The sequence below is a fragment of the Semicossyphus pulcher genome, unplaced genomic scaffold (assembly GCF_022749685.1).
Source record: "Semicossyphus pulcher isolate SPU_LCO1_2020_fin unplaced genomic scaffold, fSemPul1.0.p SCAF_12, whole genome shotgun sequence".
NCBI lineage: Eukaryota > Metazoa > Chordata > Actinopteri > Labriformes > Labridae > Semicossyphus > Semicossyphus pulcher.
In genome coordinates this window covers 21564067-21636155 of record NW_027211626.1, presented here as the reverse complement: position 1 = coordinate 21636155, position 72089 = coordinate 21564067, and the positions used below count along the sequence as shown (strand labels likewise).

General features: G+C 40.9%; 4 protein-coding genes and 1 pseudogene across 4 annotated transcripts in view; all 5 read left to right on the top strand.

The window, feature by feature from the left end:
• Window positions 1-539, top strand: part of slc22a15 (solute carrier family 22 member 15) — a 13854-nt gene extending 13315 nt beyond the window's left edge. The window contains exon 13 of the mRNA XM_069658909.1: window positions 1-539. This exon is cut by the window's left edge and continues 805 nt beyond it. The gene's annotated coding sequence lies outside the window, so the exon portion shown is untranslated.
• A 5279-nt stretch (window positions 540-5818) lies between these two features.
• LOC138589000 (CD48 antigen-like) lies at window positions 5819-6677 on the top strand. Its single transcript, XM_069659262.1, has one exon. It carries the CDS (start codon window positions 5822-5824, stop codon window positions 6608-6610), a length of 789 nt encoding a protein of 262 aa, XP_069515363.1. The 5' UTR covers window positions 5819-5821; the 3' UTR covers window positions 6611-6677.
• A 1808-nt stretch (window positions 6678-8485) lies between these two features.
• Window positions 8486-9427, top strand: LOC138588994 (lymphocyte function-associated antigen 3-like). The gene has a single exon (XM_069659256.1). The coding sequence runs from the start codon at window positions 8539-8541 to the stop codon at window positions 9130-9132; it is 594 nt and encodes a 197-aa protein (XP_069515357.1). The 5' UTR covers window positions 8486-8538; the 3' UTR covers window positions 9133-9427.
• Window positions 9428-15532: 6105 nt separating this feature from the next.
• On the top strand, window positions 15533-16436 carry LOC138589021 (lymphocyte function-associated antigen 3-like; annotated as a pseudogene).
• A 1398-nt stretch (window positions 16437-17834) lies between these two features.
• On the top strand, window positions 17835-47312 carry LOC138588556 (TBC1 domain family member 12-like). Its single transcript, XM_069658752.1, has 13 exons — window positions 17835-19608; window positions 29795-29930; window positions 35889-36031; window positions 37075-37157; window positions 37376-37493; window positions 37580-37686; window positions 38044-38127; window positions 38304-38398; window positions 39845-39916; window positions 40707-40835; window positions 40963-41072; window positions 42555-42813; window positions 42903-47312. Exons 1-13 carry the CDS (start codon window positions 18146-18148, stop codon window positions 42972-42974), a joined length of 2871 nt encoding a protein of 956 aa, XP_069514853.1. The 5' UTR covers window positions 17835-18145; the 3' UTR covers window positions 42975-47312.
• The last annotated feature ends 24777 nt before the right edge of the window (window positions 47313-72089 follow it).

The following is a 72089-nucleotide window of genomic DNA, read 5'->3' as shown; positions in this document are numbered from 1 at the left end:
GAGCCGAATTGTCCGCATATGTCTCCTCCTCTCTAAAACAAATAGACCTGGTGATTAAAAGAAGTAAAAACAGTGAATAAAACTCTTTCTCATTAAAAATCAGTGTTTCTTTATGGCACTTTGGTGCTTTGGGAGCTGTAAGCTGAGTAGCAGCAAACATAAGCTCACAAGCTGGCTCAAATCCTTCATCTGGATAAATGATAGAGTTAAAACGACAGTGTCACGAGTTAAAACCCTAAGACAGCAGTCGGTTGTAAAAGTCTTCATACCCGACCATCAATCAACTTGAGACCAATGACTGATAGACGACGTGTCTCCATCTGCCTTCAGTGTACGAAATTGATGCCAAAATAGCTCCTGTGATGGGCGCTGCCATCTTGCACTGGCGTCATTTGGAGCCAGAGCTGCACAGCAAAGATCCCACATGTCGGCGTGTTTAACAGCAGAACAGCATCTTTTGTTTGTCTGGAGCAAATGTTCACAGTTATGTAAACTTCACTGACTGTAGTGATTGTTTTAGTTACGTCTCCTCTCGCCGTTCCTCCTCTACTCTGCTAATCCGGAACAGATCGGCAGGAGCCGTATTTGTCTTCGTGCAAGCACTTGAAGTCATTCCAGGAGACTTTGCAGTCCTGCCGGCTGCTCGTGGAGACTTCCCCTGTCCTTTACTTGACACCTGGGGTGAATTAAAGCTGCCAGGTGTGCCTCCTCGTACCACAAAAACAAGGGATGTTCTCCTAGCACCTGCGTGCAGATGTCTGAGCAGACATTAGGTCTTTTTTTCTTGTCATGGGATCTTAAAGGCAGAGACAGGTGTCACAGGAAGTGCTGGATGGATGGGTCTAAAATCATTATGCCATTTATTTGTCGAGCTCTGCGCAAAATCAAACAACTATAAGGTTTGAGACAAGAAGCATAGACTGTATAAAAAGATGGACGACATGTCAGCTCCCTAAAAGTGAAGCCAAAACATTTGGAGCGCCCCCTGCTGACTGGCTGCAGTATAGCTCATAAAGCCCGCCTCCTCCGTGTTAACAGGTGGGATGTGAGTTTCTGTCATTATTGTTCGTTCTTGTCATGCTGATTTACGTCCAAGTGTTCACTTTTCTGCTGATGCTGTTAAAAGGATGATTGACAGCTGTGTTGACAAATCCGGCTCCTGCAGCCGATCTGTTCCAGATTAGCAGAGTAGAGGAGGAACGGTGAGAGGAGACGTAACTAAAACAATCACTACAGTCATTCAAGTTTCCATATCTGTGAACGTCTGCTTCAGACCAACACAAAGAAGCTGTTCTGCTGTTAAGTACGCCGGTGTGCGGGATCTTTGCTGTTTTTTCAGTAAGTTAAATGTGTGTTTGGGTTAGTGGAAGTGGCTACGGCCGCTTCACCCACCGTTTTCTACTGTGCAGCCTCTGGCTCCAAATGACGTCACCATCGCGAGACGACGGCGCCTATCACGGGGGCTATTTTGGCATCACTTTCGTACAATGGGAGCAGATGGAGACGCGTCTTCCATCTGTATATACAGTCATTGGTTGAAAGACTTGCTGTACAATTTGAAAGAGGTGGTTATCCCAGTTTCAGACGCAGCTTCTCCAGATCAGTAAAGTTTAATTAATGAGCTACTGTGACCGTACACATAGACATTCATATCGTACATGTAATATCTAAAGACCTGTTGCACTGCCAATCTCTGACAAGCCTATTTGGAGTGAGAGCAAAACCTCAAACTGTACCATGCAAGCAAAGACTTTAGTACTAAAAACTTTAATTTAGATTTAAAAAATTACATCGTAAAATATAGGAATATGTAATCAGGAATGAAGGTAAAATACTAAACCAAACCTTTAATCTTTCATGTTTATCCGAGTCATAATCATGCAGCACTGCAGCCTGAGGGTCACTCTTTCAGGATGTAATTATTTATCTTCTGTGAAGCAAAGAGCAACGTTTCTGGGCGAATACAATCTCCCGGTATTTTATCCCCAGCTGTGGGAAGACTTATAAATAGTGCTTATAGTGCTGATTTTCTATCATCAAGGTCTTTGTTTTTGTTTGTGTTTAAGTGGATGAACCATTAAACATTTCCTCATTAAAAAGACCAAGACACACATTGTATACATATAAATTCAGTTAGGATACACAATTAGGCTCAACACAATACAAGCGTGAAATATCTCAACATAGCAGCTGGTGCACTAAAATAATGGGACCAATGTGTCTGAAACAGGCTGAAAGTACAATATAAGGAGACTTTAAAGTCGAGGTGAAATGAAAAATGTCGTATTAATCCTGTTAGATCACATCCCCGGTAATATTGTGCATCTATTTGACAATATAGGCCAAAAAAAATACAGAAAATCAATTTCTTCGTATTCTTATATCAAAATCCGATCATTTTTTCTAAGCACGCGTGAAATAAAATTTCACGCGTGCTTATGTAAGTTAGCACCGAACAATTTCAACCAATCCATCTGCAACATTTAGCCGCAGAGCACCAAAAACGCTCGGTCAGTTAGCTAGCTACTGCGCTGTGGGGAACGTCTGTCTACGCCCACTTCTCAACGATCAAGTCAAATCCCTGCAATGATATGTCCCGCCTGCACGTCCTGTTTCACTCGGAAATACGTCACGATACGGAAGCTAGATACTCTCCAAATGCTGTTTCAGCTCGACTTTAAATCTTCTCTGTATCAGCCATGACCAGCAGGTAATTTATCCGTTATCATGACTGCTGCTGAACTTCAACAACAAATAGAATCACTTGACCAGCGTTCAGCCTTCTGTGCCTCTTACTCTCTAGTTAAGAAGTTTTCAAACGTATTATTAGATATGATCGAGATGTAATTAAAGATGTGAAAATATTAGAAGAGAAATGGTGCCTGCGATGTTTTATATGACTTACTTTTGTACTGTGTATACAATCATACTACTATACTGTGCATCATGTAAGATTAACTGTATGTACAGTGAGATGGGTCCTTAAAATGTTAAGTGATCAATTTAAGTGAAGAGCAGTAAACTGTTGGAAAAATCCAGTTTTTATGTCTCATTTTTTCCCATAATGACACGCGGAAGCAGAACATACTGTATTTTTTGTAGTGATAGCCAGTTTGTTTCTTTTAGTTATTACCATATCAATATCAAGCACTCGGTAACCTGTGTATCAGCTAACTAATACTCAAGTAATACTAGTTACACAAGTGATAATCAATCGTTTCTACATGTTTTATAGACCAATGAGCATAGAGTACTTAAGCCAGTTTTGTAAAACTTTCCATCTGTTATCTATACCGCTTATCCTGTTCAGGGTCGCGGGGAAGCTTAAGCCAATCCCAGCTGTGATTGGGCGAGAGGTAGGGTACACCCTGGACTGATCACCAGTCAGTCACAGAGCTGACACACGGAGACAAACAACCTTTCACACTCACATTCACACCTACGGGCAATTTAGAGTCACCAAGACGAAGCACCATGAGGGAACCCTCACATGCGCGAGGAGAACATGCAGACTCCACACAGAAAGGCCCGCTTTGTTCGAAACCGAAATTTGATCTGGGAACCTTCGAGCTGTGAGGCAACAGCGCAAACCACTACACCGCCATGCAGACCCCTTTTTAAAATTGTATTTATTTATAGATTTCTTTTTTGCTCTTTGCCTTTATTCAGTAGGACAGTGGATATAGTCCGAAACTTGAAAGACAGTGGGGATGACATGCAGCAAAGGGCCGAGGGTCGGAGTTGAACCCCGGGCTGCTGTACGAGGTCTGAGCCTCTGTAAACACGCTGTAACTGCAGAGCGAAACCTGCGCCCCTGAAACAAAAAATTACAGTGCATTTAAACCTTGACAATATATTGCTATTATTCATAACACAAAGCATTAAGGCAGACATGCCAGCTGCTCTGTGAGGTACTTCTTACCAAGTGCTAATGCTAACATGCTAATATTTAGCAGGCATAATGTGTACCAGGTTTTCAGAGTTAACACTGTGTACAAGGTGTTTGCTCTTAAAGTATAATATTGGAAACTTTAACTAGATGATCAATATCACAAATTTGCTACACAGGTCTTTGTCATTGTTTGTTTGGGTTTTTTTTCAGGGGTGGAGGTAATTAGGTTTGGATCAGATTCAAACTTAGACATCCCACCAACATAATTTCAATTTGCATTTGTCGACTAGGTTAAGCAGAACTGAATTACTAAGGCATGAGAGGGAGTGGATCTAGGGCAGGCAGTGAAATTTAGGCACAACTATAAAAAGAATGTTTCTCACCCACGACTCGGTTTAAAAGAATCAGATTGTTCGCGAATGTCACAACACTAGTAAAAGAGCAGCAACTCTTCTCAGTGCTCTCCTCAAAGTGAGGTAAAGACCACCAACAACGTAGTCCAGAATGAGCGCTTTCTTGCTAAAGCCATCGAGGAAGTGCGCACGCCGACTGTGGAGTTACAGCCGCTGATATGTAACGCTGATATGGACAGTTGTACGCTGACCTGTGTTTCACCCACAGAAGGTGCTGAGCCCATCACCTACAGCTGGAAGGAGGGAGACGGAAAGTGGGAGCAGAAGGAAAAGGACATTCAAATTACCAAGACTGAGACAGCTCGTGTTAAAACGTACTCCTGTAAGATGACGAATCCAGTCAGTGAGAAAGAGAGTAAACCTAAAGACAACCCGTTCTTCCAAGAGAAACCTCCTAAAGGGACTCAAGTTTTACATATTGTGTTAAGGGCTTTGGCACTGATGACACTTCTTGCAATACTTCTTGCATTCTGTGCATGGCAAAAATCAGAAACTGTGAGAAAACGGATCTGTCACTGTGGAGAAAGAGATTGCGTTGATGATTCACCTTAAAAGCACCATTACCAGATTTCCTGATGAAGAATGAAGAAGGAAGTAAGCAAAGTGCCGCTCCCTTCATGCTTCAAGTATATCACAGCTTTTTAACCTTGTATTAAATAAAATTAAATCTTCAAACAAACACCTGGATCAGTCTGCAGCTTTTATTGTCTTCCTCGTCTGCTGTTACTCAGTGTTAGGAACAATCAGCATTTTTTTCAATGCAGCTATTCTCTGAAGCAGAACATTGAAATGTTTCATAAAAGAGGACTGTTTCTAAACATCAGATAATATATAGAGTGTCTGCACAAAGACATATATGAGTATGATAGGTTATTAATGATGAAATTAAAAGTTGGTGGATTTATAAATGTGTTCAGAATCAAGAAATGCATTAAAGTAGTGTGTGTGCAGCACATTTTTACATTTAAAAAGTAATTTGTATTATTTTTGTACTCACTACAGATAAAAAACACTTTTTGTACTTTCAAAACTTAAATTATTTCATATTATACATTTATAATAATCTCAAAGACATGATGCATAGTTATAGATTCAACTCACATTATGTGTACTGAGTAGACATCGTAAAACTACAGTTTGGATACCTGCAAAGAGGACAGGCCTCCGTGGTGGAGGTATGATTGGTTCCAAATAGTGCAACTTTAGCTCATCAGAAAGTGAAATGGTGAGAAGTGCTCGTGTCATGCTTTTACATAAATTCTAAACTCTCTTGTTTTCCATGATACCCCCTCTATATATTGGCTTACTTCTTTCAAATCACAAATTCTCATCAGTGTGCAAAAATGACTCACTACGGAAACAAAATACACCACAGACAGGAAGAGCCTTCAAAGAGGTGGACCTGTGGTTTAGAGAAAATAAGGCCTCACACTTCTCATTCTGCAGATAGAAGAATAAAGCCGTCTGACACACTTACACAGTTATCATCTCATTCCTCTTGTGTTGATTTATAGACATGGAGAAACAGGGCGATTTTTGGCTCCTGGCTGTGGTTCTGCTGGCGGTGGTGAACATTTCAGCAGCTGAAGATAAAGCGGTGTACTTCAAGGTTGGCGGTGAACTCGAATTGAGGCCTACCTTCTCGGGGCGTATCACCAGCATTTTGTTGAAACTCAAAGGAGATCTGATGGCTGAGTGGGTCGAGGGAGTGGTTCCGTTGATTTACTACGGCAGGTTTAAAACCCGTACAACCCTGGACACAACCAGTGGGCATTTGGTGCTGAGAGACACCACTAAAGCTGATGAGGGGCTGTACACAATGGAAATCAACAACGTTGTCCAGAATGAGCGCTTTCTTGCTAAAGCCATCGAGGAAGTGCGCACGCCGACTGTGGAGTTACAGCCGCTGATATGTAACGCTGATATGGACAGTTGTACGCTGACCTGTGTTTCACCCACAGAAGGTGCTGAGCCCATCACCTACAGCTGGAAGGAGGGAGACGGAAAGTGGGAGCAGAAGGAAAAGGACATTCAAATTACCAAGACTGAGACAGCTCGTGTTAAAACGTACTCCTGTCAGATGAAGAATCCAGTCAGTGAGAAAGAGAGTAAACCTAAAGACAACCCGTTCTTCCAAGAGAAACCTCCTAAAGGGACTCAAGTTTTACATATTGTGTTAAGGGCTTTGGCACTGATGACACTTCTTGCAATACTTCTTGCATTCTGTGCATGGCAAAAATCAGAAACTGTGAGAAAACGGATCTGTCACTGTGGAGAAAGAGATTGCGTTGATGATTCACCTTAAAAGCACCATTACCAGATTTCCTGATGAAGAATGAAGAAGGAAGTAAGCAAAGTGCCGCTCCCTTCATGCTTCAAGTATATCACAGCTTTTTAACCTTGTATTAAATAAAATTAAATCTTCAAACAAACACCTGGATCAGTCTGCAGCTTTTATTGTCTTCCTCGTCTGCTGTTACTCAGTGTTAGGAACAATCAGCATTTTTTTCAATGCAGCTATTCTCTGAAGCAGAACATTGAAATGTTTCATAAAAGAGGACTGTTTCTAAACATCAGATAATATATAGAGTGTCTGCACAAAGACATATATGAGTATGATAGGTTATTAATGATGAAATTAAAAGTTGGTAGATTTATAAATGTGTTCAGAATCAAGAAATGCATTAAAGTAGTGTGTGTGCAGCACATTTTTACATTTAAAAAGTAATTTGTATTATTTTTGTACTCACTACAGATAAAAAACACTTTTTGTACTTTCAAAACTTAAATTATTTCATATTATACATTTATAATAATCTCAAAGACATGATGCATAGTTATAGATTCAACTCACTTAATCTTTGTACTGTTTTATTTTCAGCTTGTCAAAGGCAACGAGTTAACCTGCATTAAAAGTGCTATTCAAATTAAATTTGATTTATCATTTGTTGAACCCTCCACTTACACACTCTACAACAAGAAGAATGGAAGTCAGCTGAAGAAGAGCAACAGAGGAGGGATCCTCTACCAGTATTGACAGATAGGAAATAGATATTATGTGTACTGAGTAGACATCGTAAAACTACAGTTTGGATACCTGCAAAGAGGACAGGCCTCCGTGGTGCAACTTCTTTTTATATCAACTTAATGACTTATGACTTTTCACCTTGTGCCCTTCTGTCATTCACTCTGCTGATCCTGTTTACACCATGTATGGTAGAACTCCTGTAAAGTAAGAGCAGAAGCATATTCTGTTCCTCTCGCTGACCGACAGCTGCACTACATTGACAGGTTTTAGACAGCTAACCACGTGGTGTCTCAAGAAGGTCCTTATCTTTGTTCCACTATTGTATACTCTAAATCAGGGGTTCTTAAACTTTTTGGGACCAGGGACCCCTTACAGGGGAGAACATTTTCCAAGGACCCCATATAATCATATAATCATAACACTGATTAAGCATAGGCTTACTACCATTTGCACTCTTAGATGCCATTGGAACTATTTGTATTGTAAAACTTATCAACCTAAATACTTCAGACCTGTTTCATAGTGATAAACAGAAAACTATACTTTAAAACAGGGGTCATATAATTTAAAATTGCCCGTGGACTCAACCTGACAGCATTTATACTTTCAAGTAATTGATCTTAAAAGCTTTCAGAAAATTAACAGCAGCAAGACAGCCGCAGGAACGGTTTGTTGCGACCTGAAAGCTAACGTGGGTGGGAGTAATGGACACATTGGTGCAAATGGTTGTCATCTGTACACATGCAGTTTGTAATGATACAGCACAATTTCATAAATGTATTCAAATTATTTAACGGACACACAGGCTATAGTTCGTAGACCCCCAAGGGTCCAAAGACCCCACTTTGAGAACCACTGCTATGAATGATATGTTGTAACTGTGTTCGATGTCAGACTCTGCAATCACGTGTTGAGAGCAGACTCTGTCCTTTCAGCTCAAATATATGCACTCCACGATTCCACCTTGTTAATAAATACTAAAAGACAATCTTGATTATTTCCACCATCCGTCACAAACATTGTCTCCACCTTTGTAGTACACCACAGACAGGAGGAGCCTTTTAGCCCTTCCGTATGAGGAGGTGGGCCTGTGGTTACTTAAGAGGAACAACGCCTAATACTTCTCATTCTGCAGATAGAAGAATAAAGCCGTCTGACACACTTACACAGTTATCATCTCATTCCTCTTGTGTTGATATATAGACATGGAGAAACAGAGCCTTTTTTGGCTCCTGGCTGTGGTTCTGCTGGCGGTGGTGAACATTTCAGCAGCTGAAGATAAAGCGGTGTACTTCAAGGTTGGCGGTGAACTCGAATTGAGGCCTACCTTCTCAGGGCGTATCACCAGCATTGTGTGGAAATTCAAACGAGATCTGATGGCTGAGTGGGTCGAGGAAGTGGTTCCGTTGACTTACTACGGCAGGTTTAAAAGCCGTACAACCCTGGACACAACCAGTGGGCATTTGGTGCTGAGAGACACCACTAAAGATGATGAGGGGCTGTACACAGTGGAATTCAACAACGTAGTCCAGAATGAGCGCTTTCTTGCTAAAGCCATCGAGGAAGTGCCCACGCCGACTGCGGAGTTACAGCCGGTGACATCTAACCCTGATATGGACACTTGTACGCTGACCTGTGTTTCACCCACAGAAGGTGCCGAGCCTGTCACCTACAGCTGGAAGGAGGGAGACGGAAAGTGGGAGCAGAAGGAAAAGGAGATTACCATCACCGAGAATGGGACAGCTCGTGTTAAAACATACTCCTGTCAGATGAAGAATCCAGTCAGTGAGAAAGAGTGAACCCACAAACCAATCGTTTTTCTAAGAGAAACCTCCTATGTGGCCTAAAGTTTTACATACTGAGTTACTGGTTTTGGCACTGATAACACTTTTTGCAATACTTCTTGTGCAAAAATCAGAAACTGTGAGAAAACGGATCTGTCACTGTGGAGAAAGAGATTGCGTTGATGATTCACCTTAAAAGCACCATTACCAGATTTTCTGATGAAGATTGAAGAAGGAAGTCAGCAAAGTGCCGCTCCCTTCATGCTTCAAGTATATCACAGCTTTTTAACCTTGTAGTAAATAAAATAAAATCCTCAAACAAACATCTGAATCAGTCTGCAGCTTTTATTGTCTTCCTTGTTTTTCAATACGGCTAGCAGATAATATACGAGTGTCTGCACAAAGATATAGTTTATAGTATCATAGTAAGTATGATAGATTATTAATCATGAAAATTAAAAGTTAACGCACATTTTTACATTGAAAAAGTACAGAAAGAGAACTACAGATTAAAAGCTCTTTTTGTACTTTCAAAACTTAAATTATTTCATATTATACATTTATAATAATCTCAGAGACATGATACATTCTTATAGATTAAACTCAGGGCCTTATATAAAGCAGCAAGTGCATTGTGAGCGGGTTACGAGTTGGTGTGTAAGGGTAGTGCGTGCGTGTGTGTGTGTGTGTGGGGGGGGGGGTTGTTGCCTAGTGACCACACACACACACACACACACACACACACGCACACGCAGTAAATCCATTTTACTCATGCCAGCCACCATATTGCATGTAAACAGACGCAGGCTAACAGCATTAGCCTCTGGAGCCTCAGCAGTATCAGGCGACAGCATCATCAAGCAAACCAATCAGATCGCACAGGCTTAATGACAGGCTGCACTTCACTGTGTTTGTTGGCTCTAACTCCTTTGATGGAGTAAACAGTGAGGAGCCTCCACACAAATACAAAGAAGCATCTGGATTTAATATTGAACATTGAACTTTCTGAACTTGTCTTACAAACAGTCAAACACACAAAGACATGAACATTTCAGGAGCTCCAGCATCAGTGGAGTGTTTACCAATGCTAGGGCAAAGGAGTTCGATTAGGATCACTTGTAGTAGTTGGTGATAAAAGTTTAGACATTAGCATGTACATTTTCAACATTTTAGCAGTGTGACACAGCTACTGTATGGCTAAATACTTCAAATTCCAGGAGCCTAGGAGAAGAAGCCTGTAACAAATGTGGATCTTTAGTATGCAGTTACTCTTTGAAAACATTTTTTTGTTCTCACATTTCCTTTAAAGCTACACGGGCGTTAGCGTTAGTGCAGCTGGGTCACCTCCAAACTGAGATGTTGCACATTCTCCTAGTTTGTCCAAGTTTAATTCTGGTGTTGATGATAAGATGGGTGCAGGAAACTGATTCCACACAGGAAGCCACAAGTCGAAACAAAAAAACAAATATCCTCGTGTTTTCCTTCAGCAACAGCTATGAGCGGAAAACGTCCCACATGCTGCAGGATAGGACTTCTGTTCAGTCTCACCCTGCAGCACTTTTCCACCAATGCTCATCATAGAAATGACAATATTTTGCACGGTGTTGTTTGTAGGCTTTTGTTATTGACAGGGAACACTTTCAGTTTCCCAAAACCACAGTGAAATCTTTAGGTTCAAGTTGGTAGTGTGGTATGAATACTTTAAATATTGGGGAAAAAATAAAATCACTGTGAACATTCAGTGAGAGCCTGTTAGAGACAAATTGTTTCAATGTTTTTAGGCTCCAGTGTTTGCTTTAATGTCCTAGAAAGAAACTGATAAAAAGATCAGATGAAATACAAAATATTGATACGGCAATATTGTCCTCCTGACTCGTGCAATACAATTATCGATAGGCTGGCACCAATATTTTAATTTACAAAATATGCGGCGCTAAACAGATTACCGCGTAACTACTTCTTGACTCCTCGTGTTGGTACTTATGACATAAATGAGGCTAACATGAACCGAAATTGTTTGGCTGAAGAAGAAGCTGACAGCAGGATGATGTCATCCAGCAGTGACAAGAAGTTAATAGATGCGACAGCCACTTTCAAATCCAAAGCCCTAATTTGTTTTAACAGTTGATCTTTAGTTCTGTAAGTTTAATTTTTAGACTAAAAACACGGTCATTGTTTCATCAAAGTTTGTTTCAAATTCTGTGAGACTGACATCAAACTGCAGTGAATAAATACATTAATCCTGCACTTTTAGGGGCATTTTGTATTCTTCAGTTAATCATGATGTATCATGATTCATTAAATGATGATATCGTGATATTATCGTTACCTGGGCCACGTATCGCATAGTGTATCGTATTGTGAGTTACCCTGCGATTCCCACCCCTAGTAATTACTTTTTAATTACTATTAAGTTTTTCATGTAAATAAATCTCCGTTAAGTCTCTATCTATCGCTGAATGAGGTAACACAATGGTGATTGAGCCTATGGCCCACTGATGAAAGCCTTTGCATTTGCAGCATATAGTATTATTATGGACTGGGTGTCTGTGTCGACATTCGCAGAAAAAATCACAAGCGGCGCCCAGTTAGTGACGCGTTTTCCATCAGCCAGCATTGGTTGGTCTGCCAGAGAGGGTAGGCGGAGCTAAGCGGCTGCTTTTTCGGTCTCTGCAAGTGTTGCAAGCAAACAGTAATCTACTATGGCTGAAGAAACAGAGAAAAGATCGATGACTACAGATACAACTTCAACAATAGGTTAAAATACAAAGAAAAAGAAACAAATTCAACGCTCAGATGAAGCAAACAGTCTAAAAAGGAAAGCGAGGAAAATGAAGAGTTAGAACCATGACAAAGGGAGCCAGCTGTAGACATCTCGTTAAATTGGGAAGAGTGCTCTTAAATGTCCTGATTTTTGCCATTGGTAGGCGCTCGAGAACAAGAAAATTGAAATATTTGAGATTGTATCTTTATGTCAAGGTCGACTTAAGTGATAAAGCTGTGGCAGCATCTTAATTGCCACCGAAAGAAACTGTATAGTATTTGTAGTGTAGCACTTTCTTTTCCCAGTTTTCTAACACTTTTAACCCACCTTTGATATCAGTCATGTCTCTTTTGTTTAAGAGTTAAAATTGGTTTTATTCTTGTTATTAACTTCTGTGTATATCTAACAGATATTTCCAAATGTGTTATTACCATATTATTTCTTCATCGTTCTGTGAAGAAAAAATTGTTGATGACAGACTCTCCACAGGAAAAACTTTCAATTCCTCAAAACTCCTTAAAAGGCAGAAATGCCGTTATAGAAAAAAGCATCATCATCATTCTAACCACAATCGTGCAGCTGCAGCCGATTTGATTTGTTTTCTATTCACCATCTGACTAAAAATCAGTTTATTGTCATTTGTATTAAATTTCATTAAAAAAAAAGATGAGATAAGATAAGATAAGATAATCCTTTATTGATTCCCAGTGGGGAAATTCGGGTGTTACAGCAGTACCAAGACAAAATAGCAAGTAAGTGAATACAGTATAAAAAAAATAAAAAATAATAAGAATAACAATAGATAGATAAATAAAAAATATGAGGGATACATATAAAAAATACAAGGTATATACAACTGTTATACAAGTAGGAGTAAGTGACCAGATAAAGTAAAGTGACAAGTTAAAGTGACAGTTGTGGGATAAAGTGACATGTAGACTCAGTATGGTATGAGCTCTTATGATGGTATATATGGTACAATATAAGGTGCAGTATAAAGTGCGTAGTAGTAACGGTAACGATTGCAATTATAGTATAATATAGTTTAGTGTAATATAATATAGTATACTGTATGGTATGGTAACAATAACAATATCGTAATAATGTACATTATCAACATATACATATAGAATACTACAATATAACACACTATATAATATACAATACTATATAACAGTGACCATTAGGTATAATAGTATAAGATAGTGCAGTAAAATATGGAGTCTAAGTAGTAAGTACAGTACAGTATGAAGATATAACCACCAGCAGGATGACAGTCCGTGGCTTCCACTGCTGTTGTACAGTCTGATGGCAGTGGGCACAAAGGAGCGCCTGAAGCGCTCAGCTCTGCACCTGGGTGGGATGAGTCACTGGCTGAATGTGCTGCCCATCTGCCACAGCTCATCATGGAGAGGCTGAGAGGGGTTGTCCAAGATGGCTTTAATTTTGTCCCTCATCGTCCTCTCAGCTACTGACTCCAGAGTGTACAGTTCAAGCCCAACCACAGAGAGGGCCTTCCTCACCAGCTTGTTGAGTCTGTTAGCATCACCAGCCTTGATGCCACCCCATAGCAAAGAACAGTGCACTGGCCACTACAGACTGGTAGAAGGCCTTCAGGAGCCTGCTGCAAACACTGAAGGACCAGAGTCTCCTCAGGAAGAACAGCCTGCTATGTCCCTTCCTGAAGAGGGCATCAGTGTCACACAGACTTTGACTTTTGAACTTTGACCACCAAAATCTACTCAGCTCACCCTTGAGTCCCAGTCGACGTTTGTGCCAAATTTTAAGAAATTCCTTCAAGGCATTCCCGAGATACCACATTCACAAGAATTGGATGGATGTGAGATCACAGTGACCTTTGACCTTTGACCACCAAAATGTAATTAGATCATTCTTGAGTCCGAGAGGACGTTTGTTCCAACTTTGATCATATTTAGCGTAGAGATTCTTTATAACCAGAAACGAGTTTTGTGAGGTCACAGTGACCTTGACCTTTGACCTTTAACCACCAAAATCGTATCAGTTCATCCAAGACTCCAAGTGAAAATTCCCTCCAGCCGTTCCTTAGATATTGCGTTCACAGGAATAGAATGGACATGAGGTCATGGTGACCTTTGTGCCAAATGTGAAGAAATTCCTTCAAGGCGTTCCTGTGATATCGAGTTCACAAGAATAGAATGGACGAACAGAAAATATCAGACAAAAAAGAACAGCTAGACTTGTGGTGGATCAAACACGACAGAAGCAGCCTTGTTCTCCTCAACACCTGAACAGCACACCTGTAGCTGAACATTTCAAAACGCTTCACTCAGTGGCTCTTGTTTTATTCCGCAGAGCAAGACAGAAGCAATTAATGCAGTATGAGTATGAGAGCATGAATGTTTGTTTGTTCAGGGTTGGGGGTGTGAGTGACAGCATCTAACCTCATTCCCAAAGTGGAGGGTATAGGATCTGGTGTTAATAATTAACCAGGGAGGTGATCAAAGCTTATTGAATGAAGTGCGGGTTGGTTAATGGAAGTGGACAACAGGGAATGATGAGGACAGAACAGGCTGCTGTTTTGGTTTGATTGTATTTTGGGGAGAAATTGTTATTGATTATCATCTTATCAGAAGACAAACATTGTCCTGACGTTAAAACTCTAAATTAAACTCAAAACTGGGCCACTGAGTAATGATTGGGAATAAGAAGCTTGAGTTTTTCTGTCTTTACAGGAATGTTGTGCAGTTCCCCTCACGTCACTTTTCATTACTTGTAAAGTTGGCGATCAAATATTGACATTGTTTTCCCACATTTGAACTGCAGGGAAAGACATCAAGTGATGTAAAAGCTTTTAAGTGCAGAAGGTTATAACAACAATCCACCACCTTGCACAACTGAGCCTTCCTTTAGTACACATGAGACATCATAGAAACCACTTAAGGACGATGCTGATGCTGACTAAATACTTTAAGCTGTCCACATGCAGTGTCAAATGTTGTTCTGTAATGAAGCATGGGCTCCTGCCATCCGATAATGATACTTGATATTGGTCTAATTTAATAGCTTGTTTTCGTCTTCATGCCCGTGCTATGTCATGTGTCAGCAGTACCATTTTTGCTCAAAGGTCAGCTAACGCTAAAGTGTCAGCTGTTGGGAGGTATTTCACACTTGTTGCAACAAGCTCTCTTATTTTTTAAAGATTTTTTATCAGGTTGCTGGCGCTCAATTATTTGTTAGTTTCATACTAAATAAATTACAATATAGTTCATAAGTAATTATATCTCTGTCATGGGCCCTTAGAAACATCCTAACTTTTTCTCCTCCTTAAGGCGCCCCTGGTAACTGTGTTCGATGTCAGACTCTGCAATCACGTGTTGAGAGCAGACTCTGTCCTTTCAGCTCAAATATATGCACTCCACGATTCCAACTTGTTAATAAATACTAAAAGACAATCTTGATTATTTCCACCATCCGTCACAAACATTGTCTCCACCTTTGTAGTACACCACAGACAGGAGGAGCCTTTTAGCCCTTCCGTATGAGGAGGTGGGCCTGTGGTTACTTAAGAGGAACAAGGCCTAATACTTCTCATTCTGCAGATAGAAGAATAAAGCCGTCTGACACACTTACACAGTTATCATCTCATTCCTCTTGTGTTGATTTGTAGACATGGAGAAACAGAGCGTTGTTTGGCTCCTGGCTGTGCTGCTGCTGGCGGTGTAGAACTTTTCTGCAGCTGAAGATAAAGCGGTGTACTTCAAGGTTGGTGGTGAACTCGAGTTGAGGCCTACCTTCTCAGGGCGTATCATCAGCATTTTGTGGACATTCAAAGGAGATCTGATGGCTGAGTGGTTTGAGGATGCGGTTCCGTTGACTTACTACAGCGGGTTTAGAACCCGCACAACCCTGGACACAACCAGTGGGCATTTGGTGCTGAGAGACACCACTAAAGCTGACGAGGGGCTGTACACAGTGGAAATTAACAACGTAGTCCAGAATGAGCGCTTTCTTGCTAAAGCCATCGAGGAAGTGCGCACGCCGACTGTGGAGTTACAGCCGCTGATATGGGGCTGATGAGGACAGTTGTATGCTGACCTGTGGAGGAAACACAGAAGGTGCCGAGCCTGTCACCTACTGCTGGAAGGAGGGAGACGGAAACTGGGTCCAGAGAGGAAAGAACATTACAATCACCGAGAATGGGACACATGTTGAAACATACTCCTGTCAGATGAAGAATCCAGTCAGTGAAAAAGAGAGTGAACCCAAAGACAACCCTTTTGTCTGATCTAACACCACCTATTATTTTTTATGATGAAATGAAAAGGTGGTAGATTTGGAAATGTGTTCAGAATTAAGAAATACAATAAAGTACGGCACATTTTTCATTACATTTAAAAATAAATTCATATTTTATTTGTACTTACTACAGATTAAAAGCTCTTTTTGTCAAAGGCAACGAGTTAACCTGCATTAAAAGTACTATTCAAATTAAGTTTGATTTATCATTTGTTGAACCCTCCACTTACACAATCTACAACAAGAAAAATGGAAGTCAGCTGAAGAAGAGCAACAGAGGAGGGATCCTCTACCAGTATTGACAGATAGGAAATAGATCTATTTTCACTTTGGATTAATCTACTGATTATAGTCTTCATTAATCAATTTGGTTTTTAAAAGCAAAATTCCATATAAATGAATGTATTTACTAGCTGTAGTAGTATTTTGCATATTATAGAAATTCTGATATTTTGATATTCTTCCAGTCTTGTATCAGTTTCTGGACATGTGTGTGTTGCTGTTGAAATTTCTACTCTTTTTCTTTTCGTCTCTTTTGCTTGTAAAATTCCTGCTTCAAGTTATATCACAGTTTTTTAACATTGTATCCAGAGGTGGAAAGTAACTAATTACATTTACTTGCGTTACTTTTATTGAGTAGTTTTTTGTGTACTTGTACTTTTTAAAGTAGTTTTTAAAATCTGTAATTTTATTTTTACTTAAGAAGGTTGCGTTTGAAGTATTGTACATTTTAAGAGTAAAAAAACTGTAGGCCTAAATTGAAAATGAAAGGGAAAAAATCACGCCCCGTAAACAGCTGCACTGAATGATGGAGCTTAATCACAAGGAAGATGGAGACGGACAGGTCAGACAACAGTGGTGCAGACCCAGCTGAAGGCAAAACGTCGAATTCTGATACTGAGATTTTGGTCTTCTTTGGTCATTTAGGGAAAGTCACAACACTTGTGACCTTGACTTTTATTTTGTTATTGTACTTTAATTTGTAAAGATTTCCCTTTAATTAAAAACAACTGGTGTGAGATTGATATCCCCTTGTCCTTTTTGCAACACAGGAGAGACATGCAGCTATTCTCTAAAGAAGAATATTGAAATGTTTCATTTAAGAGGACGGTGTTTCTAAATATCAGATAACATACGAGTGTCTGCACAAAGACACATATAAGTATGATAGATATTTATAAGTCCTATATTAGAAATGTTACTTCAGCAAAAAAAAAAATTCTTATGCATTCTGTAAGAGCAGAATTTTACTGTTTAAGTATATTTATGTATATAATCTTCAAGAAATTATTCATTGTTAAAGATTAAACTCACTTAATCTTTGTACTGTTTTATTTTCAGCTTGTCAAAGGCAACGAGTTAACCTGCATTAAAAGTACTATTCAAATTAAGTTTGATTTATAATTTGTTGAACCCACTACTTACACACTCTACAACAAGAAAATACCTCTTACACACAATCCATGAATTTTACTTATAATGGTGTGTTTTAATATTGTAGTGTTTTAATTTTACCCTGTTGGTTTTTTTGCGGGGTCAAAGGGGTCAGGAATCCCAGATGCAGTAAGGCGGAGTGACCACTAGGCGTCACTGTAAACCCTACTGCGAGTCAAAACAGACAGCGAGCGAGTTGGGGGGCATGACGTCATTGTTGGGGTATTTTCAAGATGGCGCTGGACTGTGGCCGGGATGCCGCTGCTGCAGCCAGCTAAACGCTAAGGGATTTAATTAATCTTCTGCTTCTGCATCGACGTTAACTTCGCAAGACTGATAAAATATTGTTATTTTAAACACCACAAATTAACATGTTACGTCTGGTGAGTGTCAGGTAACGCTGAAGTATCCCTGGCTAAAATGGTAGCCCCTTCCTCCAGGAACAACAAAACCTGCTGCTGTTGCTGCTGCGGAGCTCGGCCGACGGGGCAGGACGACTCGCTGCAGGATATTGTGCCGGGGGCCAAGGCTCGCTTGACGGACTGAGTGGTCATGGAAACGACAAGGGAGAACGGAGGGTCGTTTGCCGTCGACTTGAACGAGAACGAAGAAAAAGGAGGCAGAGGAGGAAAAGCGGGTCAGAAACCTCACATCGCAGTCAAAGAGCACAGCACAGCGCTGCTGGCCAGTGTCAGCGGGGGTCAGGAAGCCGTCAAGGGTCATATTTATGTGACCGGTAACGGGAGGAATGTAAACATAGACGCCTCAGTGCAGCCGCCCCCACACAAGAGGGAGATAATGCTGGATTTGGTCGCGAGGGAGAAGTACCTCCCTGGGCAACTGACTGACAGCTGTGTGATTTCTGGGGTTTGCGGCGACCACAGCGGCCTGAACGGATTTACTGAGTCATTCGGAGAGGTTGAGCCGACAACGACCGGACTGGAAGGAGGAGGTGGAGAAGGAGGAGGGCTCGGCCTCGCAGGGACCACAGGCGCTTCCTGTCCAGCTGTGCTCGGAGCTCGGGTTTCAGTTGAAACAGGCGGACAGATGCGGCAGCACCCTGCGGGGGAGAGCGGAGGGGAAACCCCGGATTCTGACGACGTTAGCCCGGGAGAAGAGTCGACGGGCTGCATCGGGACTTCTGCCCTGTTTGATAGGCTGCCATGCACGGGGAGGCACCAGCGGAACTGCGCCTGCACCGCAGCTGCCCCCTCAGGTCCAGATGTAAACATGCCCAACGGGGATGTTGACAGCCCGGGGTACGACGATCCAGAGTCGGATATAGCTCATTGCCAACAGACAGGGATGTTTTCCAGCCAGTTGCTGGGCCAGAGACTCGGTCTGTGCGACGTGGACTGTAAGGAAGTGAAATTAGCCAACGGTGGTTTACACATCGTGACAACCGCCAGAAAAACATGTGACTGGCCCGACTCGGGCTACTCGCCTGAAAACAACATTGACTCTGATTTCGATCTAGGATTAGGGCAGGAAAACGGGGCCGGGTCGGGATTATGTCTGAGGAGTCGAAGCGAGTTCAGCGGGACATTGGTCTCTCAGTGCCCGGGGGAGGATGTGCCAGCTCCGGAAGAGCTCCCTCAATCCCACGATCCCTCCGCCCCGACCCCATCCAAGGACTCTCCCTCTCTGGGATCAAGTGCCAAACTCCCCTCACCCTTACCCTCCAACGGGAACGGTGACAGCCCACTCTCTGAGCCCAACATCAGGGAGGATGAGGAGGACTTCAGTGACCTTAGTTTACCCGTCAGGCCACAGAGTTTGAGGACTAACCCCAATCTCGCAGTGTCCCTTAGCTGTGATGCCACCCCGCTGTCCCCAGACGACGATGGTTGCTTTTATTTTGGAGACGAGGGTTACGAGGAGGACTTCCGGAACGTTTTGGAAGCGGGTCGCAGACAGAGCGCCCCGGACAAGCTGCCAGACCTGACCGAGCAGGCAGACAACTCGGACCCCAAGCTGATGCCAAAGAGGTTCGGCATCGCAGATTTCTTCACCAGGTAAATTGAAGGGGTCTCTCTCTCTTTCTCTCTCTGTCACACACACACACACACACACACACACAGAGTCGGTAAACGTGTCATCACACAGTCCATTAATGTGGTAAATATAAGAAGCCAAAACTCAATGACTTCCAGCAAACCAAACAATCACAAATATTAACCATGATCTGATAATGTTTACCCTACAAGGACCTGCCATCTAGCACTCCAGACTTAAGATATAAAATATTTACAAGTTAAATCTTTTCAGTAAGGTAGTACTTGGTGACCTTGTGTCTGAAAATATATAGGCTAACTATAGCTGCGAGTCCCCATTATTTTCTTACCATTCAAATAGTAAATGGACCCAAATTAGGACTAATGTCTGAGTTGTGAGTAAAATACTTCACTCATTCTTATTTAATCTATTAAGTTCTCTATCATTTGTATCAAAACACACAAATGACAGATTCATAACAAGATAAATCACAAATATATCTTTTAAATATAGTCATACAACAGATGCTGGATGTACATTCCAGACAGCGTTTGCATTTCAAATGTGCAGCTGTGTTTGGTTTAAAGTCTTAGCAGTGAGTGAAGGTCGAGAAGAGGTGGTCAGACATGAAGAAATGAACACAGATGCTGCGGGAAAAAAGGGCATAGGGAGTTGAAATAGCATGCATACCTTAATACTGAAGCTAACTTGAATAGCAGGCAAACAATAGCATTCCAACTGTAGGAAACTAAACACATTTTTTATCATATATTTTATATTGGTCACTATATGTCCCTGTCTGCACTCACTGCTTTAATGCAGCACCCCCATCCAAACAATCAGTATAAATCAATACCTTCCGAACGTCAGGTTACTCCCACCCTCAGTCAAACTGGCTCTACATTGGAGTCTCAATATTTCACAGGTCAAAGTTCAGCACAGGTGAGCTCAAACATTTTTATTTCTGTTTTGAATGGACGTCAGTGGAAGTGAGCGTTTGCAGAAACATGTGCACCTCCTCGAGCCCAAACTGGTCGAAGTCTGTGAACATAGTCTCTCTCTGCCCGGCAACGTGCCCTCAGTCCTCTCGCCTATCTACTTCCAGCTCCCGCCATGTGTCCTCCTCCATCTGGTCCGGATGGTATTTAATCAAAAACAGATCTCAAGTTGTAATGAGGATCTGGCATTTGTTCAGCAACTGGAACGTGACAAATCAATTACTTTTGTTGTTTGACTCTCTCAGTGGACTCCTTTTTTGGTAGTGTTGAGGTCACTCCTCTGTGAGAGAGATGACATTTTACCTCTGTCTATGTCTGAGCCCATGACACTTTGGAATAGGGATAGTCCTTTCCAGTAATCTCAGTATTCGAGGAATTTAATTACCTTATGAACGAGTAATCGAGTACTCGCAAATTATATATTTTTTACCGCTTATAAAACGGAAACGGAAATAGTAGACTATATGCCTGTAAGAGAACAGTACTATCTAACGCTATTACATTAATGTAAATAAATTGCCAACAATGGAAAGCAATTATTGAAGCATTTATTGAACAACTTTAACAGGCCCCTTTAATTAACGTTGTAACATTCAGTTGCCAAACGTCACGGCGGTAGCGGACTGATCGGACTCTAACACGTAACTCTAAATCCACAGCCTAGTCATACATTCCAAGTTAAACTTAATATTAAATTGACTTAATTTACGGCAGTTTTAGTCTGCAGTTTAAAAATAAAAGAAATAACATCACGCAATGATGAGTGAATAATACTTTCAACTTAATGATGATGATAATAAAAGCAGGCTTACTGAGCAAACTAACGCTTTCATCATACAATCTTTCCACTCTTGTAGCTGTTGTCCGGTGCGTGTAACTGAGTCAAACTACTTAAGCTGAAAACGAGCAGGTGCGCAAGTAGTGTAATGTTACTCACGTGTGTTCTTTGACGTCAGGATCGACTACTCAGGTGTTCGTCCCCATCCCTACTTTGGAATACCTCAGTAATGTATTTTCAATAGTTTATTTTGGAAACACTCTCATGTTCATACTTTGAGGGATTGCTTAGGGCCTCTTAACCAGCAAGTTTGTCAGTTATGATAAATTCAACATCTGTGTTTACCTTTTAGATCTGTCATACACTATTTTGTGTGTGCCCCTACCAAACTGTATGCCGTCATGTCCTGGAAGGTATTAGACCCTAAATAGGCCGTCCTGTGTTATTTACAGGGCACAAATGACAACATTTTCAAGGCCCCATGCATTATGAAAATATTTTACAAAACTACATCTTTGGACTAAAATAGGGTAATGCACAGTGAAAAACATCTAAAATGTAAACAAAAGCCTCTGATTGATTTGACACGTAATGAATGACCCATATTTAGTATCAGTTTGTGTAATAATAGAGCGATTAAAGTGGTTGTTAGCCTGGCAGGTTGGCCATTTGACATATATCCGATTGTTTGCAAAGAGTCTCAGAGGCCGATAGCTATCTAATAGGCTGCATGTTAATCATGCCCCAGTTACGTATATGTGCAGAAAGTGATACAGCAGGGCTCAGTGAGCATTGACTCAATGCAGCATCTTTCCTCAGGGCTTAGCCCACATTCACTGCTCCCTCTGCTCGTCTGCTTTCTATTTCTGAAGCATCAGGCTGCTTCATCACACCATTTAACCTCTGCACCGCTGCTGCCATGCTGCACCACAGATGTTGTGACTGAACGTCTGCCAAGCGCGAAAAAATACTGCATTTTCAAATTCCCTGAAAAGTGGATATTTCAGGCGCAGCCTCACGTGACGTCTGGTTTACACAATAACACACACAGGTGGTTGGACAAAAAATATCATCATACATCTGAAAACACTGACCTCTTGCTCTTAGTCTACATCTTCTTTTTGTGTAAATCCTTGTGGAGCTTAGAGCTACAATGTCTTTTATCCATAGAAAGAAAACCAATCGCTAAATATTCTGATTATCGATGAATCTTTTTCCCAGCAAAACTTACAAAATATTTGCTGGTTCCAGCTTCTTAAAGGGAAGATTTTTTTGTAAATGGAAAGTCTTGGGGTTTTTATGTGTTGGTTTGACTTAAGAATCAATTTGCAGGTGTCACTCTGGGCTTTTAGAAATAGTGATGAGTTTTTTACAACTTAGAAATATTGTCAGTTTGAGATAAGCTTTCCTGGTATTGCTTTTGAATTGGTAGTGGTCATGTTTGGATATTTATTACACACATAAATCTGTGATATGATAATAGGAGAAGTCATTCAGCAGCTATTTAGCTGTTTACACTCAGTGTGATTGTCTGTCACGGGGCAAGTCTGAAGGCTGTGGTTGATTACTGATGGCTGCAGGTGATGAGTGTCGACCCTGGTTGTATATTTACTGCTGCAGGGTTTATTGCGGACCATTGCGGGGGGATTTAAGCTCTGTAATAATATGGTACTAGCTAATGTCGCTAATAGTGCAAAGCCATATTATTGTGTAGCTAAACTCCCCTCACTGACAGGGGTCTGTAATCTCAGTAAACTTGAAATGGGTATCCTCACTGCTAACTTTGGTTATATATATTTATTTCAATGCTTATTGTTCTAGAGATATTTCTTGCATTAGACGACCCTTTACAATGTCGCCAGAGAGGTGTAAATACTGAATAATCATTTCTTCAATCAATGCAGTATCCTGAAACAAATAGGAATGTAAATACATCAAATTGTTATTATTATATATATTGTTGTTTTACACAGGTTTTAAAGCTGAAAGGAAAAACTACCACAATGCTAAAAAATATAGCATCACAGCAGACCAGAGAAAAGGTTTAGCTGTGGTGGAATGGTGTAGATGCTCTCGGGTGCTCCGGCTGACACCAGGAAGCACGCCAAGCCTTTTTCAGAAATCAGAGGAAAGTCAGGCAGGTTGGTTGAGGAGATCAAAGCAGCCGCCTGGAGGCAGACAGGTCTGCTGATAGCAGAGGGGCTGTTTGTTCAAACCTTAAAAACTGCAGGAGGGTCTGCTTTAAGAGCTACAGCAGCACTTATTTCTGCTGCATACGAGCCAAAAGCACAAAACTATCCAACTTGATGACAGGAAGGAAAGACATAAAGAACATTTTAAAATACTTTTTTTTATTTTTTATTTAAAGTTAATGGATTTTTAAAGATCTTAATTTTAATGTGATGTGGATCTGGGAGTTTAAGCTTTTTTGTGTTTTTTTCCCCGTGAGCACAGTACTGTTATCAAATGCTGTTGGTTTGGAAGTCCAAATCAGATTCACTTGGTCCCTATACTGATCTAAGTCTTTTGATACACAGTCCAGTACTAGTTTAATAGATATATCACCTTTCCACCAAAACAATGCCATGTTTTGAGACATCCGAGTTGTCCTCCACATCTCTGATTTAGTCTGCAATTCAGCTCGGTGTAGTGTTGTGCTCACTGATGCTAGTTTTTGACTATTGGCATTTAGACAGGAAGCGTCACCTTCTGGTGCCAGAATTTGGAAAAATAAATGCCAACTAGTGCGGACAGGATAGGTATAGCTTAACAGGTTGTTGTAAGCCAACTTACAGGTACAAGTTTTGTTAAATTGGCATGTCTCATGAAGCGACATGACAAACAGGCAACTGCTTCACAACTTTTGGGTTGGTTGAACATGATTCACACAAGACAGATATTTCAGTTATTACAGATTTGCAGAATAAAAAGCAAACCTCCTAAATATTTGCGGCTAATGGTTAGCTTGGGATACACCAATCTGACTTTGTCATCCCCATACCTGGACGTTGGACATTTTTTTTAATGTTATGAAACTAAATAACTGCAAATTTATACAGAGATATAATTATTTGTGAACTGAATTGTTATTTATCTATTATAAAAACAAGCAAATAATCGTGCGCCAGTAACCTGATAAAAAATTGGTGTAGCAAGTGTGAAATACCTCCCAACCGCTGACACTTTAGCAAAATAGTGCTATTTGAATCAGACAGATGTATCATTATTGGATCGGGGGTAGCAGACATGACGTCTGAATATTGACATGAAACTTACCGTGATATAAGACACAGTCTGTTTTTGGGGCTATCCCAGAGGGGAAAAGGATTTCTATAGCTTTTAATTAATCAAACGTGTAGACAAATTATTTCAACACTATTTAAATATATGTTCATTTAAAACACATTCAAAACACACAAATTACAGCATGCAGCACATTCATCATGTCGAGTTTGCAACCCTGCTAGCTACCGGTGCTGTAGCTAGCGACAGCTTACGGTAAAGTTGATTGATGTGAGGGTGGCGGCTGCAGTGGCGATCATGACGGTGCATGTCCGTGACAAAGCGTTAGCAACAATCAAGTTAGTTTTCCTCGCTTATAACTGCGAGGACAACACAAAACAGCACTGTGGCATGTTGTAAATAGGAGACGTTGTAGCGACTTGGACCTGGAAACAGTTTAATTCGGAGATATGACGTCACAGATAGCGCCATCGTCTGGGTAAAAACCATAACACAATAACATACCTCTTTCTGCATGTTATACTGGTGTATTGGTCGCACCGGTATAAAGGACGCAGAACACTTTTTAGATGAAAAAAAGTATTAAAGTTTACGGTAATTGTATTTCTCTTATTCTCAGGCTCCTATAATACAACTATAACTCTAAATTAGCCCCATGCTTCATTACAAAACATTTGACACTGCATGTGGACAGCTTAAAGTATTTAGTCAGCGTCAGCATCGTCCTTAAGTGGTTTCTGTGATGTCTCATACTTTATGTATTGTGTACTAAAGGAAGGTTCAGTTGTGCAAGGTGGAGGATTGTTGTTCTAACCTTCTGCACTTAAAAGCTTGTACTCCACTTGCTGTCCTCTTCTGCAGTTCAAAAGTCGGAAAACAATGTCAATATTTGATCGCCAACTTTACAAGTAATGAAAAGTGACGTGAGGGGAACTGCACGCTGACCACATTCCTTTAAAGACACACGAGGAAATGAAGGAGACAAACTCGAGCTCGAGCACTTCTGTGCCGATAATGTGGAAGAGTTCCCAGAGACAGCAGCTCAGCTCGGAGCCAGAGGGGTTTTTTTTTCTATGTGTTTACTGAAGCAGTAAAATCTGGCATGACTGGCAGGTGTTGGAAAAAGTTCTTGTTTGTTAAACCTCCGTCTGTGTCAGGCCTGGTTCGGGTTTTGCACGCAGGCCTCAGCAGCTGGCTCGAATGTCGCAGCGTCTGAGAGGAAATCCAGAAAGACGGAGGAGAAAATAGCCCCGCTGGAAAACCTCCACGCTGGCTGTTTGAGGGCAGGTCACGGAGGGTCAGCAGACAAGATCAGAACAAATACAATCAGGAACACTACTTTATTTACTCTCAGCCTAGAGGCATTTTACAGAAGGAAACTGTTCACTACCAGGCATTTAGCTCTATTTTCATTCACATTTTTTGACTTTTTCTCCTCAGTATTCGTGTGTTACGGTTGTTTCATTAGCAACAAGTAGCTATTATATTATTATGCTGCCAGGTGTTATCTGTACGGTGAGTTGACATTTCCCCCCAAAATACTTCTTGTTGTTACTGTTACCATACTTTATTTTTTTTTACAGCAGCTTCACACTCCCTAGCATTACTCTATGGCCAAGTTTTGAGTTTAATTAGGAGTTTTGGCTTCAGGACAATGTTTAGTACATCACTGCCAAAACAGTCTCCCCCAAAAATACAATCAAAGTTTGTCTTTGCAATCCTAGCTTTGTGCGCTATCAGCTGTCACTTCATGGTATTTGGTTTGTGGCTAAAGGGGCCATATCTTTTGAAAGGATATTTATTGTTCACAGTGAAAAAGTGAAAACTGCATAATTCCGTGTTTTTCCGGAATAACATTTTTAAAAAGGTAGCCTCAGAACAGCTGCAGGTTTCTACGTAGAGCCTTGTTTTTGCTGAAATCGATCAATCGTCATTCACCGTCATTCACCTCAGGCTGCCTTTCTTGCTCTAACTTGCAGTCAAGTTGATTTCACCTCACCATTCCGATACCTCCTGGCGATTCTGGCTCGTACATATAAGGCTGAATAACTTTGGAGTGACGGTGCAGTGTGGCCGCTCACTCCAAAACGCTGTCAGCCAGTCGTGGCTAAGGTCTGATCTTTGAATAGCAAAACGGCTTGTTCATTCGAGGAGGGAACTCCGAAATATAACTAAATTACTATATGTATACAACGTGATTCAAAAACACATTAGAATAATAGAAAATTGATTGCGCATTTAAAATATGTCCCCTTTAAAAGGCAGGGAATATAAACTCATGAAACCCCAAACCAAAACAGCAGCAGCCTGTCCTCATCAGTCCCTGTTGTCCACTTCCATTAACCGCACTTTATTCAATTAGCTTTGATCACCTCCCTGCTTAATTATTAACACACGCATCCTGTCCACTCCACTTCGCGAATGAGGTTAGATGCTATCACTCACACCCCCAACCCCGAACGCACACATCCCTCATACTGTGTTAGTTACACTGGCTTCTTTCTTGCTCTGCGGAACAAAACAAGAGCTGCCATGTGATGTCTTTGTCAGTGTGCAGCTACAGGTGTGCTGTTCAGGTGTTCAGCAGAACAAGGCTGCTTCTGATCTGTGGAGCAGCTTGATGTTACCGACACAAAGGGAAACCCTGTGGTTTCTAGAGTATGAGTAGTGACAACATAACTCGTTGTATTTGACCCACCAAAATACTCGCTGTAATCTTTCTAAAACTCTGAATTTTGCAGCCTTTATCATTTCTTACAATTCACTTGAAGACAGATGAGATCGCAGGGAAAAGGTGCAATTAGTTGTGGTTTATCGTACTTTAAACTGCTTAAATTAAAGGTTGTAAATGGGAATAGGCACTGCACAAAGATAAACAATGAAATAAAATACAGTAACACACTCATGTATGAATGAAGAGGCTTTCTCTAAACACTTCTTGTGATATGCAGCACTTGTTCTGACACTCGGGGGGGATTAAGACACTCACACAAACACTTGGGAGTGAAGAAACTAGAGCCTGCAGAGAGGGAGGAATAATATTTGCTCGGCTGTCTGCCCGGGTCACAGCGTATGTGTGTGTATGTTGCGTGTGTGTGTGTGTGTGTTTGCTCTTGTTCTCCTTCACAGCTCCACTTCCTTTTCATAATTCCTTCAGTTCCCCTCCATCGTTCCCCCTTTCTGTCGTTCCAGCAGCTCAACAGCCGACTCTTCCAACGAAATTAATGTGAAACTGTTGATCCAGCAGTTTTTTTTTCCACCAGCATCACTTGAAAAACCGCTGCAGCTGCAAGATTGCGGTTAGAATGATGATGATCAGGATTAATCTGCTGCATTACGTCTTCTATGTTTATAACGGCAATTCTGCCTTTTAAAGGAGTTTTGAGGAACCGAAAGGAATTTAAGTCTGACATGAACAACTTTTTACTTCAGAGAACGACGATGAAGTGATATGGCAACATATCATAACATATTTGGACATATCTGTTAGACATACACAGAAGTTAATAACAAGAATAAAACCTATTGTAACTCTTGAAAAAGAGAGATGACTGATATCAAAGCTGGATCAAAAAATGTGCTCATGGAAAACTGGGAAAAACAAAGTACTACAATACAGTTTCTTGTCTTAGAGCTCCTGTAAGGAGTTTTTAGCTGGTAATGAATCAGACTGAAATTAATACTGATGCCTCTTTATGACCTACAAAAACAAACGAGACCATCAGCCACAAGATTAATTATATCTCTGTAGTTATTTTTAATGCCTGTTGTCGCTGCCTCTGGGTCGGTGGGGATTAACTGCATGCTGCTAAATTGTTTGCAGCAAAGATGCACAGTAAGTGATACGTTTGACAAACCCCTTACACATGTCCAGGACAAGATCAGCAAAGAGATAAGAGGAACCACTATGAGGGCGCCAAAATCAGCACAAAATAAAAGTTCCCCATACCCCTTTCCCACCGAAATTAGAGCTTTGATGCAGGTTTTTCAGACCCGCTTATCGATGCCCATTGTCTCTGTTCCCATTGCCAGTGGAGTATCCTGCTCTCACATTCAAGGATTCAAAGGCTTTATTGTCATATGCAAAAAGAAAAGTTATTCTGTGCAATGAAATTCTTTCTCACTGTGCCACCCTGATCGCTTATCAACTTCAAGATAAGGATTAAAAACAAAGACGATGCTAACAAGAATAGAAGAATAAGAAATGCATTTGAACAAATAAAGTAGAAAGACTACGCGCCCGAAACAGAGTTAGTAAACAGTGAAGATGTTACGGTGGTTAGGTCTTTATTGTATCTAGGCAGAATTTGTAGCTGAGATGACGAGGAGTCGCAGGAAAGGGGGAGGAGATTAGCATGCTGACACAGGTTTTGTGTTCCCATCAATGCCGATCAGAGCCGAGGCGATAATTACCCGGGTCTACCGCAGAGTCATTTGACCTGGGTCTGAATGCCGATTGTAGCCGAGGGTGTTAGCGGGTGTTAGTGTGTTTTTGGACCTGTGGGAAAGCGGCTGGAGTAAATTGCATGAACATACCGACCATTATCTGAGATTGTGCACAAAATTTCTGCAAAAGAATGTAAACATTGTACGGTAGTGTCGGTGTGTGGAATTTTAACTGAATTCCCATAGCTTTTATCACCAAAAGTTGAGACGACCTAGCCTCAAGGTTACTGAACGCTGTTTAAGTATTGCTGTAGTGCTATACAACGTACCTCTGTAAAAACAGATCCGTGCATCAGTTCCTTTCTAGGACATTAAAGCAGACAGTGGAACCTAAAAACAATAAATGCAGCAGCATGAACATTAAGTTATTTAGAAGAAGATAAACACTGCTGAATGTTTACAGTGATTTTGTTTATTTTTTCCACAGTCTTACATACTGATCTGACAACTTGAACCTATACATTTCACTCTGGCTTAGAGAAACTGATAGAGTTATACACATAATTAATATGCAACTCAGTTTCCCTGTCAATAATAAATGCCTTCAAACAACAGCATACAAAATATGGTCATTTCTCTGATGAGCATTGGTGGAAAGGTCCAGCAGGCGAGGCCGAACAGAAGTCTATCCTGCAGCATGTGGAATGTTTTCTGCTCTTTCAATCCAAGAATTAAGAATTGTTCAACATGAGCTGAAAGCAGTAATAATGACCAAACTCGTTCTGTGTCTCTCTCTTTCAGGAGCCTGTTTTCTAGGAAAACCAAAGAGCCCAAGGCGCTGTCCCACAATGCAACAGGATGGCGACTGTTTGGCAAGCCTGCAGCCAGAGAGGACGATCAAGCTAAAGACCCCGCCTCCACAGCGTCCACACAGCAGGTTGGCTCTTAACACTCTCACACATACAGCATCTTCCTGTGCAGGGTGGTACCATTTTCTATCTGGTGTTTTTTCTGTATAGACATTATTAGGTGGCCGACAGATATCTGATTTCAAGCTCTCCTGATTGAATCTCTTGCCTCTTTCACACATGCACACATTACCCAGAGTTCCCCCCAATGGGAGATCTTTCCCTGTCAGACACAGAGGGGGGGCAAGTATATTTGGCGACTACTTCTCTCATGTTTTTTATTATCTGTCAAAAAGATCGTCATCCATGATCGATTCGCGATCGCGTTCTGTCTCTTCCATACCTGTAGCAGCATCTCCCACATGTCCATCAGAAAACACACACACACACACACACACGTGCGTCCCTCCTGTAAATGCATTGATTGAGGTGCGATCTAACTTTCTTTAAATAGGGTGACACATTGTTTGTCGCGAAACCCCCCGCCCCCTCCCTTTTCCCGCCACTCGCTGGCAGTGAATGTTCCTGAGTATTTCCTGCTGCGTTCATTCACACGTGGGCCGACCCGGACTTTCTCCCGACATTATACTAGGTCGCTGGCAGGAGAAAGTCGTGGTAATGTCGTGGTAAAAAAAAAAAATGGCTGTTTGCATTCACACATGCAGCCCACCCGGCCGGGTAAAGTCATTACATGTTCGGGAGTGCAGTGCATGTGTGAAAAGGGTTATTGTTAGATGATCCGCACTTGTTATTGGCTACTTCTCCTAAGCAATTGGGGCTGCTACAGGAGCCGTGTCACACTGATAAAATATACATGCTAATGGTTAAACTTTTGTCAGGGGGCAACATTTTCCACAGCTTGGTGGCCTTTTGCAAAAATACTTCCTCCATGGCCACCAACTACTACATCGTCCAGAATTCCTTTGCCCTAGTGTTAGCAAATGCTGAAGCTAGAGCTTTTGAAATGTTGATTTTATGGTCGTTTATTTGGCCTTTGGAAGCAGGAATGCAATTATTTTCGGTTGAATCAGGGATATTTGGATTTTCCGACCTAAAAATGGGACACACATCCACATGGATGCAAGTCTGGAAAGAAAATGCGAGAGAGGTGGAATTTGCCCTTTCTTTTATCTTTATAACTGCAACATGAACAACTTTGTGTTTTTGACTGTTGCTCAGACAATGACTCAGACTTTGGGAAATGTCTGACATTTATTTACCCATTTGTTTGTTGCAGCCATAGAGCGACTCGTGTCAAAGAACATGTGGAGTATGTGTGGCATTTACGCTGGAGTAGCGTTTTTATAAACTGTTATATTAAATCCAGATGCTTCTTTGTATTTGTGTGGAGGCTCCTCACTGTTTACTCCATCAAAGGAGTTAAAGCCAACAAACACAGTGAAGTGCAGCCTGTCGTTAAGCCTGTGCGATCTGATTGGTTTGCTTGATGATGCTGTTGCCTGATGCTGCTGAGGCTCCAGAGGCTAATGCTGTTAGCCTGCGTCTGTTTACATGCAATATGGTGGCTGGCATGAGACTGTAAAATGGATTTACTGTGTGTGTGTGTGTGTGGTCGCTAGGCAACTTCCACACACCGCCTGCAGATCAGGATGCAGATTGTTACCCCCCCCGCACACACACACACACACACTACCCTTACACACCAACCCGCTCACAATTCACCCCTCTATCCTCCACTTGCTGCTTTGTATAAGGCCCTGCCAAAAAATGACACACATACACACTCAAACACACACAGCTGCTCCTCTGCTGTCATCTAGAGCAGGTGGTATCCTTGACACACATACACGCACACACACGCACACACACAGGGAATCAGCGGCGTCCCTCTCTGGTTGAATTTAATTAGATGATATTGGGTTTTCACGACTAACACTGAAAGCTGTCAGGAAGCAGCTGTGTCACGCACTCAACAACCATCAGTTAGATGCTGCTTCATTCCGAGGGCTTGACACAATCCCATCTTCCTCAAGTTCCCTTGAGCACAAAACCAAATCCCTGCAGTCATTACTCTAGCTCCAGGGCGGACCTGTGAACGTACTGTGCATTGTGCAGGCAGAGGAGACGGACTGAGAGTCTTTGCACTCGCTCTGCTCACATGATGGCAGCCGGAGTCGGATGATTCATCAGGAAAGGAGCTGCCAGATGTGGTTTGGCCTCAGTTGGTTGACACGTCAGACACAAAACTGAGGAGGAGAAGAAGAAAAGAGGAGGAGGAAGAGGAGGCCTGACTTCTTGCAAATCATTTCCTTTGAATTCTGTTTGTGCCTCAACGCAGCATTTAGCTCAGAGGCTCTGAGGGAGAACCAGCGATTACTGCCAAAATTATACACCTGCTCATGTGTAGTAAACCTCGTTACCAGCCTCCGTCATTCCGGGAATAGTGTTCTTGCAGTTTGCAAACAATTTGAATTTTAATGTGACTGCTCTACTTGCAGGTCCTTTTTGAAATATAATATACTCTGTAGCTGAAAGTATGTGGGCACTAAATGAGTCGGTCTAGACCTGCTCTTTCTGTAAAGTGTCTCGAGATAACCCTGGTTATGATTTGGCGCTATACAAATAAAATTTGATTGATTGATTGATTGATAAATGGCAACCTCAGTAAGGCAAATGTTGGTGCTACAATGAGCTGCAGTTTTTCAAATTGTCACTTTGGGCTGGTTCCAAAAAGCGTGAATCCCCTTGAACCTGCATGCAAAATGACCCTACTTTACAACAGTATAAACATGTTTATAGCTTGGCACAATGGTTTTGGTTTCTATAGCTCATTTAACCTTTATTGTTACTTGTACTGGGTTCAATTTTAGTGTATTTAGCTGGTTTACATTATATTAAGGCTCAAAGTTATTTAAAACTAAAGGTGTGGCTGCTTTAAGTGACAGGTGGTTGCTTCTAGCTGTCTGCCAATGACTGTATATAAAGATGCACGACGCGTCTCCATGTACTCTCATTGTACAAATTGATCCTGAAATAGCCCCCGTGATGGGCGCTGCCATCTTGCGATGGTGATGTCGCTGGTGGAGCTGCCGTAGCAACTTCCACTAACCAAAACACACACGTGACTTACCAAAAAGAACAGCAAGGATCCCGCACGTTGCTGTATTTAACAGCAGAACAGCTTCTTGTGTTGGTCTGAAGCAGACGTTCACAGATATGGAAACTTCAATGACTGTAGAGATGTTTTAGTTACGTTTCCACTCTGCTAATCTGGAACAGATCGGCTGCAGGAGCCGTATTTGTCAACAGAGCTGTCAATCATCCTTTTTCCGGCATCAAGTAACTAATTCAAACTATGGCTTGTTAGCTTGGCCCGCTAACCAGCTAACTAGGCAGCTAAAGAATTAGCAATGGGCACAGAATTTATCTTTTGACATAGCCCGCAGACCTACAGCAACACATGACCTGGCCTGAGTCTCTCTTACTATTAACCGAGAGGACACTAAATTGTCCTTGAGACTGTGGCTGTATTTTTTTATCTTCTTAGAACAACATCATATTTTAAACAGCTATGCGCTTCAAACTTAGTGGCAACTGAAGATATAGATTGTTTTCGAACATAGGCATCTTCTAACAACACCCCAAAAAGTCAAGGGCCAACCAAAATGAATAACCGGAAGAGAAGCCAGACAACTTTGACATTACAAGAAAGCAGTGTTTTTTCATGAGGTAGCTTTTTATCAGTTAATTGTCGACCACAAAGTCTGAAATCTGTCGACAGCATTTTTCTGACACTCTGTAAATGATACAGTGAAGTGAAGCTAACTTGGAAATTCCTGGATCCGTCACATGATTACATACATATGACTTTCACTTCTTCTTTGAACTGATGACAGAGCAGCTGCTGAGCTTCAGAGTCAGAGAGGGAACTCTGCCGCCCTCTGCTGGGGATGCTCAGAACTCAGTGTATAATAGGCTTGTTGTCTTGTTGACCCACAGCTGCTAGTGAATGAACGGGTTATTGTGCAGGCTATGCACACACACACACACACACACACACACACACACACACACTTAACTTCTTTGACCGTTACAACTCAAATGTACTCACACAAACTCACACATGAACACAAACATTTATTAAGCAGATTTTAACGGGCCTCATGTATGAATTTCTCCCCTCATACTTCCTCAGTAGCTTTGATGGTGCGTGTGCAAGTGTGAGTGAACATACACACATGTACACAAATGTACACACACTCACACACAGCCACCCACTAATGGAGATTTATTCAGACACACTGATTCTTTCTGCAGAGCCTTTCCCCCGAAGAACCAACGTCTTCTGCCTGTGCCGGAGCCATTAACAATTGCTCCATTTGTTTGTGTGTGTGTATGTGTGTGTGTGTGTGTGTATGTGTGGGCTTGTTGTATAGCTGTTTGCAGATAGCAGCTTGGTATAAAGTCTCCATTGTTATTATTTACATCCTAACGAGCACATTTTAGTAAACTTTCTGAACGATTCTAGGAGTCGCCACTTAAACAAACTTAATTAGTGCATATTGTTTGTGTTTTTGATCTGAAATGAGGCAGATTTAAATGCATACAGTTTTTAGAACCTTTGGCTAACATGAGTAAAGTGTGCAAACATCTGCATGTGTATAAACCACCACCTGTGGGGGTGAGAGAACGCTGAAAACAGTCCTAACTTCTTAGGTTATTGGCCTTCGATTCAGTCGTTTATAGATACATTGTAAACCTCATCAAAGCTTCTCAGTTGTAAATGTTTGAGGTCTATTTTTAAACTTCCTCCTCAGAAACTGTAGATGTTTTTTAAGCAAAGCATGCAGACTAAGTGTAATAATTAATCATTAATAAGCCTGCTTAATTGCATGACCAAATGATATCTGAATTCCATTTCAGATATCTGAAATGGAATTGTAGATATATGAAATTACATTCTTACTTGTAACAATTATATTTCCCTTTATAACTATTTTTACTAGTCAAAAAGGAATATCTGATATCTATAGTTAAATTAAAGATATCTGTAAATCAGTTCTGACTAGTCGAAATGTAATTTCTACATGTGAGAATATATTTGTAACATGTCAAAATAGTTTTACATAAAACTTAAATGAACATTTTAACTAGTCAAAATGACATTTTGACATGTGAAAACTAAATTGCTACAAGTCAGCCCTACTGATGTTAGAAGGGCTTGCCATACAGTGTCGTCTGTAACATTAACGTTAGCTAGCTGGCTAACGCACCAGACTAAAGATATTTTACAGCCTCTCTTGTTAATGTTTTTACAATTAGCAAGTCAATTATGCTTTTTCAGTTATACTGAGCTTTATTTAATGGTGGTTTAGTTTTGCAAACACTCACAGCTGCTTTTACACTACACGCTGCATTAACACATTCACACACTGATGGCAGAGGCTGCTACCTAAAGTGCCCAACTGTCAATCAGTCATCACATTCATACCCGTTGGCTATGCCACCGGAAGCATTTAGGCTTCAGTGTCTTGCCCAAGGACACTTCGACATGTAGACTGAGGGAGCTGGGGATCGGGATTGAATGTAACATTTATGGCTGCAGTTTGCTCGCATACCTGCTGACAAGATGTGATCTATAATAAGCAGATGTTAACTCGTGCTTTGATCAGGCTCCAGTAATTGCTTCATTCAGGTAGATTTAAAATCTGGGAGGTAGCTTTTCTGGGAGGGATGATTCATCATTTAAATAAAGACATGGTGTCTCAGAGTTCAGAGGCTTTGATAGGCTGCCAGTTTGGAACTGTAGCAACAGCAGCACATCTTTGTGAAACCTGCGTTGTATCGAGCCTGATTGAAGAAGCAGTCGTTGTTGAAATGAGCGAAACAGACTAACAGCATCATGAGATTTACGGTGTTAGGAAGACAGGACAACTTTCAACAGAAGCTGGTGGAACATCATCTGTCAGGGGAGTAGCAGTGTTTCAGCTCTCTAACATCCTTTTTCCCCTGTGTGTCGTCCACAGGAGGAGGAGGAGCAGGAGCAGGAGCAGGAGCAGGACTCAGACGTGTCCTCTTGTCCTCAGCTCCCCTCGGCTGCAGGCAGGAGGAAGAACCTGGAGTTTGAGCCTCTTTCAACTACAGCTCTCATCCTGGAGGACCGGCCAGCGTGAGTACCAATCAGAATCTTTCACTGAGAACATTGGACTCATGGTGTTTCCATTGAAGGAAAAGAAAAGCAGAAAGTTGAGTCACTATCTTTGGGTTAACTTGTTTGTCATTTCACCTTAATTTGCAGGTTCTATTTTATAGATCAACGAAATAATTTAATTGAAAAAACAACTCGCAGATAAATCAATGAGCATTAAATGCAGCTCGACTGCAAGCTTTGACTATGAGGTGAAAAAGCATCGTTCATAATCTGTGCTAATGTATTCTCATACTACTATATGCTACTTCCCATTGAGTGAAAAGACAAAGGCTCTGCTGCTAAAGCAGTGAGCATGGGTGAAACCACTCTGAGTAGCCCTTTTTACACTGCGGTCCCGCCACAGCGTTGTAACGTAGCTCCGCCATTATGCCGCCTTTGTCATTTTACATTGGACCAAGCAAGGCCGGCATTAAGCCGCCCCATTGTGTGTGTTTACACAAGGTGTGCGAGGTGTAAACAAAGAGCGCGTGCTTCCCATACACACCAAAGGCACTGTTCCACCCTGCCCTTCCACTGTTTACACTCACGCCGTTTAGCCTCAGTTACGCCTCTGTTACTACCTCCGATGCTGGCTTAGAGGTGGGATGAATTTGCCCCACTATTCCCCCTCCGTGCGTTTTATATAAAAGACGAGACTTGAGCTGGCAGTGTAAAAGGGTTAGTGAATCCTGTCCTTTCTGACCCATCTCTGTTTAAATGTTGCTGCCGTCATTATCTCCTAACCTTTGGTAAAAGATGATTTTATATCAAAGTATTTGGTATTTTAGTAAGGAACCTTCCTAAGTAGAAAAGGCTGCAGCCCTGTGCTTTAATGCTGCTTAGCAACAATGAGCCTCTGGGGAGAGCCGCAGGATGAAGAGGAAAGCCTGTCAATCACAGAGAGTCACTGCGTGTGGCTAAACACCTGACAGGAAGAAAAAAGCAATCTGCCTAACTGGCTGACTGTCTGTTTACACGCCTGTCTGTCTGACTGACTGATCCTCTGTCTCCCTGTCGCTCAGGAACCTACCTGCCAAGTCTCTGGAGGAAACTCAGAGGCACAAAATGGAGTACGAGGAGATGGTGGCAGGAGCCAAGAGGAGAGGTAGGCACACACACACACACAGAACCCACACAGCAAATCAAAAGCTGGTCTTACCTGCCAAAAACAGCTAAAAGCATCTTGGCAAGAACAGCTTAGACTGCTGGAAACATTTTCCCCACTTTGTTTGATTTGTTTGGCTCGGAGACATAAACAGTGGCCAGCAGGGACACAATTTGTCAACATGGGACCACCTATCTATATCTGTAATCCCCCCTCAGAGTTGAAGGAGGCCCAGAGGAAGAAGCGTCAGATGAAGGAGAGGCACAGGCAGGAGGACAGCATCTCCAACGCCATGGTCATCTGGAACAGCGAGATCCTGCCGAACTGGGACACCATGTACGTCTCCACAGCTTTGTGTGTGTCATATGTGCAGCTCGTTTGTGCAGACATTGTTATCAGCTCATGTGTGTGTTTGTGTGTAGGAAGGGGACAAGGCGGGTCAGGGAGCTCTGGTGGCAGGGACTCCCTCCCAGTGTCAGAGGCAGAGTGTGGAGCCTCGCCATCGGCAACGAGCTCAACATCACACCAGGTACAAACCGCTCCATCGTGGTCCAAAAAACACATCAATGAGCCACAGTGTTGACATGTAGCTTCATCACCATGAACACACACTGTGGTTTATTTTGAGTCAATCCCAGAACAGCGTCCTGCTGCCCCAAATACTGCCTAGAGCATCATATGTTGATTAATTCGCCGCTGAAAATAGTCCCCAGGAAATGCACCCGCCTCCCTGTTTGTTTGATCTAAAACTTCAGTGAGCAGCTTTTAAATAAATTATGTATTTATTGTTTTTTTTAAAGAGTTACTTCATCAGTAATAAACAATGAGCTTGCCGGGCTTTCTTTCTTGTAATCAACCCAAACCTGGTGTTTTTCTTGTCGCACAGAGCTGTATGAGATCTTCCTGTCCAGAGCCAAAGAGAAGTGGAGGAGCTACAGTGAAACCAGTTCAGTCAACGACAATGAGAGTGGTACGAGACAGCACCAATCTGAACTCTTAGAACTCTCTTCTACATTAAGAACCTTTAGACTGAAATTAGAATCTACTCACACCTGAAATTGACCATGAAATTAAAGTTAAAGACAAAGACAACCAGCTGAAGGAAATAACACGTTGAAGCTTTTCTCTGGTGTGTTTTTCTGTTAGACGGAGGGGCTTCTCTCGCTGACAGGGAGTCCAGTCTGGACCTCATCAAACTGGACATTTCCAGAACCTTCCCCTCCCTCTTCATCTTCCAGAAGGTAACACATCTGATCCTTTGGGAACTCTTGTAGGTAGATTTAGATCTTCCAAGTACCATACCTATGGCAGAGTATTCCCAGTCTATCCTCTGTGTGTACAGTCTCTGAACCCAACAGCTATAGTCTGGTGACAATATAGCCTCTGGGAGCGACGGTGAATATGTTGGGCATTCTGGTTTAGCCAGTGTGTGGCGTTAAGGACTTCCAGTCAAGACTTCCTTTTCCGTGCACTACACTGTTTACAGTCCAGTTCGCAACTTGAGAAGCGACCGTGTGTTCAGATCAAAAGTGAAGCAAAATTCGCCCCTGCAGATATGTCAGCAAAATAAATGACAAAGTTTCAACATCATGACGCAGATTAGTAAAAAGTAAAAATGAAGCTGTGTCAGGTTTGTCCTCAAGAGGAGAAGAAAGCTACTTTTAAAATGCTCATTTGTCGAACGGAGTTGGGATCGATCACTTGTGATGCATTCGAGGGAAGTCGGGAAATCTAAATGTTAAACGGCTTTCGTGACACAACGTCAGGGAATTTATCTCAAGTTTAATTTTTGATCTATAACGGATTGTTAGCTGAACTTGCGGCAGATGTCTGTTTATAGAGATTTAATAAGGAGGTAAATCATTGTCAGATAGCTTCTGATCGGAGCCGGGATGTAGCCGCTGATACATGATTAGTCAATATTACTTGGACTACAAACATATGACAGAAATCAAAACACTTCCCGTACTAAAATCTGGTCGTGTGTCAGAATCTACATTTTCATGTAGAATCTGTGAATAGAGATTACTGTGCTTACATCTTACTTCACTGACAACCATTTTCCAACTGAATAGAGATGCAAGATGATTAAAATACACGTTTCATTACATTAGTTTCAGTTCTCTTAAATTATATGTTTATGTTAAACACATAATTTAAGAATTTAATAATGTTATAATCCCTGATTGATCTTTGAGTCCTTCTTGGTCGTCCAATTGACGTGCTAATATAAAGTTGTGACAACAGAGCTTCACTCCGCTGCAAGACAGCATTGCATTATAAATGTTTGATGTTTAAAAACTCTACAGGTCGTATAAATAATTATCAGACACAGAGACTTTTAAAAAATTTGACAATTAGTTTTACTTAATCCTAAACTATTCTGCCGCCTTTAGAGTGGAAGTGTGAGCTACACGTCCGAACAGAAATGCAGCTTTCCTTTCGTTCCTTTGCTCTCATTTGATGATGTCAGGAAAACCCTCATTCTAGTTACTAAACAAAAAGTATAAGCAAAGAAGTGATGCTTCTACAAGGTAGTTTTAGACAGCAGACAATATGAGGATTGCACTTTCTACAGAACGACTGTTGTTTATCATTTTGAGCCAGAATATGAACGTGCCCTCTTCCTTCTCCTCTATGTATCTATGTGTATGTCTTTCTCAACACTCCCTCTTTTCTCTCCACAGGGTGGTCCCTACCATGACCTCCTCCACAGTGTACTGGGGGCTTACACCTGTTACAGACCTGACATTGGATACGTGAGTTCACTTTTTTGTTCCACCCTCAAAGCTTAAAACAGCTGACATTTAGTTCTTTACAGCCAGAGCTGAACTGACAAGTGCAACCCTGCTACAGGATTACCATGGTTTCTTGATGGATGTCTCTTTACATTGTCACATTTGGTGTCTTATATTCAGGGCTGGTTTAATTTGGTGATATAATAGTTTCAGTTCAACACACTATGCTATCAAAGTTAGCTTGCCAAGTGTGTAAGAAACTTTTTATGTAACTAATGAGTCATAGTGAGACACACAGCACTGATTTCTTAATCTTAGAGTTGTTATAGTATTTAAAGTACGTAGAAAATATTTGTAATTTAACAAAAGAAGCCCTACATGTTATTTTTTCTAAATCATAGTGGCAACTATGATTGATGATCTAAATCTAAATCATAGTGGCAACTATGATTTAGAAAGGAGATAAGAGAAGGAAAGAAAAATAGTCTAAAATATGGGTAAGTTGATGTGGATAATTGAAACATCTTCAAGAAATTAGATTTTCTGTTTGGACCTACTTGGGCTTTACTTTGTGTAATCTGTCACCAAAGCGCAGTAACAGTAGGGAAGAAAATGACACAAGACTGACAGGCTTGATGTTTGAAAGGAGTTTGAAATTGTTTATCTGTAAAGATATATACCATGTGTTTCATTATAGGCCGTGTAAGGACAATATTAAAGAAAGGACTAACTGAGAAACCGCAAACAGCAATAAAATAGTACCGTGAGTTGTGTCAGTGCTAACAGCCTGAATGGCTGAATGTTGTTTCAGGTCCAGGGCATGTCGTTCATCGCTGCTGTGCTGATCCTCAACCTGGAGGAGGCCGAAGCCTTCATCACCTTCGCCAACCTGCTCAATAAACCCTGTCAGATGGCCTTCTTCAGGGTCGACCATGATCTGGTACACACACACACACACACACACACACACACACACACACACACACAGTTATTCATCTTACTCTTTTAGTAGTCGGTTTACTACCTCCTCCCTCATCTTCCCGTTGCTCTCTCTCTCTCTCTTTCAGATGTTGAAGTATTTTGCAGCCTTCGAGGTTTTCTTTGAGGAGAATCTGCCTCGCCTCTTCAGCCACTTCCAAACCAACAACCTGACCCCTGACCTCTATCTGATCGACTGGTGAGTTGTGAACTACTCCGTAGTCTTTCCAGTGCACTGCTGATGTCTGTATGGGAACTGGAAAACCCATCTGGTTAAGTATTGTTTTGGAAGTTTATTGACTTACCTAACCTTTTCATTTAGGTTTGTCATGTAAAAGTGCCAGTGTAGGTACAGATGAAACACTGTCTTTTAAATTCTAAGCGTCAAACTTTACAAATTGAACATTTCTGCTCGTTAAAAGATCGTTAGTGAGCTACAATGACCATATATATATAACACATAATGCAATTCTAGATCCCATTTTTACCCTCTTTAGCATTTACCATTAAACATGTAGTATTTTCACCAAGTTTACAGCTGATACCTGACAACACAGTAACATAACTATAGCCCTTTTTACTCTGCCAGTTCAAGGCGGGATTATTACGCCTCTGTTACGTTCCGTCTTCTATGTAGAGTGCACGGAGGCGGAGTGGTGGGGTGAAGTTGTCTGCCTCTGAGCCGGCATCGGAGGTAGTAACAGAATATCAGGAAGGTACTTTATTGAAGGCAAACAGAAACAGATTCAGCGATTTAAATTCAAAATATTGACTTCAATGAAAAACTATGAGGATGAAGCAAAAACCTGAGCATCCTATTAGCAAAAACTCCTTTATAACTTATGTTCACCTATAATTGAATTGTATAATGTCAAGCTTCACAACAGAAGCAGAATCAGAAATACTTTATCTCCAGGGGGGAATTCAAGCATTACAGTTGCTTTGATACCGAGAGAAGCATGAAGCAATATCTATATAAATAGAAGTAAGAAATAAATCAAATGTGTGCAGTATAATGAAATGCTGAGAAATGGGCTCTATGGTGATATAAATATTAAATCCCAGAATTAATATAATTGCCAGAATAAGTGAAAATACAAGTTAAATAGTTCAGTACAGCTCACAGCATTGTTAAATTATCAGCATAAATGCAGTATGTAAAATTATTGCATAGATGAGTTATTGCACAGTTCTGCACACAAATTATTATCCAGTGATGTACAGTAAACTGGATCATAAATGTTGTTTAAATAGTTGTTGTCTAAACATGATTTTTTTTATTGTAAACTAAAGTTGGGTAAGTGTCCAGTTTCAAGTCTGTGAGCGAGCTCAAAAGGCCATACTGTTATTAATCGTAAAACACCTAAAAAAAGCCAGCATCAGCAGCCTGTGCCGTCGCTATTACCACGTTATGTTTGTTTGTAAATGGACGGCAATATGAAGGAAGCCCTGCATCTGCTACACTCTTATTAAAGGCTCTCATTGAAGTCTCATTGAGTTCCCCTCCAAAGCTGCTCCCTGGTCACATGACAGCCAGTGGTAAAATTAATATCGTATCAGTTTGGAACATTTCTACAGTTATTGTCAACTGAAAACGAACTTACTTACCTTGAATATGAGCCTTCGATTTGGCATTTCTATGCTTGATAAAGTAAATATATTTGTGTCTGTCTCTGTGCAGGATCTTCACTCTGTACAGTAAGTCCCTCCCTCTGGACGTGGCGTGTCGGGTGTGGGACGTCTTCTGTCGGGACGGGGAGGAGAGCTTGTTTCGGACGGGGCTGGGCATCCTGCGCCTGTTCGAGGACGTCCTGCTCCAGATGGACTTCATCCACATCGCTCAGTTCCTGACGCGCCTGCCAGAGGACCTGCAGTCACACACACTCTTCACCGCCATGGCCAACACACACATGATCAGCCGAAACCGCCGCTGGGCTCAGGTCAGTACCACTGACTTACTTCAGAACGTAACCGTTGATTTACATATATTATAAAGCTTTAACAATAAATGTTCTTTGTTTTCTCTCAGGTGTTTTCTGCATTGACGAAGGATGGAAACAAGGAGATGGACAAGAACACCAGCCCAGCTTTGAGAAGCTAACACTAGCTAACCTTGACGCTAATGCCATCTATAATCAGACTAATGTCAAAGTCTAACTGTGAAGCTTGAAGCTGCGTAGCCTGAAGCTAGCTCTCTCTCCAGAGGCTCAGCTACGAAGCTTGAAGCAAACACGAGCCAGCCGAGAAGGTGGACGCTGACGTCCAAGACTTTTTGGCCAAAGGTCGAGCTGTTGCATCAGGAAGAGGAAGAAGAGGCTCAAGCATTTCCTGAAATCTGTTGGAGCCAGAGCGAGAAAGGAAGGTGGTTTGTTTATTCTGTACTTCCACAACTGTTGTCAGTATTTCACCCGACAGATTACACTTTGGAGAAGCGACTGGAAAACTCAAACTTAAAGACAAAGGTATGTGTTATTCCCCCTGCCGGCTGGCTTGTGGTAATCCTGCCTCCATGTTGGGACACAAACACCACTAACACTGAGCGCTACGCCCTGTGTAATTCTCAAAGACTCTAAAAATCTAATTTTCGGTGCTAATGATTTTCTAAAGGCTTCAGAAATGACCTCTGTGGTGAAATTATTAATGTAGGTCCTTGTGGTTTTGATTTCACACTATTCTTCATTTGCTGCGTTATTAGTCCGAACCAGACGGGAATCTGCATTAGCATGGCTCGTGCTAATATACTGTTTGTAGCTGATAGATTAGCCTTCCACTTCAAACTCCTAGCTTTTTACATTTCCAAACAAGGAAACAAAAAAAAGCTTTGTATTTTGTACAATGTAGTCTTTAGGAATCAAATAATTCACATCTCATCAGTGATACTAATTAAGTCCAAGTCGATTTTGTTGTTTTTATAATAAATTATTCCATGGTCCACTGAGGTCAACAAGTCTCTTCTACATGTGACAATTAGTTTAAAATAGTGTCCTGAATATTGAAATCAAAGTGTTTGGGCCGTGTATAAGTGCTGGAAATTAGATATGGTGGATATAGAAAGTCTTTGTTGATGTGAAACCAGAAATTTAGAGTCCAAAGAAAGAGAGATGTCAGCTTTTGATCATGTGATTTGGATCAAAATGATCTTTAATATTCCGGTTGGAACCACTTTAAACCGCAGCGATCCAACAGAATATTTAAATGCAGCAGTGTGGGGCCATCACGGTTACAAATCAGTGTTTCAAGGATCCAGATTTACCCTCCGAGCACTTTATAAACGCAGCACTGAAGCTACACTATGAACACAGGCTGTTAGAGCGAGAATCACTCTTACATTGTGAAACTACACTGAATGACCAGGGCATTAAGTGCCTCATTGTTTCCTTTGTTAGGGGTTACAGGGATTTAAACCAGAGGACCAAGATAGCTACAGTAGTTAGAGCTGAGTGGATGGGAGCATCATGCAGATGCCGGAGCAACATCACTTTAAGCTTCTTGAGTGCTTGAGAACGAGGCTTTTTAGTGTCTGCAGCAAAACTTTTCTCACTTGTTTTTGCAAGAATTTTTTTTTTTTTTCATCCACTACCCAAAGATATTCAGTTTACTGTCAAAGAAGAGGAACCAGGAATGATTCACATTTAAGAGACATGAATCCAGTTGATTAATTCAATAGGTGACAACGAAACGAATAATCGCCGCAGTTATCGAAAGACTTCCTCAGACATCTTACCAGGCTCGGGAAAATTTGACATATTATAATATTTTCTGTAAATTTATGGGTAAAAAAGTTATTGTCATTAACAATTTAATCTTCTGATACTTTCTAAAGTGATCTCTTCAAATTGGATGTTTATTTGATGAAAAGCCTGAAAGCTCTCATTACTAAGATTACTGTTATAGAAGTATTCACATTTGAGAGGTTGGACCCCGCACATGTCGGGTACTTTTGCTTAAAAATAGTTAATTAATTGTCAGAATATTTGCAGATTATTTGTAGAATTGAAACACTTAGTTGATAAACAGAAAATGAATCCTTTAATGGATCCTGTGTTAGTTGCAGCCCTGTGTGTAGCGTCGCTCTAAATGGACAAAGGTCAGAAGTGGTAGCCATCATGTTGTCAGTGTGATCTAAAGCAATGACACAAGTCGTCTCCCTGCACTAGAAGCCCTGAGTGATTCCATGAATGAATGAATAATCTCACAGAGACTGTAACGTTGTCCCCTTCAGGTCTCCTCTCATGTTAAAGTGCTTTACATCCCCTCCGTCTCCGCTCTGTCCCTTTGTGTTTAACACTCCTCTGATTTACACACACACACACTACTAATGTAACATTCACCTCCATTCCCTCCTTACCTCTCCTTTTTTAACTCACCCACCATCAAATGAGCAGGCCTTAAACATGTGGACCAAGCCTCCACTGTATTTGTAGTTTTCTCACAGTATTTAGTGCAGGTGTTAAAGCAGAAAACTCACCGGAGGAGAGGAGCAGGTCTGAAGAAGATGGTGAGGAGAGAGAAGATACAAAGGGATATTAGAGTCTCTTCTTTTGTCAGTATTTACATCCTTAATTCCTTTCCTTGCCTCCTTTCCTTGCATCCTACTCGAAAAGACGAGAGAGTAGCGGCAACAGTCATTAAAGGTCAGCGAGAGGTCCACCATCACTCTTTTCCAGACCTCTCTGTTGCTTCTTCTCTGATGAGCTTCTCTGCATCCTACCAGTGTTACACCAAATGACTCCATAGTGTTTGTTGTTGTACATTAACAAACCATAAGCCAATATACACGTGTCCCAGTTAACAAACCAGTGGGGATCAGTGTTGTTTTGGGAGAGAAACTGTGTTGATGATACGGAACGCCGTGTTCATTGAATCAAAGCACATACTCAAACACAGCCTCATAAACCTTTTTCAGCTCTGCAGGAGAGAGACAAATTAAACTTGACCAAAGTGTTAATGAAGCACTTGACAGTCAAACACACAGACTTTGAATGAAGTAAGATTATTAAATGAATCTGTCATTGACGTGATTCCAGTCCATATAAAATGTAAAGTCCAAGAACATTAAAATCTAAAATACCCCCAAAGGTTATAGTGAGAGAAGAACGTCTGCTGTTTCCTCTCGCATGAAATCACAATGGATCTACACACTGCACGACACTTGGTGTTTCCTTAAAGATCAGAGAAGGCAGGATGTCAGATTAGCACTTTGTGAACATGTACACCTACATGTACACTATGACACAGCGTTCAGCGATAATAATGAACTTTTAGTAATGCCTGTTACCTGCTAACACATTGTTTTCCCAATAAGGTAATTCCCCGTTACTGAAATGCCAATTTGCAGGTATCTGAACAGGTTTCTTCTTCACGTTAGTCCATCTTAAATCCATCTTAAATCCTTCTCTCTTTAGCCTCAATTCAAATGATCTGGTATCTGTGACTAATAATGTAACTAGGAATTGGGTTCCTATTTTTAACATGTGAGTTTGACGACATAATTGTGACTTCTTTACAACAAAGCAGATGTTTATTATAGCTGGATGGACCGTTTATTGATCTTCTAAGGTTTCCTAATCCTGAAAATATTCTGGCCCTGAAAGTTGAACTTTAAATTGGAGTTTGATTTATGATTTTATGGTTGAGATTCCTCATTTTATTAGCTGTGAATAATGTTTGATTTTAAGTAGTTTTTGACCAAAATGACCTTAAATCAAGTGTCAGTTTTACCAAGAAGGAAACTATGGTCTTTTTTTTTTTAAAGGAGAATCCAGATGTATTTTAGATTGACCCTGTAGTATGTGCTTCAGTCCATGATGGTCACCGTACAAATTGGGACAGATTAAATTATTATAGTGTTACAAAACTGAGCTGATGATGATAGAATATATTAGGCCAGCGATGGTCTTCGCTCATTATTACTGAACAAATAACAATAAAGCATCAGTCTTTATATATTTATTGTTGAGGAGTTAAACAATGTGTCATCATCCCAAACTAGAGACACAAGAGGTTTTTCGCTGTGTTCAAACTCATCTCCACTCTTTAACACTCCTAAAAGTGCAATACACTCTTTGTTTGGGCAGCAGATGCTACTTAAGTACACGAGTTCAGTGTAGTTATTACCCAGAATCCTCAGCAGGTTGTTTTAACACTCCCTCGTCTGACCTCACTCCTGATCACAGATGAAACATTCAGCTGCAGAGCGACGATGAGATCAATGTGATTTTCCATGTGCTCAGTGTATTTAAGTTTCATTGCTTTCAGTTGTATTTTATACTTTCATGTAAATTAATTTAGCTTTTTTTTTTTTGTTTTATGGTCAAATTTCAGTGTACAGTTTTTTTCATAATGCCTTACAGGTGATGTAAATAAACTGTAAAAATGTTCTTTCTTTTCATATAATGGCCACTAGTTAAATGTGTAAATAAATATCTCAGCAAACTGATTCTGTCTCTTTCTTTAAAGTGGAAGCGATATAAATCAGGATAAAAGAGGCAAGAAATAATTCATACCATGTCCCCCTTTCTCTAGTAAATCATATCAAACCTCTGCCTCTTTTAAAGCCAATCAAAACTTTTAAAAATCATCTCTTTTCAGGGTTTTATGCTGTGATGAAATAATGTCATTAATCTCAGAAGCTGTATAAAACCTATGTATTGTCCCATGAATATATATAGTGTAATTTAAGGTGTAAAGAGTATAAATGGCCTCTGTTGGGTGTGTGGTGCCATGGTTACTGAAACTTAGCAATTACTTTGTCAAATGTTTTATTATTAACCAGATAATTTAAATTAATCTAGGCACCTCTTAGAAATTAATGTGCATGTTTTGTCTGTGGATTAAAATTAATAATAGAGTTGTATTTGACAAGCACCACCCCGTCTGGAGAGAAGATAAGCTGTGTTTGTATCCAAAAGCAAACAGAACCAAATTAAAAGTACACAGTGTTACGGGTTTAATCTAAGCATTATGTTATCAAAGCAGTACAGGATTTGAGTAAAGGTAGTCAGTTCATTCCACCAATGATGAACAAGGAAAATCTATTTAGTGGCTTATTTTATCTGATTGACGAGGTAACAACTACTACTACTTTTGGAGGAAGTTTTACAGCTGCAGTGTAAAGCTCGACCACTAGAGGGCGTCTGATGACCAGCTTCAACCTGACAGCATTCCTCTTGTGGCTTCTGGGGACAGTGAGAGCCCCGCAGTGGGCTCAACATCAGGCTATTGGGAAGTTTCATTTGAATTTTCATTAAGCAAAAACCTTGAAAAGGATGTGTTAAAATGCAAAAATATTATGATTATCAGCGTAGTCCATTTGGAATACATTAACTATATTTTCATATCTATCCTTTATATTTATTCTGTTTTAAATGTAATTATATTTCAAAATATATTATCCAATCATATCTGTATAAGTGAAAGGTGTAGTGCATGTGGTTTTAATATATCATTCAAATAGTAAAAAAAATACAAGTGCATTAAATGCCAAAGTTGAGCCTCATTAAGCATCCCCAAATTTCTGAATGATAAAGGTCCATATTGGTAAAGCTAAATCTGCTCTAGCCTCAGGACCCACCACCATCTCCTTAATGACAAATCGCGACCCACATTTCTCAACCAATCACATTTATTTAATAAAAAATGGTGCAGTTTGGACCTGAGACAGCTACCTGACCAGCAGGTAGCTGTGCGAGGAAAATATTCCCTCTACAATTTATTTAATTAGCAGCCTTTTTTCCGCAGAAATAAACTAAAAAAGTGCAACATAAATGCAACCACTGTAGGGCTCATCAAGTGTGAAGAATGTAAATGTACCTGTAGCTGGGATCAGCCAATCAGTGGATACATGGAGTGTGAACAACCTACGTTACTTCTTCTGCTCGCACGTCATAGGAAACACATGTCCTTCAAAATAAAAGCGCAGCATAGACTTCTTGCCACAACTTTTTTTTTATAAGCAGGCATCCACGACCCACTTTTGGGTCCCGACCCACCACTTGAGAACCATGGGATTAGACCATTGCTTGAGACTGTGCAGGCAAAGTGGACCACAATTTGTTTGACATCTGCCTGGCTTTGCACACAACAACAGCAAACGTGACAATCAGGGTCATCTTGCTGTCCATATCATAGTTAGCATACACACGCAAAGATAGCTGAGATGCTCATATTTGTTCTCAAAGCTATAAATGCGATGCTAAATGCTAAATGATGACTCTTTAGTGTTAGCTATGCTATATTTTCAAACGGCTGAACTCCCTCCGATGCAAAATGGATCAATGGAACAAACTAAACACCACAAAATAGACAACCAAAGTTGACACATAATCAACTCGACTGTCAATAATCTGCCCCGTTGGGTGTCAACAGTTTAACAGCTTCTGTGTGACTTTTCCTATGCACAGCAACTCTTGTTACTTTAGCTGGAAACCCAACTGAAATGATATTGACGTAGCACCTTTTAATAGAGTTAAAATCGCCTTGTGTCTTTTCAGCATCACTTTTACTTCAGTGGTTTTGTGTTCAAACTGATAAAGATCAGCATCCCAAAAATTCTGAGTCGAGCAGCGGTTTAAATCTGAGTGTGAACATCTGTGGTTTGAACCCTCTGTCAGTGAGTTTGGGTCAAAGCGGTGCAGATAAACGGCGACCACACTCAGGGGTCTCAGGTATTTCCGAGGCCTGCGGTGGGAGTGAGGCGAAGCCGCGAGGGGCCTCTCGCTGCATCTGAGCGAGAGGAAGAATCTGTGGAGGTATTTGGCGGCAGTCTGGGGGCTTTCCTGTGGAGGTGGGGCTGGAGGGGAAGAAGGAGCCTGGTGCCCCGGGGCCTCTGGGATACCACAGCAGGAGGCGAGGAGGCCGAGGTCAGGGCAAAGGAGGCTGCGTGGAGGGGGAATGGATGAGAGTCTAAAGAGCAGAAAGAAAAACAGCGGCAACGCAGCGTTAATCCTTACAAGAGTAAAATCAATCAGCCGCTGTTGCACTTTAAATGTTCATTAATTATAGTCAGATAAGTTAATCTAAAACTACCTCATGTCATTGATAAACATGGAAATAAGTTAAATATATTATTTTATTACGGAACTGAAGAGAAAAGAGGAGTAGGAGGAGGTGAAAGGGAGGAGGTGAAAGGGAGGAGGTGAAAGGGAGGAGGTGAAATGTCGGGGCTGCAGACTATAGGTCAACACAGTGTTTCCTGTCCTCTGGGATGTCTGCTACCTTTGGATGACTGGATCACTCATCTCTCCTCCTGCGCTCTTTCATCTCTCTGCCGCTCTCTCCTCCTCCTCCACTCATCACTCCGTCACCACAGGCTGTCTGCTCTCCGTTCACATTAACCTCTGCAGAGGGCTGTCCAGTCATCCTACTACCACTGCCAGCTCATTTTGATTGACAGGTGGGGTGTCACCTGTCAGCTATTGCAGAAAGGCCTTGAGCTCTAGTTCATCTAAAGCCAATGGGGTCACATAGGAACCTAATGTGAGATGAATGCAAAGATTAGGGACGTGTTTAGCCGAGTATGACATTTGTAGTAGGTCATACGACTGCAAAATCTATGACAACAGGGTTAAATGCAAAGTATATGATTCAGTCAAGATATTAGCAATATAAACATTAGCAACCATTTCGCTCACTTCCTTCCTCATTTTCTGACAAATCCTCTGACTTTTCCCACGTTTCCATCCTACCAATATATATACCACTTATCCTGTTCAGGGTTGCGGGAGGCTGGAGCCTATCCCAGCTGTCATTGGGCGAACGGCGGGGGACACATTGGATTGATCGGCTGTCAATCGCAGGGCTGACTCATAGAGACAGACAACCTTTCACGTTTTCATTCACAACTACACTTAATTTTAGTTTTATTTTATTTGTTGATTTGACAGGGACAATGCACAGCTTCTTAGCTTTAGCTCTCATGGAGCAAGCTGATCTGCCAAACTCAGTAGATCTGTGCTTTGATGCACAGTCACCTCTGTAGGCTTTCCTAGTTGTCCCTCCGTTATTTGAGCGCATTGATATGAACTGTTTTAGTGGGGAGTTGTCAAAGGTCAGGAGATTATACTTCTGAATGATGTTACAATGAGGATAACTTATACCTCTTTCCCACCTATATTTAACACGTTGACGCGGGTTTTTCAGACCCGGTAAGACCCACTTATAAATGCCGATTGGCTCTTTTCCCATTGCCAGTGGAGTATATTCCTGTCGGTCTTTTTTCTGCTGCGCCACCATCTGATGTCACAAATGCGCTGGAGACAGGGTTTGTAAACAGTGAAGATATAACAGTGGTTAGGTCTTTATTGTATCTATTACTCATTCAGTCTGTTTATCAAACTCGGTGCTGACAAATTTGGAACGATGTTCGAGTGCTGCTCGGACGGAGACGGGCAGAATTTGTAGCTGAGATGACAAGGAGGCAGTTACCGACGGAGCTTGGCCGTTACCGTGTCGACAAGGGTTCTGTTGGCTGCCACTTCATGTCTGTCTTAACCACGTACAAAAATGACAGTGTCATCTGCATACTTTTAAATCAATCAATCAGTCAAACTGTATTTGTATAGCACTTTTCATACATTTAAAATGCAGCACAAAGTGCTTTACATAGACAGAAAATAAAAACCAAAAGAATCAGTCAGCATGCACCCCTCCAATTCATGCGCAAGCCTAAATAAAAACATGTAAACAAAGAGCTCAATAAAAACAGGAACTGAGGAAACCGAGGAAACGCTATCATGAGTTCATAATGAGGAAACACTGGAAGTACGATTAAAATGTTGAGATTGAAATAGCAGAATAAACATAAATAAGATAATTAAACAATAAAAGGTTATCCATGAAAATAAACTAGAATAAGATAACACTGGATAAGATAATAAAACACTAAAAACTAAATAAATAAATCAATAATGATTAAGAAAACTAAAACTAGAGCAGCAAGTAATAAAACACTAAAATAAGATAATAACACACTAAATGAATATATATAAAACACTAAAACAGACAAATATGCTGATTTGGGTTTCGACTTCAGGGCATAGAAGTGGCAGGTCGTTCACATATAAACTAAATAAAATAGGTCCTAACACCGAGCCTTGCGGGACACCAACAGAGCAATCAACAAACGATGAAGACAGGTTTCCAGCTCTGGTACATTGTCTTCTCATAGTTAAATAAGACTCCATTCATTTGATTCCATCCTCAGATAAATTCAAATTCAGTTTTGAGAGGAGAACGTTGTGGCTTACTGTAGTGAATGCTTTTTCTCAGGTCCAAAAATACAGCTCCTACAACACTCCCACTGTCTCGTCTTAGTTTAATTCCTTCAATGAATTAGCAGTTAGCCATTTTAGTTGACTGGTTTGTTCTAAAGCCAAATTACATGGAGTGAGTTTAAGAAGTCAGTTAGTTCAGGTACCACTCTCTCTGCAGTCTTGGATACTATGGGTAAGATACTGATGGGGTCTATCACATCAGTTCGTTCTCCTGTCTTAAAAACTACAAGTTAAGACTGTGTTGACTGTTTTATTGACAGATTAGATTTTGCAAATCTGAATCTTTGCACTGAATCAATAAAACAGGTGTTGAATGTGGAGGCAAGTTCACTGGGATCCTGAGTTAAACTTCCCTGTATTTTCAGCTCATGTTCCTTTCCCTGATTCTGCTTGCTGTCATTCTCTGTTAACTTATTAATACTCTTCCCTATCTATTTGCTGTTTCCTTTTCCCTCTCTGATAATATCCATAAAAAGTTGCCCTTTGCCTTTCTTAATTCATTAACTACTTTGTTATGAAGGTTTTTAAAAACTCGCCCATCATTATCTGACCTCGATTATTCTTAATGTCACTGTTCTTACCCCTTTTGGTGATTTTTTCTTTAATTTTATTAGAGTTCATTTTAGAGTCACCAATGAACCCAACGAGCATGTCTTTGAACTGTGGGAGGAAGCCGGAGTACCCGGAGGGAACCCACACATGCACGGGGAGAACATGCAAACACACAGAAAGGCCTCATACGTCCAAACCGAGATTTGAAAAGCTTTCTAGCTGTGAGGCGACAGCACAAACCGTGTTAAGACAAAGGTTAATACAGCCATGAACTAGAGAGACGTTAGCCTTTATGTTCACAGGTTCAGATATCTGAACAATGCTGGATAACAGTTTTTGTCTGTGCTATAACCATACATGTATAGACAACCAGCAACCACAAACATCCATTTATTACATGTTACTACACTACACTCCGTAGTTTGGCATCTTTTAATGGTGCCAGCAGTGGTTGGAAAAGCTGAGTTGATTCGTGCTTTTGTTCATTAATCCATCGACTTAGAGATGACAGAAACCAAAAGTATAATTGTACTTCCTGTCCGGACAGAGTTTCATCTCACCTATTATTTAACACAAATAAGAGATCTGATAATAAACTCCCTGCTCAGTTATTCCACTAAATATCTTTCCATGACCTCTTGCTCTCGTCACGAAGCCGGACACAAACTATCCTCCACACACGCAGCACTTTACTGAGGCTTATATCATGAAAAGAAGGGTTTTGCATGAGTAATACACTCTGATCTGCGGCTCATTCATGTGAGTGTTTCCTTCCCTGTTTTCACAGTGTCAAACAAGTTGCACTCCTCCAGCACAAACACGCAGAGGATTAATTACAAATCCCGGAGCTCTGTGATTGATTTGTGACGCACGGCAGAGAGGAAACAGAATAAAGGTTACATCTTATATTTGCATTTGAGTATCTCAGCTGAGGGCCTTATCACAGCCCTTCATACTGATTACAATATCTTGTATCTTGTTTTGTGGATCCATGTTGATGAGTCTGAGCCTAACTATACGTTTTAAACCTACTCTTAAAGGGTAGGGCAGCTAAAGGGTACTCTTAGAGACTTAAGGTACCACAAGCATGCCTTGCATCCTGTGAGCGCAGTGTTCTAGAGGGGTAATATGGCACTATGAGCTCTTTAAGATACGATGGTGTCTGACCATTAAGAGCTTTGTGGGTGAGAAGAAGGATTTTAAAGTCTATTCTAGATTTCACAGGAAGTCAGTGCAGAGAGGCTAACACAAGAGAGATGTGATCTCTTTTGCTAGTTCTTGTAAGAACACGTGCAGCATTTTGGACCAGCTGAAGAGTCTTTAGTGACTTATTAGAGCAGCCTGATAGTAAGGAGGAACCTAGAAGTAACAAATGCATGGACTTGTTTTTTCTACACTGTAACTAACAGGTAGGCTATAGTGTTTCGCCAGCCTCAGGCCTTACCGAAGTGTTTAGTGGTGAGTATGGCAACCTTTAACATAGAAAGGTTTGCACAGTTTTATAACTGTAGGAAACATGATTTGTGTGAAATTGACAAGTAGTATGGAATTTCTTTTTCAGAGCTTGCTGATCAGGAAGGAACTAAAAGTAATTATTTTAGAGGGCCCAGTAAGCAAAGGGATTTTCTCACCACAGGTGTTTGAGTCTCCTGGGTTAATGGCAGCGGCAGCTGTTTCTTCGGCTGACAGCCGCTCTGTTATGAAGACTTTACCTTTACCAAGTTGAGGGGGACAGGTTGATGGTTAAGATGATGAAAACATAAATCTGCACCAGTTAAAGGCATAGACTGTTTAAAAAGATGGACGACATGACAGCTCCCTATATGTGAAGCCAAAACATCTCTATCGCCCCCTGCTGATTGGCTGCAGTATAGGTCATAAAGCCCGCCTCTTCCGTGTTAACAGATGGGACATGAGTCAAACTATAAAATCAAAATACACGTCAAATAAATGTTTCTCAAACATGGTTTCTGTCATTATAGTTAGTTCTTATCATGCTGATTTATGTTCAAGTTTTCATTTTACTGACAAGTTTATTTGATGCTGTTAAAATGATGATTGACAGCTCTGTTGCCAATTTAGGCTCCTGCAGCCGATCAGTTCTGGATTAGCAGAGTAGAGGAGGAACGACGAGAGGAGACGTAACTAAAACAATCACTACAGTCATTGAAGTTTACATAGCTGTGAACGTCTGCTTCAGCCCAACATAAAGAAGCTGTCCCGCTGTTAAATACGCTGGTGTGCGGGATCTTTGCTGTGTTAACGGTAAGTTAAGTGTGTGTTTTGGTTAGCAGAAGTGGCTACAGCGGCAACACCCGCCGATCTCTACTGCGCAGACTCTGGCTCCAAATGATGTCACCAGCACAAGATGGCGGCGGCCGTCACGGCGGCTATCTTGGCATCAATTCCATTCTATGAGAGCAGATGGAGACGTGTCGTCCATCTAGATATACAGTCATTGTTTAAGGGCAGGGGGGTTACAGGTTTTGTCTCTAATGTTTTCAATTCATTCATAAAATAAGCTCATAAAGTCGATACTACTGAGTGCTATAGAAACACAGGGCTCAGTGGAGCGTTGACTCCCTGTCAGCCTGGTTACAGTCCTGAAAACAACAGGGTTGTTTTTATTTGTTTTCTGTAAAGGATGAGTTATAGGCACTTTTGTTTTAGTTTGCAGGTTTGCAGGCAAATTGAAACCAGTGTAATTTGATGTCAGCCTGCAGCACTATCAATGAAATTATTTATCTGAGAGGGACTGTGCTGCTCCACTGCTCACATGCTCTCTCCCATTTTCTGCCTGCTAACCACTCCCTCATGAGCTAACCCTGCTCACCTGTGTGCTCAGCTGCTTTCCATCTCCAATCAAGCCAGTATACAAGACTCTTCTGGTCACCCCCATCATTGCCAGATTGTTCTTTGTCCTCTCTATGCAAGAATCTCCAGCACAGGACTGTTTCCTCTTTGCTGACCCTTCCTGCCTCTGACCTGTGTGCCTCGTCGTAACCCCAAATATCTGTCCCCAAACATGAGTTCTGCCTCAGCGTTCCTGGTTTCTGTCTGCCTCTCCTCTTAGCTGTCTGGCAATCTCCTGCAGCAACACCACAGAGTTTTCCTGATTACTTACCTGTGGTTTTCTGTGGCTCAGAGACTCACTGTGTCGCCACACTCATCACTGTGTGTGTGCGACCTGTGCGCACTTACCCGCTGGCTCATTGAATCTCCGCCTGCCCTGACTTACCTTGCGCCTGCTCCCTGCTAGTTCGTTGGATTATACTGAGTGCTAACCTGATACTCCCTCCAGGAAGTTGCAAAGTTGCGTTTCCATGAATTTACACAAATCATGAAGTCATTAACGTCACCAAGCTAACTTCTTTTATATTCAAAATATGAACCCCTTGAGGTCTGCCATGTTGCACAAACATTTGAGGACATCTTCTACTGTATCTCTTACTTGGTACTGATGTTTGTGTCATCGCTGATTTTAAATAGTCATTGTTCAGTGAGATAGTACTCCCCCTGTCTCTGATCCATTGTTTTATGCTGCCACAGCAGCCGAAATACTGAGTAGAACAGCGTAAATGTAATAAATAACGCATAGATACTCCCATTGAATGTGCACGTGCAGTGAGAAATGAGCATTTCATGGCTATTGACTGTAGTGTCCTTTTTGAAGTCCTGACATTGAAATCAGCCAGAAGTGATGTCAGAAGACAAACAGCCAGCTCAGCCAGTAGACAGCTTTTATTGTCCCAGTCACTCACAGTGGATGTGAAACATGTTAAAGAGGAAAAAACAGCTTCAAAACATCACAACTTTTTAAAAAAAGCCTCGTGAAATGAAGCACTTTTGGCCGTAACAATCCCAGAAAATGACCGACTAAGAGTATATTCCAGTAATAGGAATTAAAATGTATTTTAATATGGAAAGACCATTGCAACAACCATTGCAGACTGTACACATTTATGGTGCCCATAGAATTCTGCAGACTTTGGTGTCCTGAGTTTCCTCCAGCACCACAATGAAGTTGACATTCATGGTTTGAAGTCACCTTCATGTTCATTTAACTTTCGTCATTCTCTGATTTTTCATCATCACCATTTCAATCAGTCCAATACTTCTGTAGTTGACTATACAAATACCCGCATCAGCATGTTGGCATTATAACATATTCATTGAGTTTAGAGCACCACTGTGGCTGTACACTCCTGAGGGTTGTGTTTGTGGGTAACAAAAAATAAACGATTTAGTTGTTAATGTTTGAGGACTTGTGTCATGAGTTTCTAGTTTAGTTCTGGTTTTGTCTTGTATTTCGGTGTTCAGTTATTATTGTTTTACCTTGTCACTTTGTCTATTGTCAGGAGTTCTCATCGTTTAGTTTTGTATTTAGTTTATTCTGTGTTCTTGTTAGTGTTTAGTCTTGTTTAGTTTAGTATTTCACTTGTGTCTCTTTGGTTCGATCATTTCCTGTTTTACTTTGTCACCTTGTCTCTCGTGTTGGTCCACTTCCTGCCTTTGTGTTTCCTGCTTGTTTGATTGTGTGCCCTGCCCTGATTGTTTTCACCTGCCCCTTGATTGTCTCACCTGAGTCTGATTAAACCTCACCTCCTACGTTTATTTAGTCTTTGTGCTCCCCTGTCTCTGTGCTGGTTCTTTGTCTTTGTCGTGTTACCTGTGGACTTTTATCATCCTTGTGGATTTTCCCTGTTCCCTCGTGGCTCCCTGTTGTTGTGTGTGTTTCCAGTTTTTCCTTTGGATTATTCTTTTGCCTTGACTATGAGACTTTTTTTTCTACCATTTCGTTTTCCGTTTCGTCTTTTGTTGGATTCTAGATTTTGCTTTTGCATTTTTGCCTTTTGTTAATTAAATCATATATCTAAGTCTGCACCTGGTTCCTTTACCATTTTATTTTTACCCAAACTGTGACAACTTGATGCTAAATAGAGCCTCAAAGATCTGCTTACATGGCTGAAGCCTGTTGAATATTTTAAATGAAGGAGCATTTTTGAGGTCTTTAAAATAATATTTAGTTCAATTTTACAATCCATGACAAGCTTGTTTGAGAGCCCCGAATTCACTTATCTTTTGAGTATTTACTGAAGTATTAAACAGGCAGTGTTACCAAAGCTCATAAGATGTCAAATCTGCAGGACGTGTGACATGGGGCGTCCCACCTGTGGAGAGGCTCAGGCCTATAGGCTCAGCATCAGAAGCTCATGTCCCAGCCGCTTTCCCATTAGGTCAGTGGTCGCCCCGAGAGGCCAATTCTCTTTAGCTCCCCTTTCACTGCTCACACACCAAATACTGCCGGGTCAGACGAAGAGAAAGCCGCTAGGCGCCTAGTTGCAATTAGACGCTCTATTATATAAAGGCATATTCAGATAACAGGGGCACCAATGAGGTCAGTACGTGCCTTTTGTTGTGGGATTAATGAGATTTTTAATAAAACAAAAAAATGCACCCTTCCTTATTGTAATGACCTAATGAGTGAGCCGGTGGCGCCGAGCCACATTGGTGGGAAAGTACTGCTCTTGCACCAGTCTCTCAGTGGCCCCCCTCTGCTTTATCCCTCCATCCCCTGTCCTTTCCCTGCACCTGCATCTCCCCCAGTGCTGCCCCGTGCTTTCCGGACCCCCCCTCCAGTGTTTGTATTCAAAGCTAGGAACCAAAGGAGTGTTTAATTACCATAAAATGCTATCGGCATTTAGCCCTCTGACACAATGAATGGCAACATAGAGCTCATTGAGGTTATCAACAAGGGGACCAGTGGTCAATTGGGTCATTGATTTGGATTGTTTGACAGACCCGGAGCCAAGGCCGCAGGAGCGACCAAAGTTCAAAAATCCCACTCAGTTGAATCGAGAAGTTTGTCACAGAATCTGTTGGAAGGGGCTGTCAGGAGCGATTAGGGGGCATGAAAGGGCTCAGCGATCAAACGGGGCCTATCCCAACGCTGCACATTTAATTAGAATTTGCATGTCTTTGTTCCTGACCCTTCAGCAAGCATGATCTGATTACAAGGGTGAACAGTTACCACCAGGGGAAAGGGGAACTCGCAACGTGCAACCGCACTTATTTGTAATCTGTTTTTTAAAAGGAAAACAGATTCTCAGCCCCGCAGGTTTCCCCTCAGCATGCCGAAGGAGCAACAACAGGTGAGAGGAGACAGCTGCTCAGACGGTCAGGTGAAGGTGTTACAGGAAGGATTTCCTTTTGCTTCTGCTTAATCTCCGTCTTCCACTGAATTGTGGGAGTTTCGGGAGAAGAGAGGGGGACTGAGGCGCTCGCTGGCTCATTAATTGGGAGGCAGAGGGCCCTTTGACCCCAATGATGCAGGGTGACAGGGAAAACGAGGAGAGGCGATTGGCTAGCAGCCTCAGCGGTTGAATGTGCCACCAGTGGTGTTCCAGAGTGGAAAAGGGCAGCGTGAAACAAAACACTTCTCTTTTTCCCCTTAACTCCTTTCTCACTTCTTTGTTCTGCTCATTGGTTTCTTTACCTTTTTTTTTTTTTTTTCCTTTTTGCTGTTTTTGCCTCCCAGATTTCACAAATGTTTTTTTCTTTTCTTTGTTTAATGTAAAATAGTTGTTCAGTTTGCTTGGCACCTATTGTCTGTCTGATAGTTCTGAAAGAGCAATTAAGTTTGGTCTGATAAAGATTTTTATTGTTTTTTTTAATTTTCCCTTATTGGATTATAAGTGGAAATGTACATTGTTGGCTACACAGACAAACATATTAGTTCTTTTGTGTTTTTACATTTAAATTGTAAATTGATTATTAACCCTTTGGTGCCCGCAATGAATTTCTGGTGCCCTTTGCTGGACGTTCACGGAGCTTGCCAGTTTAAATCTGAAGAATTTTTCAAAATTGGAAAAGCAATTCGTAACCACAATTTTATTTATCAAAATATATGTAATGTAAGGACACGTGAACAAAAACAAAATATATATAAGCCAATGGCTGTATCTGAGATACTATCAACTAGCACTATGTTAAGTGTTCAGTGTCAATAAAAAGTTAGATATCAAAGCTTTGCAGAAATGTGCTGTGTAAGAAACATTTTATATGGAAGACATTCATTAATTATTTAATAAACAATAGCTTTTTTTCTCATTTTCCTAAAATCCTGACTTCGACTATGAGTAGAAAATGGGATTGTAAAATGATGTAAACATAAGGAAGCCTTACAGTGACACATTTTCCCAAAGTATTTGATATTCTTTTGCTTTGGTTACAGGATATTAAATGCTTTTATTGTGAGGCACTTTGTAACGTTGGTTTTGAGAAGTGCTGTACTAAAATTTGACTTACATATAATTTAAATTATAATATAATATAATATATATAATATAATTTTCTGTATCTTTTTTTAAACTGTACATCTTAGCAGTAGTTTGAAATGAAAAAAAGAGCATCCTGCTGAAGGGCAAATTAAAATACTTTTACAACTCCTGAAGTTATAAATAACTAACTATGACAAAGTGTAAATAAAATTTGTCTACCTGAACATTTGGCTGTATGGAGGTGTTGTGTGTTTACTACTATCACGCCTCCTATGCTTTTGTATAAAGCATCACAGAATTATGAATAATTTAATTTGTTGTTAATACCTAGCTAAAAAGCAACGTTGTTATTGTATTGTTATAATAATTGTCAAAATTATTATATTAAAGAAATCCATACCGGAAAAGTTTTTTATCATAGTTTAATTATAATCATTGATATACTCACTATTGTGAATTTTATATTTAATAGTTATTATTATTAGTAATAGTTATAGTATTGTCATTGTCATCACTCAGTATTAGTATTATTGATGATGATAATGATGAGAGGTCTTGTCTCTCCCTGAGGGGGTTTCTTTTAGCAACCAACTCACTGTACAGTATCACATTTATTACACAGCTACGAAGGAAATCCAAAACCCGCCACCATCACTTCCTGCCTACTTTTATAGATGACTATTGTAATATCGTTTTTTCTGTTATGCACTGTCTCTTTTTTTTCACTTTTTTTTTTGAAGCTATCTGGCACTTTTTTATCCACACACACACGCGCGCACACACACACACACACGCACGCAAACATTGATTTGGGAACAATTTTACTGAACTAAAAATGATTTTATTTCTCCCTTTAAAGAGATTAGAGCCCTTAGATTGTCAGGGTGGAACTCAACAGCTATGGTAAAATCTACCTTGCTGTTATAGTCCACATTCACAGCCCACAGTCATCCAGCTTTGTATTTGTTGAAACACCTTTGTCAATGTTTCCGCTGTTTTCTTCTCTTCTCTTATTTTTGTCACAATAAACAGACATTAAATTTACTGGACTTCTTTTACGGACTGATATGAATGGAGTTAGCCCTCTGGAGACCATAGAATGACATAATTGAGTATTCAACACATCACTTTAATGATCTTTATTATTATATCTTTATATATCCTTACTTTTCTTTTAATAAATTCTTTTCACAAATGTTCTACATTTTTTTCTCTCTTTGTTAACTACTCTTTGATGTCTTCTTTCTTATCCAATTTAATTTCTGCTATCCCAACTGTTATTATACTAATGTCACACATGATGCTCTACAAAAGAAGCTCTATATTAACTCTAAAATCCATTTCTGTGCTGTGTTAGGTATCAGAAAGATGTGATGTGATTTGATCTGAAGGCTTCATGTGTTTGGCTGGAAACGTGTGTAATTGTCGTGCCTGTGTTTTGTGACATGGAGGTCATTAGTGTGTTACGTTTGCATGTCGTCTCCTCTCCTGTCTTTGTTAAAGTGTCTCCAGTGTGTCTGGGATGCAGGCACGCACCCTGTCCTGCTCCCACATGTCTCTTTACCTCCACCCGCCTCCAGAATACCACCTCCTCTTTTCCCTCACCAGACTCTCTCTTATCTGACCACTTCCTTGTCCTCTTCTTTCCACTTTACAATCAGCCTTTGTTATTGCCTCGTCCTGCTAGTCTAACTTTTGTGCTTACTCCTACTCCTCATATTTCTTCCCCTGGTCTGTTTACCTATAAAATGACAAAGCTGCTGAATTCATCATGGTGTGAAAGCTGCGAGCAACACCAATAAGACTTTCCTCATTTAGAACATTAATACTTTTCTGAAAAAAAAATTCCCCTCAAAAATAATGAGCAAAAATTCTGCTTCAAACTCTCAGCTAGAAATTTAATTTAAAGATCAAAATGTCTGACATCTTTCATACGCTGGCTATTTAGCTTCTCAAATCCCATTACAATTTAATACATTATTTAGCTTTGTTTCAAGTAAACTTGTAATGAAAATCAAGTTGACGTTCAAACACACTCAAATCCAGCTCATTCGTACAAACGCATACAAACTTTAAAATGATCAAAACATTTTAGATTTAAAAATGTTTGTATTTTGAGGGAAATATTACTGACATCAGATTGTACAGTTCTTTCTACAACGGGGGAAAGAAGCCAACAGCACATCACCAAAAATTGCTAAAAAATATGATTACAACATCAATTTTTTCAACTGTGTATTTCTCTTACCCTGTTGCACCACTGCTCACACTCTGGATGTGATGTTGCCAGTAGGCTTGTACGATCCTCACAAAGCTAAAGGTGTATCTGAACATTTATGGATCACTGCAAAATCAACAGTGCAACATTTACACTACAAGATCAGGCAGCTAAATGAAGGTTGTCAGAAATATTTATTTAACTTTTTTCTTCTCGCCCACCTGGTATGCATTTTCAATCCTTCCCCATTTTATCCAACAAGTCTTTCTCTTTGATGTCCTACTAAACCATGTCTCTTCTCCAGCTCATTTTCCATGACTACCTCACAAACTACATCTATTCATCCTCCTGCCATGCTGCCCTGTATTGTCCTTTTCGTCTTACTACTCTATTTTCTTTGTTTCTTCCAATTTTCTTTCTTTTTTTTCTTCTTACCATTTAACTTCTCCACTAGTCCTTAAAGCTTTTTTCTTTCTCTTCTTTAACTTCCACTTCCTCCTCCTCAATCAGGTCCGATCGTTCATAAACAACTTAGTGTTGAGCTCCACAGTGATTTATTTTACTATATCCCTCACCATTTCTTTTGTAACTGTTTGTGCCAAGATTATTTATGGTAAATATAACTATGATTTTCTCCTGATTGTCATCAGAAAAATGTCTTTAATAATAATTGTAGCGCTGAGAAACTTCACTGATGCACACATTTACAGTACATCTCTCTTTTATTGTGCCACACAAGGTCACAACTCGCTGCTGTTGTATTCAAGTTCCTCTCTTGGTTTCAATAACTATAAAGTACTTTGTCAGAAAATGACGCACTCATTACGACTTTGAATCTGCCTCGGTCGTCACAACTTGCTGTCCGTTTGGTTTGGCAGTCTGGTTTTGGTCCAATGCTCATCTGCTATTTTTTTTGCAGTATAGTTCTCTTAATTTTAACAATGAAAATGTTCGTCATAAAATGACGCACATGTTGCGACTCTGAATCGTCACAGTTTGCCGCCAGTTGAATTTGCTGGTCTGCTATTGTAGTCAGCTGGTTTTGGTCCACTGTTCCTCTGGTACTTTTTCTTCCCATTATATTTCCCTCCGGATTTTAATAATGACAATGTTCGTCAAAAAATGACGCACACGTTCTTGTCTTTGAATGTGCCGTACTCCGTCACAACAGAGTTGGCAGTCTGCTGCTGTATTCAGAGGCTCCAGGTCAAGTGGTCATCTTGTACTTTCATTACATTGTTTGTTTAATAAACTTTTCACAAGAGAGAAAGACAGCCGGCCCTGGGAAGCACTTTATAACAGGTCATTTTCCAAATGACAAGGGCTGACGTTGGAATGACGAAAGTTGAAATGATATGATTTCGCTCTCCGGGCTTGGTGCACCGAGGCAGAAAACGTGCTTCTTGTGCTCGGCTGTGGTTTCTGTACTCTCTGAACCCTGAAATAATGACCGTTCCTTGTTCATTAGTGTCTACTCGGTCAATCATAACACATCAGAAATGAGTTTAGCATTCAGGCGCAGGACAATTGACCTTGTGTGTGCCCTTCCTCACCAGCAAGCTGTCACAGGGCTTCATCCAAATTGAGGCAATTAGCTGCGATGTGTCTCCCCCATTAAGCTGAGTGTCTCCACTGTGTCCTAATGACAGCAGCAGGACATGGCCTAATCAGCCCCAGCGTCTCCCCAGAGTTCACATCCACTCCTAGCTGGCACACCCACGGAGCGATGACGACTGGGGATACCAGGTACAAAAAGCTCCGCAACCAGGCAGCATGAGGGGAAAAAACAAACAGTTAAGCTACAAGACGGGTTAAAAATACCAGAATAAACAAGTTAGGGGCAAATTATAAGTAGTCCATTACAGTCATGGGTGGAAGGTAAACCCAAGGTCTCCAGGATTACGCCGAACATGGATTTATTTATTTTCCCCATGCTATGAAAGAATAAGAATCCTTTTGTTTTGGAAACAAACTTCAACTTTATTGTCCCCTTTCGCAGCCTTGTAAAAAAAGTCTGTACACTAACTGTTCACCTGTTCTTGTTGCCTATAGAGGGTTTACCAAACCAAGGAATTATATATATTATAATGTGATAAATGACTCCATGGAGCTGTAGCAGAGCATCATAAAACAAGTGCACATCACAAACCAGTTGAGTCAATATATTCAATAGAATTGCTGTAGTACTACATACGACTTTCTTAAATGGTTTGTCACGTAAAAAAAACAGACCTGTATTTATTGTCCTGGTTCTTTGTACCAACTGGGTGATTCAAACTTGCAAACTTCCAGACACAAACCAGCTCCTGTAACCTTGAGGCTATCGCATGAGTGCCTAAATGGGATCCGCACTGATGAGATTCCTGTCCAGTTGACCTCCCCGTGTCCCTGTTCAGTTGATACATCCCATAATGCACCTCATTTTGTCCTGACCTCACGTGGTTTGGTGTTGTTGGGTTATGTAAGCTCCCTGGACTGAGTTTGCATGGACGGATCTCTAACTGGGTGGCATTGGATTCAATTACAAACTCAGTTAAAATGATTAGGATTAAGTTAAGATGGACATCAAAGAGAACAATCATTTATCCATCAGTCTAAAACAACACTTTAGATTTTTAGATGAAAGCTTGGCTGTTGATTGATACATGCAGAAGAGCTGTAATCGACAGGAGATTAAAAGTAAGTAATATTAGCTGTTTATTTCACCACCTCAAGACTAGCAAAGTAATGCCTCTCTCAAGTCAGTGTTGACATAGGTCTGACATGACGAGCCATCATGTCAGACATACCAATGTCAGTAAAATCTTTGGCCATTACAAGGCTATGGTTATGATAAAATAATATGGCTATCCTTAGTAGCTTAAGCTAACACATATGCCCAACAGGGCTATGTTTAAGTTACATGTGAAAAAAGAAAAGGATGAAAACTAACTTACATTAGTGATTCATTTGACCAAACCTTGACTATCAAAGAAAATAAATTAAAAAATACCAGTAAAATTAGCTGCTAATCAGTTACGTCAGTGTTAAAATTAGCTCCTTATGATGGCCACAAATGTCAATGTTAGCATTACTTCTACAATCACATGGTGTGCTAATATAACTTTATTTAGCTGCTTAAGGGCCTGTGTCTGCAAACAGAGTTTTTTGCGCTGGCATCACCTATTTTTTATATTTTTTTCAGCGCAATGCTTCCTCTGTTTTTTGGCGCTGCGCTCACAGCGATCTCTTGAAAATAATTCAACTTTTGGAATACTGCAGCACTGGTCAATGTGACTTCTCCCTCACCAACCAATCAAAATCAAAATCAAAATCAAGTAGAGGCGGGACTTAAGATATCAACTTCGATTTTTCAAGGGTACAATTTCCAGGTGTAGAGCTGCCGCTAACGCCAGGACTCGATTCCTTTCCATTGTTTTTATGTTTTCTTTGTAAAATTTCCTTGAATAAAAGCAAATATTAAGCATACAGAGCAACTTTAAAGGGAAGTGTAAGTGCCACTAAACAACTTTCATAACCTAGCAACAGTAAACGCTGGTGAGAAGCGCTTTGAAATTGAGGTTGTGGGCACTGTAGCGAAACATCTTAGGGCCTGTGTCCACTGAGTTAAAGGTTATAGTTAACAAAGAAATCTTGAACTGAATTATCTGAAGGGTTCATCTTACCATCCCAAGACTAGCAGAGAAAAAAATAATTAAATGTCTCATACATCCGCTGCTAACTTTGGCTAACAATGTCAGTGTGAGAATAAGCTTCTAAAGATGGCCACACAAACGTCAGTGTTGGCATAACACAATACAACATAACAATAATACATTGTACCTTTAGCTGCTTATGATGGCCATAAACACAAGCTGAAGCATATGGTTAACAAAACACTAATCAAGCTAGGTAGCATAATGGGTTCATTTGACAATTGCAAGACAAGCGAAGAAAAAATTAAGATTCTGGTTACATTAAAATTAACTTTGGCTAACAGGTCAGAGTTAACATTAGCTCCTAATGTTGGTCATACCAATGCCAATGTAAGACAAAAAAACATTAGCAGGCGCAAGGCTATGTTTATGCTAAAATAATAAATTTTTACCTGAGCTGCTAAAGGTGACAACGGCCAAGTTAACTCACTTGTTTCATGGTGTTCACGTCGTTTTCACTATGTTCTACAGCCTTTGTTAGCTTCTTACCAGCTCTGGACAGCTACCAACACAAGCAGAATCCCCTTCAAAACACGATGAACTTGCATGTTAGCTGCTAATGGACTAGCCGCAGAGATTGACGGTATGGAGATTGATTGTAGCGCCTTTATCGAAGCCGTACATAACTTAGCACCCTTGCTCCTCTCTCTCCAGCCAAAATGCTGAAGTTCAGGCTTTGAAAAGGCAGTCAACAAACCTAAAGTGATGACAATGTTTTTTTCCTTTATTTGTAGAGTTCCACAGAGAAATTAAGCAAATTAGTGTTCCCATGATCCTTTGTAATTGGAGTCTTTTAATTCTGTTACGATCCCAGTAAACAAAGTATCGCATTAGTTTGTAAAGAAGAAGGGATGAGAGAGAAGCCGAAAAAATGTCAAAAAGGTCGGAAAGATTGCTTTGGATAAATGACAAAAGAACAAAGAGCATGTTGGTGTAAAGGCATTCGTGCCTGTCTTGTTTGTGTGTGCGTGCATGTGTGTGTGTCTCTTTCTGTGAATGAAATAAAAGCTTGTCTTGTTTAGCGGGCCGTGTACAGTGAAAAAGGCTAATAGGCCTGACCTGCCGCTCACCCCGGAGCAGCAGAAACAGAATGAGAAAGAAAAACAGAGGGAAGAGGAGCCGGTATTCTTCTTGTGCACGAATGAGAAGGGTGAACGAGGGAACGAACCAGCGCCGGGTGGCAGATTAGTGCGGGTTGTGCCCCTCTGAAGAATGGAGGGAGACACGGAGGAGGGAGGAGAGAGGGAGAAACGGAGGGGTTGGGAGGCTCCTGTCAATAGAGCTGCTGTTGAGAAGAGAGGGGAGATGAAACGTCTACACGTGTTTCTGTTTGATAAAGAGAATAAAAACTTCACATAGATTATTCCAGCATCAACAAAACTACATAAAAGTGTTACCTTCATTTTTCAGTTTTAAATTTTATCAAGATGAACATCCATTGGAGGATTAAAGAAAGAGGATATGTAAGCTGTACAGTTTGAAAAGTAAATTTGTAACAAATAAATGCTACCTATGTGTTTTTTTTCACACGTTTACATAGAAAAATAAATATATCCATGTTTTAATTGTGTTAAATTGTGAAACGCAGTGAAACCAGCACCACTTTCAAGCTTTAAAACAGTTGCATAAGTAGGTCTAAAGGAGAAGAGGTCGCTCCTTATTCAATTCAAGGGACATACCAAAGGATGTCTCTGCCTGTATGTGTGTGTTTCTCTGCAGAGTATGTGTAGACCCTTCTCCTGACACGTAGCTACTTAAGGTTAGAGTTTGAGGAGAGATTGAACACTTGCTATTTCTTCTTTTTCATTTTGTCCCTCAGTAGTAGGAAGAAGATTGATATTGTGGACACCTGTAAATAAAATGAGTATCCAAAACAGATGTTTAGTCATAACTGTAGAAAGAGTCAATCAAGAGTTTGATGTTTTAAACATTACTGCACTTCCCCATGCGTTCTGATGCATACTTTTTCAAATCAAATGGCCTAAAAATTCAATTTTAAAGGCTAAAGCCACAGCCCATAAGCCAATCCCATTAGCAAACAACAAAATAACAGAAAGAAGCCTGGCAGCATGTTTATGCTAACCGAGGCTGCACGCTGCTACAGGCTACATGCTAGCTCTCTACTGCTTGATGACTAGCCTGACACGCTAAAAACTAGCATAGAACAGCATAAAAGAAAACTAATGGTACTAATTCCTGGTTTACTTCATTGAAATACATTACTACAGCTCACAAAGTATGTAGTTAGCATTTATTTTGCCAAAAAAGGCTTCATGCTAACTACAGTTTCATTAACTTAGCTCCATAGGTCACAGTGTGGCCAGTGCAAGTACTAGCTTCATTCATGCTCGTTACAGCGTTACTGCTTACATTACTCTTCTTGATGACAGCCCATACATCACCACATAGGTCTATAGGATATTAAACCACCATTGACTTTCGAAAAATGTCCTCACACTCACAAATTTTTTAATTAATTATAAGTGCTTTGTGGCACGCATTTTAGCAAAAATGCAGAATATAAGTCTGTTTTCGGGGCTATCCCAGAGAGAAAAAGGTTTTCTACAGATACAGTATTTATTGATAAAAACGTGTATACAAGTTATTTTAACACTCATTTATTTTCATTTAAAACACAACCCTCAAATTATAGCCTACCATCTGTTTGCGCCATGTCGAGTGTGCAATCCTGCTAGCTACCGGTGCTGTGGTTGAGCTATGGTAATGTTGACTGTTGGCAGCTGACACTGGCGGTCATGACGGTGCATGTCTGTGACGAAGCTTTACCTAGATTACAGGGCCATTGTCTGGGTAAGATACTGTATCACAATCAAATACCTTTCCAGCCACACATTCATTGTCTTCCGCTTATCCAAGCCGGGTCGCGGTGACAGCAGGCTGGGCAAGGTGACCCAGGCGTCCCTCTACCCAGCAACATTTTCCAGTTCCTCCTGGGGGATTCCAAGGCGTTCCCAGGCCAGACGGGATATATAATCCCTCCAGCAAGCTCTGGGTCCAAACCACCTCAACTGGCTCCTTTCAATGTAAAGGAGTAGTGGCTCTACTCCGAGCTCCCCCGGATCTTCGAACTCCTTACCCTATCTCTAAGGCTGAGCCCGGACACCCTATGAAGGAAACTCATATCGGCCGCTTGGATCCGCGATCTCATTCTTTCGGTCACTACCCAAAGCTGGTGACCATAGGTGAGGGTTGGAATGTAGCTTTGCTTTCAGGCTCAGCTCCCTCTTCACCACGACGCCCGCATTACTGCTGATGCTGCACCGATCCACCTGTCAATCTCATGATCATAAGTGTGTCTTATGTACTGTTTTTTAAGGTATTTCAAACAGTTAGATGTTCAGATTAGATGTTGCATATTTTTTCAACCAGATATCAACATTTATATTCGAGTTGTTGCTCACTAGTAAAGGTTTCCTCCATTTTAACACACAATACACCAGAAATGTCAGTTAAATACTCTTTCATCACTTCTCAGATGCTGGTGGTCACTCCTGTGCACTCACACACATACGAGACACCCAGGCCACACACACACACATCCACAACACACACAGGTGCTGATGTGAGAGTGTGGTTTTAGATTTCAGCTCTTTGACAGACATCATCCTCAACCCTCTGCTGCCTTCCTCTTTTCTCTCAGACGGTGAGTAATGATTTTTAATACAATGCGAGTGTATGCTCGAGAGGTGATTATTTTCAAACACTGTCTCCTTCGTGTCTTCCTGTGAACTCATTTTGAAATTTAAAATCCCTTGAAGCATCAGAAGACGTTCTGAAGAGGAAGTGATTCAACTTCAACTTCAGACGAGTCCGAAAGACTTCCTGCAGCCGTTGTTTATTTGTTGTTCTGTCCTTGTCAACTCAACACAACTCAGGCGTGATTGGCGCCCGACCGGCCTCTCCTAGTTGATTGTTGCTGTGGGGATGCCAAAACCAGGAAGTGACACCTTATAATAATCACCGATATCTTGTTGTGGAAACAATCTGTAGCACTTTTTGACGTCCTCTCTCGTTCCCTGCAACTGTTGCTGCCACAGCACAACCGCGTCGTTGCTTTCATCAGCTTCGAGTCAGAAAACGAGAGAGGCTGCCAGCTACTGACAGAGCAGGGACAGCCTGGAGTGTGTGTCTGTGTGTGTGTGTGTCTGTGTGTGTGTGTCTGTGTGTGTGTGTGGTTCAGCACGTAGTCAGGTTTATGTTTGTGTGTGGTCAGGGGACAGAGCTGATCGCAGAGCTGCTGCCTCCTGTCTCAGTGATTTATACACTTTGATCCTAAAAGCACGCACGCACACACACACACACGCACACACACACACACACACACACACACACACAGCGTCCGGAAACAGCCAAAAGTACTTTAAGTGTTGATGTTTTAACACGACACACACACACACACACACACACACACACACACACAGATCCTTTGAGCACACTGTTCCTGTATCTGGATGAATGACTGAAAAATGTTACAAAAGCATTTTATTTCCTTTTAATTTTTAGCAGTGAAATGTGTATTAATGATAAAGCTTCGGTGCAGCACTCAGGATAAATGTGACAGTGTTATTATCATCATTAAGCAACAAAATATTTGATATGTTGTCTTCAACCAAAGTAATTCTTGAAAACCAAACAACTTCATGATGCAAGAAAAATGTAGTTAATATTTGCTCAGGTTTAGTAAAATATGTTATTAATAAATGTGAGGGAATCTTTGTCATCAGTGACAGTAATGTGGGCAATCAGCTTTTTCTGTAAAAGCCACAAATCAGTGGAACACCCTGCCTGATGCTGTGAGGAGCTGCAGCTCTATCAGCATCTTCAAAACCTACTTTAAAACTCTGTTAAAAGCTGCTCAGCTCTGTACTCACTGACTTTGCTTCCCATCTTATTGTCTTTATGGCTTGATTTTATTTGACGAGCATGCATTTAGGATGTGCTACTCTGTGTGTAGCTTTGCATTTTTCTCGTGTAACTTTGTTGTATACTTTACTCTGTACTGTTTGTTATTGTCCTGTTTTTCCTTTTGTGCTGACCTGCCAAGGGACTACAGATGCGAATTAGCTTAAAGCTGTAATCTGGCACGCTGCATCAAATGGTGACATTTATGTTTTAAACTGTACATGGTCCCTTTTAAATAAAATACAATAAATAAATAAATAAATAAATAACTGTGTGGTTGGAAGCAGGAAACAAACAGCGCTCTCCTGTGTTGAAAGTCTGACGCTTTCTTGCCCAATCCATCCACCCTGTCATTTTATTGTTGGGAATAACTCCACCACAAACTAGCTGATATCTATAATGTCAAAAATGAACAGATACCAATTATACAACTAGATACAAATTCAACTTGATGGTTGTTTTGCAGGCAGCAAATGATTAATGGCATTAATGGAACAAATTTGTGATTCAATAGGCAACTACGGGAGCAACGAATGACCAGATCTACCTCCTCAGTCAAAGCCGCCAATCCCCAGGCTGTAGTTAGTGGTGATTTGTCCTTTGTGTATTATATAAACATCTCATATATTTTGCTCCGATTATATAAATTGTTGACTGCTGAACACCTAGTAGAAACACCTTTCAATATAAAATAATATAACGTACTGGCATCACATCCCTACAGTGAGGACAGAGGTGAATCACACCTTTGTAAAACTGAAAATCTGGAGATTATCATTTTCATTAAGAGGGCTGTTGGGTTGGATGTAGGTGTGTCAGAAAATACAGATGCACCAAAAATCATTTGTAAAAGTAAGGATGCCCATGAAGATCAATGCAGTTGAATAAAAAGCTGTATATGGATTCAAACCAACATCCACACACGACCATCACACTTTTTTTTTTAAGGTTTTCACACAAGACAAAAAAATCTACCTCATATGGCAAAATGAGACTTGGAGAATCTGTGCGAACAAGCTGCCACATGCAAATCACGAGCACACACACACACACACACACACACACCACCCAGTGGTTAGTGGTTACCAGGGAAGCGTACTGGTGCGGAACAGAGGACCAGTAAGGAGGTCTGAGATGCTAACTGACAGGTCCAGTGTCTGAAGGGTTTGGAGGGGTGTGTGGAGGGGCGGAGGTGTTCTTATTAGGCAGCGCTGCGTGGGCTTTGACCTCTCACACACTTCATGAGTTCACTTAATGAAGCCCCGAGCTTCAGCG

Coding starts and splice junctions, on each gene's coding strand:
- LOC138589000 (XM_069659262.1), top strand. CDS start 5,822: ATGGAGAAACAGGGCGATTTTTGGCTCCTGGCTGTGGTTCTGCTGGCG.
- LOC138588994 (XM_069659256.1), top strand. CDS start 8,539: ATGGAGAAACAGAGCCTTTTTTGGCTCCTGGCTGTGGTTCTGCTGGCG.
- LOC138588556 (XM_069658752.1), top strand. CDS start 18,146: ATGGAAACGACAAGGGAGAACGGAGGGTCGTTTGCCGTCGACTTGAAC. Junction 37,687..38,043: donor CGAGCTCAACATCACACCAG/GTACAAACCGCT, acceptor CTTGTCGCACAG/AGCTGTATGAGATCTTCCTG. Junction 42,814..42,902: donor GAAACCGCCGCTGGGCTCAG/GTCAGTACCACT, acceptor GTTTTCTCTCAG/GTGTTTTCTGCATTGACGAA.